General features: G+C 38.8%; 5 protein-coding genes across 6 annotated transcripts in view; 2 read left to right on the forward strand and 3 right to left on the reverse strand.

Moving 5' to 3' along the window:
* Positions 1 to 10,834: 10,834 nt before the first annotated feature.
* LOC307137458 (uncharacterized protein) lies at positions 10,835 to 25,712 on the forward strand. Its single transcript, XM_079835118.1, has 13 exons — positions 10,835 to 10,876; positions 14,580 to 14,615; positions 17,172 to 17,252; positions 17,317 to 17,448; positions 17,792 to 17,962; positions 20,266 to 20,547; positions 21,379 to 21,618; positions 21,689 to 21,811; positions 22,940 to 23,041; positions 24,546 to 24,590; positions 24,750 to 24,836; positions 25,098 to 25,154; positions 25,299 to 25,712. The coding sequence occupies exons 1-13, from the start codon at positions 10,846 to 10,848 to the stop codon at positions 25,337 to 25,339; spliced, it is 1,428 nt and encodes a 475-aa protein (XP_079691244.1). The 5' UTR covers positions 10,835 to 10,845; the 3' UTR covers positions 25,340 to 25,712.
* A 4,771-nt stretch (positions 25,713 to 30,483) lies between these two features.
* Positions 30,484 to 36,135, forward strand: kcnj2b (potassium inwardly rectifying channel subfamily J member 2b). The gene is made up of 2 exons (XM_079835148.1): positions 30,484 to 30,624; positions 31,797 to 36,135. The coding sequence occupies exon 2, from the start codon at positions 32,035 to 32,037 to the stop codon at positions 33,352 to 33,354; it is 1,320 nt and encodes a 439-aa protein (XP_079691274.1). The 5' UTR covers positions 30,484 to 30,624; positions 31,797 to 32,034; the 3' UTR covers positions 33,355 to 36,135.
* Positions 36,136 to 42,967: 6,832 nt separating this feature from the next.
* On the reverse strand, positions 42,968 to 49,063 carry btbd17b (BTB (POZ) domain containing 17b; the record flags this gene model as incomplete). Its single annotated transcript, XM_079835108.1, has 3 exons — positions 42,968 to 46,103; positions 47,809 to 48,094; positions 48,853 to 49,063. 3 exons carry the CDS (start codon positions 49,061 to 49,063, stop codon positions 45,029 to 45,031), a joined length of 1,572 nt encoding a protein of 523 aa, XP_079691234.1. The 3' UTR covers positions 42,968 to 45,028.
* Positions 49,064 to 50,579: 1,516 nt separating this feature from the next.
* Positions 50,580 to 56,332, reverse strand: ccdc137 (coiled-coil domain containing 137). The gene is made up of 6 exons (XM_079835270.1): positions 56,192 to 56,332; positions 55,392 to 55,519; positions 53,286 to 53,493; positions 52,975 to 53,051; positions 52,823 to 52,902; positions 50,580 to 52,735 (listed from the first exon to the last, which is right to left on the reverse strand). Exons 1-6 carry the CDS (start codon positions 56,239 to 56,241, stop codon positions 52,547 to 52,549), a joined length of 732 nt encoding a protein of 243 aa, XP_079691396.1. The 5' UTR covers positions 56,242 to 56,332; the 3' UTR covers positions 50,580 to 52,546.
* An 8,898-nt stretch (positions 56,333 to 65,230) lies between these two features.
* The window catches only part of pdgfab (platelet-derived growth factor alpha polypeptide b), a 31,340-nt gene continuing 24,481 nt past the window's right edge, over positions 65,231 to 72,089 (reverse strand). The window contains exons 5-7 of one of the 2 annotated variants that reach the window (XM_079835294.1): positions 69,441 to 69,570; positions 68,849 to 68,976; positions 65,525 to 66,917 (exon numbers count right to left, since the gene is read on the reverse strand). In XM_079835294.1, the coding sequence (XP_079691420.1) occupies positions 68,894 to 68,976; positions 69,441 to 69,570 (213 nt within the window). In that variant the 3' untranslated portion in view covers positions 65,525 to 66,917; positions 68,849 to 68,893. Of the gene's footprint in view, positions 66,918 to 68,848; positions 68,977 to 69,440; positions 69,571 to 72,089 lie in introns of both variants that reach the window. The other variant, XM_079835295.1, reaches the window with a different exon arrangement.

The raw sequence follows: 72,089 nt of genomic DNA on the forward strand, positions 1-72,089 counted from the left end.
CCTTTGTATATTTTTATATTGTATTGGTTCTATTGTTTGTTATTTTCTTCTCTTTTATTGTATTACTGAATGTTTCAACTCACTGTTATTTGTTGTCAGTGAAACTCCTCTGAAAGAACAGATTAAGGGGTTGGGGGTCATTTGGGGGTTTTTATGAACGCACTGACAGGGACCCCCGGACAAAGTCTAGCACTGCTTATAGTCAGTTGAATGTCTGTTGGGGTCCATCAAAATATAGTGTTAGCAGATATTAAGCAGACAGACTACTAGCACTCGAATGAGAGTTAGTTGACATGCAGTTGCAAAGTTACTTATAGAATTTCTAAAGCGGACCATCAAAATAAAGTGTTACCCATAGTTGTGTTTTTTTTTTTATTCTATTTCAATTCGGTGCCATTAACCACTGAAGAACAGTAGTTTAACTAGTTAACGTTTCTGCTTCTAAAGTTATAAATACAGTTAATACCATTATTACAACACAGTCTCACTCCCACTCGTCACATATTGACGCTTGGTCAGGACCCCTCGTCGTCACTTTTTTACGTACAGGGTACCCCTTAAAAGGCATTTTTCGACGTTAAGGGTACTGCAGTGATTCCAATGAGACACCTTTGGCGTCATACACAGACGTGTTGGGCATGTGAATGTTATCAGGATGTAACTATTTATTGGGTTATAATTTTTCCATTATGACATGTTGGAGTATGATTCTCAATTTAATCAGCCAGCATTATTTTATTTACATTTATTGATTTGTATTTACGCTATTCAGACACGCTTGAAAGTAGCCCAACCCCGCCCCTTAACCTACCCATTTGCGTTATATGATATAAAACACAGAATATAACAGACAACATGCACACTTTATTGAAAAATGTCAAGTATTCCAACTGTTCCGAGGCCAAACGATTGATTTGTGTGAAGAAAAGACCCAAAAGCGATCTGCGTTTCCCTCCGCACCCCGGCGTCATAGTGACGACGCTTCAGGCACGGCCATACCCCTCGGCGTCAGTCTACAGACGAACTGGGAACTCCATTGCTTTCAATGGAAAACCTTTGCCGGTATTCTATCGGTATGAAATCTCGCTGAAGAAGTCTCATTCAGAATACATCGCGATGTTTGGCATCAGTGCACGTGGGCCACATGTTGGTGAGTAGCCATGAATATTTGATATAAAGTATTTTCTGTCGTTATTGATCAGATTATGTTCAGTCACTGCATTATATCTTTCATTTCCACTCAGGCTTCGCTTTTCTTTGCTTTCTAAATCAACACACCTTGCTAATAGGGCGATTAAACACTGTCACGTGACGTGCTATATACCTTTTTAACAGTTATTCATATTTAATAATAACAACTAGTGTAGTTTCAACGTGGCATTTGTAGTAGAAGCACAATAAAAACAACCTTAGTTCTAATGTGATGTTTGTTGTAAATAGACAGTATCCACAACACTTACCATGCGTTTTAATGCCTTTTAATGTAAAATCCAAATATTGTGATGTAAATAGTACTTTGTCCTGTATATAATGTATCTGTTATATATTATGACTTTTTCTCTTTTTTTTTTTTAACCTGAAACGACCAAAAAGGCCTTTCGGACTCGGTCAGCCCATTCTTGTTCATGGAAAAGTAATGGAGAAGACCGAAAGCAGCAACAGCAAATATTTGCAATGGTAAGTATGTGTTGGTTTGAACTCTTTATCAAGCATTTGTTGTTTCTTAAACATATTCTTACAAACCCCATGGCTCAATCAGTGAGAACATGTTCTCAAAGTCTTAATAATTCACAAGATTTAACAAGCTGTCATTCATTCAGTACTTGGCTAATATAATGTGCTGCAATATTATATACATAATGCTTCAATGTGTATATTATATAATGTACTGACTGCGGCTTTGTAAATTTAAATTAGGAATGGGCAAATCTGGGCCTTTTGAAATGGAGAGTTTACCTCCAAGACTAATCGAGCATGCCTGGAATTTGTAACTAAAGTCTTCAGGTTTACTTATACATAATTATAGGCAGGCAGGTGGGTTTGAGGTTGGAGCTAAATCTGCAGGACAATGGATGCTGAGGCCCAGAGTAGCCAACCACTGCTTAAATCATGCAGAACATATGCTAACCTGACTACATTAAACTTAATTTGAATTGTGTTTTTTCTTTTACTTTTAGACCAGGACTGGAGAATGCCTGACAATGGGATGTTACAACTTCTTCCTCTGGTTGAGAAAAGGCTACACCACATCAGTGACCACATCATCTGTTTATCAGTTATACACTGTAGGGTACAAGTGGGCAAACTGTTTAGAAGAAGAAGAACAGGATAGAACATGAACATGATAGAGGGAAGAGCAAGAAACCAGTCTAGCTGTGATAATGAATCATTATTTTTCAACACAATATCAAATCTGTTTTCTGTATCATAGTTGACTGGATGGGATTCTGTGGCACTCATTTGTGTGGCTTCAGCAGCTGTGAATGGATTAATATGATGTTAATGTATTTTTGAAGACCCATTTTTATTTATCTTGAATCTAATTTTTCTTTATGCTACTTTATCAACTGTATACTGTATCCTCCAATAAAGAGTTGAGTGATAAAGTATGGTGAATATTGTGTATGGTGTTTTTAAAGTAAATACACATTTTATGAGTTGATTTAGGTTATCAAAGTAATTAACAATATTATTTTACTTGAAACATAAACATTTTTCATCTGGTTATATTATATTTGGTACAACAATGCACCAAAAAGTTGTATTTGCATGCTGTGACAATACGCCAGTTTTCAGTGAAATAAAGGGAAGGATTTCAAACACTTCAAGCTTAACTGACGATGATCCATGTTGATAAATCTGGTACATTTACTACTGCAATAAAAATTAAAGCATGCACATTACCGATGTCAGGTACGTGAAAATACATACAATTTTGGCAATGTCTCTTTTGTTATTTTACTTAATGGTGCATTGTCCTATATTTAACAATAATAGTGAAGTGTAAATCTAAATAGTTTTTGTTTACACTGGAAACTGGATAATGGCAAGTTGTTGTGGGTTCATCCATTATATTTATGGGTGTTTATCCATAAAAGAAAATAAATATTAATAATTATATTACATTTCTTTCAAATATTTCTGTATTTCATCAGATGGTCTCACAATACTCATCAAAACCTAATACAAGCATGGTGTTAGAATAGAAAAGAGAAAATACTCTGATATTTAAATGTGACTCAAAGTTTGTTGTCCATGATGAGGAAAATAGATCTGTGTATGTTGTACTGCCCTTCCGCCCTCAGGGACCCAGTAGAGGCCCCTGGAAGGGCAAAAAAAAGCACATTTCAAATGGCTGTTACTCAAAGTCTGGTTAGCGTATCACAGAGAAAATTGGCAGGACAACTGCTTATGCTATGTTTACTAAATAATGTTGGGCACAGTTTTCAGACAGATATGGAAAGCTGGCATAAAGGTTTTCTAAAAGTGCTCAGAGTAAAATATCAAATTTCAGCCTGCCCCTCATATATGTCATAAAGGTTTACACAATGAACATAATTAGATATCCAGTTGTCCATTAAAGATGTCATTTACTTAACATTTCTTGTCTCATTATTAAACGTTTTAAACTACATTACCCATATACCTTTGTCAGTGTATCAATGCAATGGGAAACATGGCGCTGTAGTTCATTGAAGTGTGCAGAAATGCTTAGGGTTAGGGTTGGGATCTCGGTAAAGGAGTAATTTCTTACAACATAGCGACACTTTATAGTTAACTTAACGTATTACTAACGTAACAATAACACCAAAACATACTTTGTAACATGAAACGCCGTTTTATATCGGTTAAAAGATAGTCCAATCACAGCGAGTTCTGCGATAAAGTCCTAGCCAATGACAACGCAGCAGAACAGACGCGTCACACTTACTTGTCCATTTATGGAAAATGATGACAGATCTCATCCGGTTCCAACTGAAGGGATATCCTTAAATATTTAATATTTAGGCTGCTAAATATTTATTTCTTCTAATTAATTAATACAACTCACATTTTAAAACAAAAATCTCCTTTGTGTGGTTAAACTGATGCATAAATCTCTCTCTCTCTCTCTCTATATATATATACATATGTGTGTGTGTGTGTGTGTGTGTATATATATATATATTATATATGTGTGTGTGTATTTATATATATATATATATATATATATATATATATATATATATATATATATATATATATATATATATATATATATATATATATATATATATATTAGATCACTTCTTTATGCCATCGTTCACCATCTGAACTCTTGGAATTAAAATAAAAGTAACAAAAGCATAATGAATGCACACAATTTTGTAAGCATATTACAATATTTAATGTCAAACAGTTTAAATACAAATGTAGCGGCCAAACTACTGCACAACAGTATAAAATAACCATGCTGCGGTACAAATAAAAGAAATGAGGTTCAACTTTATCTGAAAATATATTGGTTTCTTGCCTTTAAGAAATAAATAGGCAAAAACATTAAGAACATTTTACATTCTCAACTTTAAAACTATATAAACTATATCCTTGTGATTATTGTTCACTTCTATTGTAACTAAATGAAAGGCCAATTCAAATAGTTAATGATTATTATAAATGTTAACCATTTTCAGTAAGAAAATGCTTTAATAAAATACATTCATGTTACATTTACATAAGCAAGGTAGTGATATAATGATACCATATATTTAGTTATGGTGGACATTTACTATAGTGAATACTATCCCACTGTAATAAAAGGTTTAATGAATACATATTGATTTCAAAAGGTGTTCACTCTCACTATCTTCATTTGTTCAAACAAACACTGTTATACAAATGCATATATATGCAAATATACAAATGCAGATATATACATTGGAATATAGCATCATGAAGTCGATGGCATTAAATATGTCCTTTACTAAAACTCCTGATGAGCACTGATGCTTTTTTGATAAAGGCATAAGCAGACATCAAGTACAGTTTATGAATATTGGTTCTGCATATATCGAAGAGATCATGAGGAGGAGTGGTACTCCACGTGAAGACTTTGAGAAACTGTGACATAGCAAAGGGTGCACCTCACTGGACATATCCTACGCATGCCCAAACAACAACACCCCAAAACAGTTATGAAGTGGACACCACCAGGAAGACGCAGGAGACAGGGAAGACCAAGGAAGACATGAGACAGATGTTTCGTGAAGACCTGAAGAATGCAGGTGTTCAATGAGAAGATGTGAAGAACGTGGCCACAGATCGAATATGTTGGAGGACACATGTTGCCCAGTGTGCCCAGGACAGGACATGATGATGATGTTGTTGTTGTCCCTTTACATAACTGTAGGATTTCCTTCTGTAAAAAGTGTTGCATAATTAAATGTTAAATACATTTATGTAACAAGTTCACTGATAGGTGTGCATTTCCATTATTAAAAGTATATTTTTAGTAGCACATATGAATTTGTTTAAAAATGTTGATTATTCACTTAATCTTTTGATCACGTAAATTATTTACATGCAAACAGGACGTTATCAGCAGTGCAACTGATGACAAAATAATTGAATATCTGATGTTATGTGAGCATTTCCGCTCTTGCAAACAGAGGTAGGTCATGAGGTGTGAAGAGACCTCCCCAATGGCCCAATTTGTAATCATTTTAAAGAATACATTGGACCTAATATAAACTTTTCTTTCTGGGACTGCTTTCCAAGAAGGGGCGCAACTGATTTACAAAAATCATGATAAATATGTACAGGAATTGAGGCTGTAGCCAATGGCAGGAGTCGGAGTAAAAGCTGCAGGATTATGTATGAGTATTTGTACAAATATGTACGAGTATCATATGAATGACAGCTTGTTAAATCTTGTGAATTATTAAGACTTTGAGAACATGTTCTCACTGATTGAGCCATGGGGTTTGTAAGAATATGTTTAAGAAACAACAAATGCTTGATAAAGAGTTCAAACCAACACATACTTACCATTGCAAATATTTGCTGTTGCTGCTTTCGGTCTTCTCCATTACTTTTCCATGAACAAGAATGGGCTGACCGAGTCCGAAAGGCCTTTTTGGTCGTTTCAGGTTAAAAAAAAAAAAGAGAAAAAGTCATAATATATAACAGATACATTATATACAGGACAAAGTACTATTTACATCACAATATTTGGATTTTACATTAAAAGGCATTAAAACGCATGGTAAGTGTTGTGGATACTGTCTATTTACAACAAACATCACATTAGAACTAAGGTTGTTTTTATTGTGCTTCTACTACAAATGCCACGTTGAAACTACACTAGTTGTTATTATTAAATATGAATAACTGTTAAAAAGGTATATAGCACGTCACGTGACAGTGTTTAATCGCCCTATTAGCAAGGTGTGTTGATTTAGAAAGCAAAGAAAAGCGAAGCCTGAGTGGAAATGAAAGATATAATGCAGTGACTGAACATAATCTGATCAATAACGACAGAAAATACTTTATATCAAATATTCATGGCTACTCACCAACATGTGGCCCACGTGCACTGATGCCAAACATCGCGATGTATTCTGAATGAGACTTCTTCAGCGAGATTTCATACCGATAGAATACCGGCAAAGGTTTTCCATTGAAAGCAATGGAGTTCCCAGTTCGTCTGTAGACTGACGCCGAGGGGTATGGCCGTGCCTGAAGCGTCGTCACTATGACGCCGGGGTGCGGAGGGAAACGCAGATCGCTTTTGGGTCTTTTCTTCACACAAATCAATCGTTTGGCCTCGGAACAGTTGGAATACTTGACATTTTTCAATAAAGTGTGCATGTTGTCTGTTATATTCTGTGTTTTATATCATATAACGCAAATGGGTAGGTTAAGGGGCGGGGTTGGGCTACTTTCAAACGTGTCTGAATAGCGTAAATACAAATCAATAAATGTAAATAAAATAATGCTGGCTGATTAAATTGAGAATCATACTCCAACATGTCATAATGGAAAAATTATAACCCAATAAATAGTTACATCCTGATAACATTCACATGCCCAACACGTCTGTGTATGACGCCAAAGGTGTCTCATTGGAATCACTGCAGTACCCTTAACGTCGAAAAATGCCTTTCAAGGGGTACCCTGTACGTAAAAAAGTGACGACGAGGGGTCCTGACCAAGCGTCAATATGTGACGAGTGGGAGTGAGACTGTGTTGACATGAACACACTGTCATTTGTAAGCATGTATATTCCTTATTTTAGTGTAAGTCTCCTGACTTGTATTGCTGCAATATTTCATATTTTAACTGTATGTTTACTTTTTTTAAAATAAAGAAACAGAGCCTTTTTAAATTATTCTGCTATTGATGCTTTGTCCTTTAGTGTCACATAAAAGCAGAAGAATCGTGGCCTCTGATTATAATGAATCACTTAATCTCTAAATAGATTGTATTTTGCAGCATAAAACTACTGTAATCTACAGAAATTGTTACATTTATATGGAGTGAAAAAGAATATAACTATACATATTTAAACAATTCTTGGACATGCAGTTTTTTGTGCAGCCAGTGATTCCTCACTGTGATTTTTAGTGTTTCAACTAAACATGTTCATCATTGATAATTATGTCTTTTCTAATAATTTTCTCCAGATTATTTTTTATTCATTTAGTGAAAATAGATTATTATCTCACACAAATATTTTCTGCATCACAGCTGTACAGAAGCAGAAAATAAAACAGAAAATAGCGTCATTGTTCAGCTGAAGTCCCCTTTAAAAAGTTGTACAACAATCCCCTTACATAATTTCTTTTTAATAATTGTACAGAATGCCCATGGAAAAGAAAGACAGATTAAGTTGTTCTGGCCAGTTTTTATTTTTTATTTTTAAGAAACTGATTTCAGGTCAGTCAGATCAGTTGCACAGAAAATGTTGAAACCCAGTGGTGAAGTCTCTTAGACCTCAGACTGCGAAATCTTTTGCGTTGTCTCTATGAAGCCATTTATCAACTCAAATCCAAAGGAAATGTGGGTAAAATGTGCACACCAAGCACATCAGGGTTCACAACATTAATTATTCGCATTTTTGTGATTTTGATTGAGAATTTTCACACATATACACAAAAACTTGCATACACAATGACTGTTTTTTTTTTGTTTTGTTAAATCTACATGTTCTTTACACTGGAATTGAGTGTATATTACGCATAAATACTGTTAAGGAAGTTTTTTCATTGGTTTTGCCAAGCGGTTCACCGCCGCACAGTAGTCTTCGCAGGCAATGCACCACTTCCTGCCCAAGCATTAAAAAACAGAAAAGCTCCAGAAAAGCATGGCAACTCAGCAGCCCACGAAGCCTGCTCAGGCTCTGGCTTAGGCTGAGCCTGAGAGCGTTCCCGCTCCGCCAATCGCTACCCCTTTCCGAAGCATCAGGGCCCTCTGCCTAAGATAACGCTGGAGCCATCCTTATCCTTCAGGAAGAAAGAGAAGGGGGCTAAGTCTCTCTGCGGCCGGACCAACCCACAAACAGCCTCAAGTTTGCCTTCCAACCCCCGTTCAGTTCCGGTGTTGGAAGCTATGTGTGCAAGCACTGGGCCTGTTTATGTTCAAGCACACACGCAACTGACCGCTGTTATAGTGAACAAAATAAAAAACAAAAGAGAGCATTTTTTCTCTTCCCATTACTGCGAGTGTCAGTCCCCTGTACCAGCACAGCGGCCTGTTACCCCAACCACTTCAACCCCTGGCCACCCATGCCGAGGCTTGGGAAACCATCCCCGGAGTGTCAAGTTGGGTTCTGAATGAAATCAAATGATTTTTCCTCAGGCCCATCCTTGATCTCAGGCATCCAAACCATGCCCTTATGAAAAGGTCATTCAAGCTGGGTTGGTCATGGCTCCCAGAGCTGATGCAGCTGCTCACAGCACCCCATGGCTAAAAGAAAGACCTCCAGACAAAGTGGACGATCTGGCACCCCCAACCCGAGTTGTGGGCCCTTTTTCTCTCCGTGAGAGTCCTGAAGAGCCCTGTCCACCATATGCCTCTACGTGCTTAGATGTCCGTTCGTTCATTTGGTTGTTCGTTTTCTGAGAGGGCCCAGAAGGCTGAACCCACCTCGTCCACTCACGGTTCCTATGTGGGACCAGTCTACAGTCCTCAGGGCCCTCAGGGGCCCTCCCTTCGAGTTGCTCCAGTCGGCCAAACTGCGACCCTTTTTGCTAAAGCCCGCCTTCCTGCTAGCCCTAGCATTGGTCAAGCGAGTGGGTGACTTACAAGCGGTCTCCATGAGTGTGTCTTGCCTGTAGTTTGGGCCTAATGGCAGTAGGGTCATCCTCAAACCACAGCTATGTCTCAACTCCATTCAGAGCACAGGTCATCCTTCTCTCTGCTCTTCCCCCCTCAGAGGACAAGCAGGAGTTACACTTACTCTGCCCTGCTCGGGCCTTAAGAATATATATTGAACGCTCTGCCCAGTTCCAGCAGTCAGAGCAGCTTTTAATGTGCTTCGGAGGCCGTAAGGGCATCCGGCCATGAAGCAAAAACTATCCCATTGGTTAGTGGATGCGATTGCACTAGCTTATGCTTCGATAGACCATCAGTGCCCCATTAGAGTAAAGGCCCATGCCACCAGAGGCATGGCCTCATCCTGGGCTTGGTCCAGCGGAGTGTCCATTAGCAACATCTGTGTGACGGCAGGTTTGTCCATGTTATCCAAATTCTCCAGATTTTACAACCTGGATGTCCCTGCTCTACAAGCATGGGTCTTATCTGTTTAACTGGGCCTTGCCCTCTACGTGAGCTCAACCCACTAGAACCCTGCCTTGTGGCTCCGACACAACGATCTGAGTCTCTTAGTCACGGATGAGTACATCGCCCTACCCTAGCCTTGATGCCCTCTGGGCCCTTATTCATGTGTCTGGGGCCAAGGCCATGTAACGATTATAGTTCCACAGTTATAACACGTGTGATATGAGTGAACCATATCGATAAGGAAAGTACACGGTTACTAACATAACCTCTCTTCCCTGAGATAATGGGAATGAGTATTGTGTAGCTGGCCATGCTATCATGCTGCAAGAATTGGCTTTTGTTGCTTCCGTCAAATTGATCTGAGATACTATGGTGAAATGGCCACTTATATAAACGGGTAGCCCCGCCCATTTCGGGAAGTTTAAGCATCATAGGTGATGCTTAAAGCATAGTGATTCTATAAGGCTTCAGTAATCTGAGAAAAAAAAGAGTTTTCCCAATGACTCTAGCAACGCAATACTCATTCCCGTTATCTCAGGGAACTGAAGTTATGTTAGTAACCGAGTACGTTTTCCACCATGTGTAAACTGTGCAAATGACAATAAGACGTATGACCTTTGGCAAGAATTGAAATGACCTCTGAGGGAAATACATTTTTTTCACCTCAGAAGTACTAACAAAATTATTATTTGAATCGTTTAGTAGCTGAATTCATTATGATGAATTATAAATTATAAAGTTATAAATACAGTTAATACCATTATTACAGTAAAGGTCCATCAAAGAATTATTTCCTTTTCCTTGTCCATTAAAGAGAACTTTAACACACATAACAAGAATATTACTAATGCTGTTACTTTTGATTCTGAATGACTCCTGACAACATTTCAGTAGGAAATTTGCATGACATTTTTGGAAAACATGTTACAAGATTATCAACTTCATCAAAAGGTTTTCTGTAACACATGAAGTAGTATGTCTTTAATCTGTCATTATGCTCTAAGGATCTGACTGTAGGTATCAGGAAGTCTTGAGGCTTTAACTCAGTCTGTGTCTTTAACCGTCTGTCATTATTCAGACAGTATGGAGCTCAGTCAACTTCCTCTTGTGCTCGGTGAGTATTATTTCCTCTGAATGTGTTTCAGTGGAATTGCATTTTGATTATGAGTGAGATTGTGTTCCTGGATTTTTTTTTATTTGCATGCTGCTCTCACACTCTAAAAACGTTTACTATGATTTACTCAATTTTTTGGGTGAAAAATGTTTACACTAATAAAATTGAGTAAATTTTAAAGCAGTGAAATCAATTACATACACCATATGAGCTGAGCAAATGCAAGTAAAAAAAAATAAGTAGATCTGTGTAACTACATTTGGTACCATTACAAATAAAATTGAGTAGAAAAAATTGGAGGAAAAACATTTCAAAACCAATATTTAAGAGTAAATATTTTTATTTTATTTTTATTTTTTAGAGTTAATTTTTTATTTATGAGTAATATTAACTCTTATAGTATAACTTTAATTTCCTCTAAACCTTTGTAAAATACTTCACACAACCACACTTATACATGACAATGGCCTTCATTGTCGATGAGTAAAACAATACAGCATATATTACAGTTTTGACATGTATACAATATTTTACAACATATTTACAACATTTAAACTCATGTAACAAACATTTTAGAAGTAAAAATTAAACATTTAAAAGTAATTCAAGTGTAATCAACCTGTCTGTTATCCAATTTCCACCGTATCAGCGCCGTTTTTCGAGCCTGAGATGGACTCGGGCTCTGCGGGTGAACTTTGAACTTGAGACCGCCGTCCTGCGTTTCACTCATAGCTCAAAGATGCTGCAAAGAGCCTGACTCCGTAACCTGCCAATAAACAAACAGTGCACAGTTTTAAGAACATTTTATCATCCAAATTAATTATATTCATTATCTTAAAGGGGGGGGGGAACACTCAGTTTCAGTCAGTCTCATGTCAATCTTGAGTACCTATAGAGTAGCATTGCATCCTGCATATCTCCGAAAAGTCTTTATTTTTATTATAATTATAAAAGGAAGATGCGCTCTTCCGAGTCTTTCCGAAAAAAGCCGTGCGGCTGGGGGCGTATCGTGTGGGCGGAGCTAAAGAATGTCGAGCGCGCGCCACTGTTACTGTGTTGAGTGCGTCTGAAAGCTGCGTCATCCATAAAAGCGGGAAAAAACTTTATTCAACATAAAAAATGGCTTTTAATCAGATACAGCCATACATCTATGATCCGGAATCAGACCCAGAGGCTGAAGTTGAACAGGAGCAGCAGCAAAAACGACTAGAGCAGGACATCTCTATGTGGTATAAGTTACACTAACGATATAATATGCTTAGCGGCTTGTGTTATTTACACATTTATACTTTAATTATATCGTGTGTGTGTGTGTGTGTGTGTGTGTGTGTGTGTGTGTGTGTGTGTGTGTGTGTGTGTGTGTGTGTGTGTGTGTGTGTGTGTGTGTGTGTGTGTGTGTGTGTGTGTGTGTGTGTGTGTTACGCGTAGTTTGTGTAGACATGATTTGTAGTAAGCGGACTGGTTTTGCGCGTCAGGCTAGTGCTTACATAGAAAGACATGGAATAGTAGCGCATTTGAATGAAGAAGCGCGCTTATTTAGTTCAACATATTTCCCCACTCTTTGTGTATTGTTGTTTGGAGTGCTTTTACAATACACAAACATACACATATAGTGGCCAGCTAAACAAATGTACACACTATACATCGCATGCTCCATTGATCAATACGTGATCATGTTTGGGCTACTTGATGGGCATAGGCAAAAACAGACATTTGAAGCAGTCTTACTCACTGCCTGCGGTTCCAACGTTGGGACCTTTATCGTTGGGACCGCTCCATCCTTCAGTATTAGGCGATTTGAAAATCCGGCGTCGAACTGGGCCTTGTTTATAAAACAATCGGCACCGAAATGCAGGGAACAGACATAAATATTTGCGCAACTCAGTTGCTGATCCGGAAAAGCAAATTCCATCCACTTTTGCCTTAACGCGGGGTTATTTGGCTACGAGCCAGCGCTTTGATGGGCGTAGCCTATTGCTTTCACGCGCTCTCTCTCTCTCTCGCGCGCGCTCTTCCGGTAGAATTTTACACAAAATTCCGCCCTGTTGACGTCAAGCGGACCCATGATCGAAAAAAACTTTCCGAAACTTATGACTAACAGGAAGTACTAATTTTGGCAAAGAAATACTCCCATCAAATGTCCACCTTAGCTTTTGAAACTGTGTCCATGTTTAGCATGGGAATCCAAGTCTTTAACAGTGCAAAAAGATCAGTATGCATGAAACAGCATTTCACCCCCCCCTTTAAGGAATAAAGTCGAGTGTTTTGAGCAAGGCTGTAGCACCAGGGGCTTCAAATACAGATGCAGCACTCGTTTACTCACATTGCGTCCCTGTATGTTGTTTTGCATTAAATAAAACATTTTTAAGCTCAGTAATGATTTTATAGATAAAATAAAACACACAAACCTGAATTTCACAGAGGAAATGTTCCAATTCTGCGACGCTGAGAAGAACAAACTGCTCTGAAGAGAATTCAAACAGCCTGTGGTGGTGCGCTCACTCAACCGTCGAGCCGTCGTCACTTCAAGGGGTGGGGGAGGGGTGCAGTGTTATAATCAAGTAAACTTACTAAATTTCTTCAGTGCGTGTTAAATATTAAAAATCTTGATTTGAATTAAGTGATATTTGTAGTTCTTGAAACAGATCGATTTAATTATCCTTTCTCAAATATTTTGATAGAAATTTCACAAATATATTAAGTATATTTGAAATAAATAATTGGTTATTCGAACACTAAATTCTTTTAGTGAAAAAAACTTAAATATAACTGTAAATTTGAGACAAAATTAACTGTTGGATTTTTAGTCAATTATTTTGATATGTTCAACTCAAAACATTAAATAAATAATATTTAGAAATGTTATTAAGTTAATAAAGTTAATTATTACTGTGATATTTACTAAGCCACTGAATTATTTTTTAGAGTGCAGAGCTTCAAGTCTCTAGTCTATGATTTATGAGTGAAAGACGAGCTTGAGAGAGGAAGTGTGTGCAGTTAGTGCTGTTTGTGCAAGAGAAATGCACTCTGTTGTGTTCGGGTCAGTCTGTTTGTTCACTCACTCGGTTTAATGCTTTGTAATGGTGTTTTATAGAGTTTTCTGTCCATGATGCAATAAGTAGATATTCGCTGATTTGTCTTCACTAGATATGCACTGGTTAGTCTTCAAGGTTTTTACATAAACACTCATCCAGGTGCCTCTAGATCTCCGAATTAGACATTTCTGTGTTGCGAAGCTGAGAAACATGTGAGAGGGAAATTATGGTGGTATTCTTACAAGGAAAGTAAGAATATACATTTATAAAATGCCTAAAGTATAACACTAAGTTAGATCAGCTAAATGTTCATTCTGCAATGATTGTTAGATTTCCCTGTATTTGGCTGAGCTGTCACTTTGGTGTCTTTCCAGTGTAGTAGATAAAATAAGCTTGAGTTCTTGTGTGGAGAAGAATTTACTGAAGGCATCAGCGCACGTTCTTCAGCGATGATGTTCGCCTGTCTTCAGAGAATCTGAACACAAATGTCTGACATTTATACCTAAAGCTAATTTGCAAATAAACAACATCATAGGTTGCCTCATGGGAAGAGCTTTGCATTAAGATCCCACAGAAATAAAATATCAATGGATGAGTTTGATGATCTTTACATTTAAAAATACACATAATCTTTCATGATTTTTTTATTTTTTTACTTTGTATTTTAGTGCTGATTTCAAACATCCACTCTGGACACACTGAAGGTGAGTGAATTTGATTAATACATTGTTACAAACCAGGGGCCGAATTCAAGAAACATTCTTAAAAATAAAATTCTTCTTAACTGCTAATTTCTTCTTATTTTCTAAATTAAGAAAAGAAAAAAAAAATTATATTTTGTATTGTATTTCCAAAAACTTTTCTTAAGAATGGTTTAATCTTTTTATTAGGATTGTTCTTAAAGAGCACCTATTATGCCCCTTTTTACAAGATGTAATATAAGTTTCAATGTCCCCAGAGTGTGTCTGTGAAGTTTCAGATCAAAATTCCTAACAGATCATTTAATAAACCATTTTGTAAATGGCAATTTTTGGGTTTGAGAAAAATTTGCTGTTTTGTGTGTCTCCTTTAAATGCAAATGAGCTGCTGCTCCCCACCACAGAGGACGGAGCCTCGGCAGCTAGTGAGCATCAGTGAACACGCGAATGAAACTCAAACATAACACTTTTGGGGGAGAAACAAAACTCACTTTTGAACTCTCTCACACTTACACACAATCTCTCTCTCACATGCACGCACATACACACTCATGAACGCACACACACACACACACCCATAACACACACACACACAAAACACACACACACATATGTGGTGTATGGTTACTCTCCATACGCATAATGTTTTTTTCTAATGTACAAACTGTATAATCTATCCCCCTACACTAACCCTACCCCTAAACCTATCAATCACAGAAAACTCAGAAAACGTATGAGGACACAGATGTCGTCATAAACCATGTTTACGTTGTAATACCCATGTCATTATACACCATATACATGAACATACACACACTAACAGCAGGCCCTGACAGGAGGAGGACAGAGTAAAGGTACACAGGACCTACAATTTCCACACTTTTATTAGCCCCGGGTCCAGTGGACCCGAACATCCTGTGTGTAATATAAATGTGTAGGGGGGTGTACAGTGTGCGGTCATTGAAAATGTGTTCTGATATATATTCCTCACAGAAAATGAGCCAAGGCCAATGAGTCTCAGTTTGAAAAAAATTATTAATCGTATAATTTTTCTTTTGATAAAAAATGAAAACGGGTCCAACAGACCCGAACACCATACAAGGGTTAAAGCCATATCACTCTCAACCTTACAGTCTATGCTCTCACCTTGAGCACACACACCCGGCACCACACAGAGAGTTGGATGTCGGGTGCGTCCATGAGTAGGCTATTAAACTAGACTAGTTCTCTTTCATGTGTTATTGCAATTAAACAGAAACACAAAAGTTCACATGAAAACAGTTGGTTATGTCTGTGCACGTATGCAGCAAGAAATCCTGTGTGTATATTATATTAGATCTGTGTATTAGCCTAAAGTGAAAGCAGTGTAATATATAGTACCTACTGCTATATATGCCATCAATATGAATCAAACAACAAAAGATAAATAGAAAATCACTCACTGCTCTTGACTGAATGAACTTGAATGCTGCTGTTAAATGCTCTGGCGAGGAGATAAACATGGCGGACTGTGTACAGCTCTCTGAGGGCTGGGTCTATGCTAGTGTAACGGAGGCCAGCTAGTAGTTGCTGTGCGAGTAAACCTCAGTCCTCTGATCTCAAGAGATGCTCTAGTGACTGACGCAAGAGGTTGCAGCCTTTAGCCTCCTTGTTAGAGTGTCCAACTCTCATGCCGGTGGACCCTGGTTCGAGTCCTGCTTGGAGCGGGTGGTTCGAACAGGAGGGGTTACATTGGTGTCGTGACCCGGATGGGAGTGAGGTTTAGGGGGGTGAGTGTAACAGAGGCCAGCTAGTAGGTGCTTTGCAAGTAAACCTCACTCCTCTGATCTCAAGAGACGCTCTAGTGACTGACACTAGAGGTTGTAGCCTTTAGCCTCCTTGTTAAAGTGTCAGACTCTCATGCCGGCGGACCCGGGTTCGAGTCCCGCTTGGAGTGGGGCAGTTCGAACAGGAGGGGTTACACTAATACCGCAGCGTCCATCAACACTCATGGGCAGGACCTGTGAAATGTGACGTTACTTTGCCCAGAATCTGCAAACGGCTTGTTCTGAGACACTGCTTATGATTTATGGGGATTAAAAAAAGTAGTGGGTGGATTTTTACCATTATAGGGTGGTTGTGTACACACACTGCCAACACACATTTATGTTCAAACATAGTGAATTTTGTATAATGAGTGCCCTTTAATACAAAATTTGGTAACACTTTATTTTACAGTGTGCTTGTTACATATGTTACAATAACAGTAAATTATGCATAATTACATGCAACTAACCCTCAACCAAACCCTATTCCTACATTAAGTACATGTAGTTAATTAATATTACTCAGTACTTACATATATAATTACACTGTAACAATGACACAGTGAAATAAAGTGCAACCCAAACATTTCATAAGGATTCATATTCATGAAAAGAATGTTCTTAAAACTCATCGTAAATAACTTCTTAAAGTTAGGATTAAGTCCAACCTGTCATAAATGCCCAATGGAATATTCTTACAAACTTCTTTATTTTATTCTTTATTTTTTTAAACTTTCTTAACTTCTTTCTTACGCAGGAGAATACTCCAGTTATAGAACCGAGCCTGAAGGATCACGCAGATCAAAAATCAGTGATGCAGTTAGACTGAGATCATCAGGTGAGTTTGATCATCTCTTCATAAACACAAACGTTTAATATGTTATTAATGAGTGATTTCTCAGTTTCAGTTCCCAGAGCAGTTTTAAGGGTTTCTCCTCAGAATTGGTTGACTGAAGGAGATCCAGTGACTCTGATCTGTGAGGTTAATGTTGCTTCTACAGGCGGGACATTCAGTTGGTTCACTGTCTCATCAGGTCAGTTATAATGTGCTTCATCTGAATTAACTGGGTTTATTTAAGTGAAATATATAATTTAATATGTCTGCCTAGACACAGATTGGATATTGGGCACATGCTTTGGTGCCCAAAACTTTCATGGGAACCAAACATTGAGACCAACTTTGAGAACCCAATCTTTCATTACCAGTCACTCCTCTGTAACAGCATTAGAGCCAAACCCTGATTAAAACAACCTGAACACACTGAATGTAACCCAGTGTATTCAGGTTCTAGTTTTGTTACAAATGTAATTTATAAGGGCCAGATTAGGTAGAAGAAGTTCCTTAAGGTGTTAACTACACATTCTCACTTTATACAGAGAGCAGCAATCAATATGACCTCCTCTCAGACAGCAGCAGAGGAGCTGGAGGAAAATACACTGTCAGTTCTGCTGCTCTAAAACACACAGGAGTTTATGTGTGCAGAGCAGAGAGAGATAAACCAGCATATAAAACAACATACAGCAACACACAACCACTGTGGGTCACTGGTGAGTTCACACAAGTTTAAATGATTGTTTCATGTTTAATAAAGACAATTTCCAAAATATAGCTGCAAGCAGCAATACCGGGGCCAAGCGCAAAGAAGACAAGACATGCCAAAATGGCTGGCAGTGTCAGATCAACTGGAGCAATGAGCAATTAATCACGTTTTAAGATGATTTTAAGCAAAAGGCTGAAAATGCATTGTAGTCTGAGAGTGTCAGACCAACTGCAACAATTAACAATTATACAGTTTAACAAGATTAGGCAAAATGGCTGAAATATCATATATTGAGTCACTGATAATGTAAGTTAATGGTTTATCACTTTTGACCAATACTTTGACCAGTTACGAAATGTATGTGGTGTGGTCAGAATAAGGGAACAATGACACATGCAAAGTTTGATGCCAATATGTCAAAGCATTGCAGAGATACAGCCTCAAGAGTCATTTTGGCATAATGGCTCAACTTCGTCACTGCGGTTTACAAAAATGGTTTCATCTATTGATGCAAAATCCATAACTTTTTGTTGACACAGTCTGAAGATGATACGATTCGATTTTGGTGGAAATTGGACAAACGGTCTAGGATGAGTTTGAAAAAGTAGGTTTTGATCAAATAAGAACATTGAGGACAGGATGTTTGACCAAATATGGAAAAATTAGTATCTCTGTTCTCGGCATGAGCCAATGACTGTATTATGACCAGTTTCATTAAACTAGGCTAATTTAATCAAAAGTTATTAGCATGTTTGTAAATTTTGTTATAACCTCTGACCACAAGGTGGCACTGCCCCAAAACGTTTTGAGTACCTTCAAAGCATGGTGCGGAAGACATGATTTTTGGACAAACAGTTCAAAAGTTATAAGCAAAAATAGCCATTTTTTGTATCTCCGGACCAGTAGGTGGCGCTGCGCCGAAACGCTGCATGTTGCTTCAGGTCATGCTTGTGATGACATATACCAAGATTGGTTTGAATACGATAAAGCGTTGTGGAGATATAGGCTTATGAGTGTTTTTGCAACCGCTACGCAAATTTTGTGTGCGCGTTTATCGAAAACGATTTGACAAATCAACTTGATTTGCAAGATTTTTTGTCAGCATGGTCTGAAGATGATATGGTTCAATTTTTGTGCAAATCGGACAAACCGTCTAGGACGAGTTCGTAAAAGTAGGTTTTTTGGAAAATTAAAAATGGCGGGGAAATTATCATGACCAAAAATGACATCATAGGTTGCAATTAAATCGGCATGAGCCAATGACTCTATTATGACCAGTTTCAATATACTAGGCTAATTTAATCAAAAGTTATTAGCATTTTTGTCAAGTTTGTTATATCTTTTGACCACAAGGTGGCACTGCCCTAAAACTTTTTGAGTACCTTCAGGGCATAGCAAGGAAGTCACATACCGAGTTTAGTAACAATATACTAATGCATTTGTAAAATATAGCATTTTTTGACAAAATTCAAAATGGCCGACAGCCAAAATGGCCGATATGGTAAAATTGAATATCAGACGACTCGGCATGCCGTCCTGAATGTATCGAGACCACTTTTATGATTTTTGGACAAACAGTTCAGAAGTTATAAGCAAAAATAGCAATTTTTCGTATCTCCGGACCAGTAGGTGGCGCTGCGCCGAAACGCTGTATGTTGCCTCAAGTCATGCTTGTGATGACATGTACCAAGTTTGGTTTGAATACGATAAAGCGTTGCGGAGATATTGCCTTAAGAGTGTTTTTGCAACCACTACGTAAAATTTGTTTGCGCGTTTATCGCAAATGATTTGACGAATCAACTTGATTTGCAAGATTTTTTGTCAGCATGGTCTGAAGATGATCTGGTTCAATTTTCGTGCAAATCGGATGAACCGTCTAGGACGAGTTCGTAAAAGTAGGTTTTTCGGAAAATTCAAAATGGCGGGAAAATTTTTATGACGGAAAATGACGTCATAGGGTGCAATGGAATCGTATTGAGCCAAGGAATCAGAGGAAAAAAGAATTTTGTTTCTAGCCCTTATGGTTCAAAAGTTATTAGCATAAACATGAGTAAAATTTTGGACTGATGGTGGCGCTAGAGGGATTGAGTTTGAGACTCCAAATTTGCTACGGTGACATTTCAGACTGTCCTCTATTAGTGTGCCAAATTTCACAACTTTTTACCATACGGTTCTATGGGCTGCCATTGACTTTGTGGCGGAAGAAGAAGAAGAAGATGAATAATAATAATAAGAACGGGAACGGTTTCAATAGGTGCCTTCGCACCTTCGGTGCTTGGCCCCTAATTATAGCTGTAATTGTCTTGTCAGGTGTTTCTCCTCCAGTGTCTCTGATCATCATTCCCAGCAGAACTCAACACTTCACATCTGTCTCTCTCTCTCTGAGCTGTGAGGGCCAGAGTAACTCTGATGGATGGACAGTGAGAAGATACACAGACAGCAGGGGGCTAGAAGATTGTTCATCATTACCCCGGAGATCACAAACAGGATCTACATGTACAAACAGCTTCACTGCCTCATCAGACTTTGGAGTTTACTGGTGTCAGTCTGAATCTGGAGAGAAATATCATCCTGTTAATATCACTGTACACAGTGAGTCTGTGCTTCTGTATTTATTCATTTCACTGACAGTTTACAATCAATGCATAAACGGGTTGATTTAACAAGAGCAGGAATCATTAGAAACTAATATAAGCAACCAGTCAGAACACCATAGCAATACACACTAAAAACACTCAGAAACCAGTGGGCAGTGGAAAAGATAAAGGTCTGGGGTTTGTTTGTTTGGTTTTGTCTCATTTTTATTATGTTACTAGTGTTGGGGAAAGTTACTTTGAAAAGTAATGCATTACAATATTGCGTTACTCCCTTAAAAAGTAACTAATTGAGTTACTTAGTTACTTTTTAAGAAAAGTAATGCGTTACTTTTTCTCACCTGGGCTGGGCTTGTTTTTATTTATAAAAAAAAGTTATATTTTTGTGCAACGGTAAAGACCTCTTAATACCAAAATTTAAATAATAAGCCCCAGGCTGAGGTAAAAATGTTTTACCAATAAAAACAAAAATCTAGTAATTTTCATCATCGAAGGTTAGCAGCAAGACATTGGTAAATTAAATATAAAGGTAGATTATGCATAAAAATAGTTGTTTTATTTAACATTTAATTATTGGAGGTTTGCATAGTATTCTGATTTTGCATTTGACTGATGAGGAGAGCTGTCAGTCAAATTAATGTGAAAAAGTAACTTGCGTCACTTTTCTGAAAAAGTAACTCAGATATTTTGTTGTAAATTTGAAAAGTAATGCGTTACTTTGCTAGTTACTTGGAAAAAGTAATATTATTACGGAACTCAAGTTACTTGTAATGCATTACTCCTAACACTGTATGTTACCATATATTGCGTGTTTCCTGTGTTTCTGTAGCTGGTGTGATTCTGGAGAGTCCTGTTCATCCTGTGACTGAAGGAGATAATCTGACTCTACGCTGTTTATTTAACTCAAACCCATCAATCCTGAGAGCTGATTTCTATAAAGATGGATCACTCATCCAGAATCAAACTACAGAGATGATCATCCCTACTGTCTCAAAGTCACATGAGGGTTTCTACTACTGCAAACACCCAGTGAGAGGAGAGTCGCCCAAGAGCTGGATCTCAGTCAGAGGTGAGAGGAATAACTATAACAGTTGAAATGTTCCTGTACAATTTACTGCACTAATCTAGATGTATCTCAGTTTCTCCAGCCTCAAGATCTGATGGTCTCAATCCGGTGATAATTGGAGTGACTGTAGGACTGACTGCTGTATTTATGATCATCGTCTTCTTGGTCCTGCTGTGTCGCTTCAGAAACAACAAAGGTTCATCATCTGACAGATTCAAATTCAGTGACAGATTTTCAGACACTAGACCTGTTCCTAAAGCTTGTGAGTGAGCTGGCAATTACATCAGTCTAAGCTGGTTTTCTGGTCTTAGCTCGTCTCCAAACCTGGTAAAGCTGATATGTTTGCTGGTCAGGCTGGGAGACTTCAATTAAGTTTTTTACTTCAATTCTGAAAAGTACTGATAAAAAAATATGTTTGTCATCTATATTGAAATCATTTAAACTACTTGAAACAGTGAGTTCTTCATCTTGTCCACTATTTGTATGATGCACAGAGTTAAAGCGCTCCAAATTAGTCATTTATCAGGATTCATTTGCTGCCATAAACTGCACAAAAAAAAAATGGATGACGCATCTTCACTCTCTTCCATTGAAGTAAGTGAAGCTGCCAGTGTCCAAATATGGCGCTGACATCTTGGAGCCCGAGTCTGGGCAGTAGTGAGCGCTAAGTGGAGCCGTGATATCAAGGTCCCGCCCACACTCCCGCATAATAAATTTTTTGTAAAATAAACAGTTATGGAAATGTAGAGATTTAAAGCTCCAATCTCCTCCCAAAGTTCCCAGAAAAAGTCTGTTAGTGCCTCAGTGACTACTTCACTCAGAGAAACTGTCAATCTCAGCTGTCAATCATAACGTTACACCTCCCATCTTTATAGCATCAAATAACTAACTAAAACCAAACTTATTTAAAGAATTAACACTTGAACCAACATCAGTGTGATAAAAACAGCCTAAAATGACAGAAACTATCTTTGGAAAAAATGTATTTGAAGTATAATTTGATTGTTTAGTTTGTCTATGTCCCATTACATTACATGGAGAGGGAGGGGTTTATGACCTATACTGCTTCCAGTCACCTGGGGGGCGATCAAAACGCTCTGGCTTCACTTTTAAGGACTCGTGTGACAGGCTGGTTTGCTGCCTAGTGCCTATATACACAGCAGGCAGTAAGGCAGCTTAATGTTTCAAACCTAATGTGATGAATAAATAAAAACTGATTGACTGAACTGACTGAAATGTCACTTAATACTTTGTCATTCTCAAACATGTATGCATGAAAGAGATTAAAAGTCAGTTTTCCTCAAAACATTTTGTGTTTGACTAGGTATAAGATCTGAGTCTCCCTCTACTGTCAGTCAACAGCAGAACATCAGTCAGACATCAGAGCAGAAGCAGAGTGAAGCCGGATACAACACACTGCTCTCCGGTCAGTCTTTACCCATTACCCATTAATAAATACACATGAGATTAAAGACACTTAACTTTTAACTAACAGGACAGATCCCATAACTAGATATTCTTCTATATATCACTCTTCTATATCTATGATATTTTGTGTCTTACACCGATTGGGCATAACATTATGAGGTGAAGTGAATAACACTGATCAACTCTTCATCAAGGCACCTGTTAGTGGGTGGAATATATCAGGCAGCAAGTGAACATTTTGTCCTCAAAGTTGATGTGTTAGAAGCAGGACAGATGGGCAAGCGTAAGGATTTGAGCGAGTTTGACAAGGGCCAAATTGTGATGGCTAGACGACTGGGTCAGAGCATCTCCAAAACTGCAGCTCTTGTGGGGTGTTCCTGGTCTGCAGTGGTCAGTGTCTATCAGAAGTGCTCCAAGGAAGGAACAGTGGAGAACCGGCGACAGGGTCATGGGCGGCCAAGGCTCATTGATGCACGTGGGGAGCGAAGGCTGGCCCGTGTGGTTCGATCAAACAGACGAGCTACTGGAGCTCAAATTGCTCAAGAAGTTAATAATGGTTCTGATAGAAAGGTGTCAGAATACACAGAGCATCTCAGTTTGTTGTGTATGGGGCGGCATAGACGCAGACCAGTCAGGGTGCCCATGCTGACCCCTGTCCACCGCCAAAAGCACCAACAGTGGACACATGAGCATCAGAACTGGACCACGGAGCAATGAATCATTGCAGTCTGATGAATCAAGTTCTTTTACATCATGTCGTGTGCGTGGCTTACCTGGGGAACACATGGCACCAGGTGCACTATGGGAAGAAGGCAAGCCGGCGGAGGCAGTGATGCTTTGGGCAATGTTCTGCTGGGAAACCTTGGGTCCTGCCATCCATGTGGATGTTACTTTGACACGTACCACCTACCTAAGTATTGTTTCAGACCATGTACAGCCTTTCATGGAAACTGTATTCCCTGGTGGCTGTGGCTCTTTCTGCAGATAATGCGCCGCCACAAAGCAGAAATGGTTCAGGAATAGTTTGAGGAGCCCAACAACGAGTTTGAGGTGTTGACTTGGCCTCCAAATTCCCCAGATCTCAATCCAATCGAGCATCTGTGGGATGTGCTGAACAAACAAGTCCGATCCATGGAGGCCCCACCTCGCAACTTACAGGACTTAAAGGATCTGCTGCTAACATCTTGGATGTCAGACACCACAGCACACTTTCAGGGGTCTAGTGGAGTCCATGCCTCGACGGGTCAGGGCTGTTTTGGCAGCAAAAGGGGGACCAACACAACATTAGTTCATAATGTTATGCCTGATCGGTGTATATTTGAACTTGACGTCATTTGGTTTTTTATCAAAAACTGCATAACAAAATATTATTTTCTGTCACACTACTGAGTTTTTGTCAACATGAAATCAATATATTTCTGTGGAATTGAATTCATAAGATGCATGACAAAAATAATTAAATATATATTATTTCAATTAATTAATGTTTTAATTTATTACAGGAACTGCTGACTCTGTTGATACAACTAATAAAGAAATACGCACAGGTAACTAATGATGTCATTTTATATCATTATGATGAGTTCAGTAATTCTTTTCTAAAGAAATTGCAAATAAAATCCATCTTTTTTTGTATCACTGTCATATTTGAGGAACAAATTCAGTTAAACCAAGTGTTATATTCCTTTCTCTTTTGTTCATTGTAGACAGTGTAAGTGAGCCGACTGAGATCACATATGCTGAGATTGAAATTAAATCTACAAAGAAACAGAACAACAAGAAAGCAAACAAAGGTAAACTGAAACAAAAGTCTCTGCTCTTATTATATTATGATCATGACAGTGGTTCTGTGGCTGTGCGCTGTGAAACCTGATCCAAAAAAGTCATTGCATGCAAATTGTTTCTTTTGAGGTTATTTGGTCAAACATAGTCTAATTAAAAATAAAATTATTCTCTGTAAAATTAAGATAGACAACTGAATAATATGTGTTATTTAGCATGTTATAATGGCATTTTTCATATCACTAGTGACATGAACTGTTGGCATCTTCTAGGCAATAACACTGAGAGTGACGACATTTACTCTAAACTGAAGCTGGAAACAGATCAAGGTGAGAGTCAAACTAAAAACACCATCACAGTTCACAAGAGACACTGAAAACTGCACACAAGCTTCATTAAGAATCTAAGAATGAAATGAAACACTGTATATTAAATGATGATTGTGCATTCTGAATTCATTGATATATTTTTAGGTGCTGGATCTAGTGATGTGACGTATGCTCAGGTTAAATGAATGCCTGGAGGAGAAACGTTCAATCCCAGGACGCTGTTGAGTTTACTGGAGGTTGAGGAGTGATGAAGAATGACCAGGATCATCAGTGCTTTATCATCTTTGTGATACTGATAGATTTGATTGTGATACTGGCAATAGATTTACCAGAACTTACTGTGACTTAAGTAAGCTTTATTTTGCTTCAGAGACTACGCATGTTAATATTTGAAAAGCAATGAGCTGATATTCATTAGTAATAAGCCCTTATTGTTTAGTACTGCACTTGTTAATACCAGCAGCAGCAGTGATTTATTCAGCAAGGGCAAAATGATCAAAAGGGACATTTGTGTTACCAAAGATTTCTATTTCAAATAAAGTGTACTTTCTATTTCCTAAAAAATCCTGAAAAATGTATCACAGTTTCCACAAAAATATTAAGCAGCAAAACTGTTTTCAACATTGATAATATGAAATATTTCTCAAATCAGCATATCATGCGTCACTGAAGACAAAAGACTAGATGATGGTTTTGATAAAAAAAATATATTAAAATAGTATTAAAAGAGTATTTAGTGTCACATGATCCTTCAGAAATCTTTCTAATGATGCTGAAAAAAAATTCAGCTTTGCCATCACAGGCATAAATGACATTTTAAAATGTATTAAAGCTGCAGTGCAGTCCGTAACTTTTTCATTTATAGCCTTTTCCCACAGCAGCTGGAATAATTCAATGTATCATTTTGATTGCGGATTGTTACACTGTAAAAAATATCACATGCTATCTGCTTAAAAAAATTATGGTAACAATATTACACATATTATATTTGAGTAGATTTTAAGGTTTTTTTTTTTTAGTGAAATTTACCCAAATAAATTAAGTAAAAATTCCTAAATTATTTAGTCTATGGCACATGATGAATTTAATATTATTAGCGGAAAGTGCTTTTTTAATTTAAGTTGACTTTAAAAAATAGGTTATAAATTATATTAAATGGAAATGACCTGTTTATACATAGACTGTTTACTGCTAGCGCAAGCAGAAACAAACTTGTTATTGCACTAGCATTAGAAAAGTTATTTCTCATTGAACAAAGAAACATGCTTCATAATAATAATAATAATACTTGCAGGTATTTACATCACAACCTTACCATAAGCTCTACTCTTCTGCACAATGGTAACGGTCAAAACTTCAACATAACAGAAACTCTTTCAAATGTCAAACATAACCAAACATTAAATATTTACAGATGTTTCCCTTCACTCAAAAACACATAAAATAACACTTAATTTCAATATTAACTCTCTATTTCCAGCCATATGCAAAGCATGTTGGGAACTAACAATGGTGTCTCTAAATAAAACTGCACAATTGAGCTAATTCTCTTAAAATAAATAGGTAACCTTATTTTCCTTAATTTTATCAGCTTAATTGGTTCTTCGATTGAAGCCTCAAAATTGCTTGCATTTCCTTAAAAAAATTAGGAAAATGTATCTCTTGGTTTTAATAGGGAAATGTTCTCAATATTTTCTATACAACACTGAACCACAGTTTTCTTAAGAAAATATACAGACTATTTTTAATTATCACCTTAATTTTTTTTGGTGAAAATTACAAGACACATGATTCATTTTTTACAGTGTATCCAGAAAGGTCCAAATGACAATTTGGACGTAGTCCAAAGCAAAAGACTTCGGACTGTGCATCTGTGAATCTGATTTACAGATACGTGGGATCACACACAATATGTATTTCAAAGAGAACCAGTTCTAAGGAACATTAATTAGCTTTTTGGGTTAAAATATTTTTTTTTTATATGAAATTCGAATGGTATGACAACTGTACAGAAATTTAAATCTACAGGTAAAGCACTAAATACATGTAGTCACTGATGTGCAATGCTAATGTTGTTAACATTAACTGTTTGAGAACAAAGTTCAAAGAGAACAAAGTATTGAGAACAAAGTATAACAATAATTTGCACAGTTTGATGAGATATGAGCTAAGCGATTGTTAGAATCACCATTGGTAGTGTGATTTATTGTAATGCTTTTTTTCAGAACAAAAGTTACTTGTTCAGATGACATTTTCCGGTGAAAATTCTTAATTCTGGTTATACTTCCAAGACTTAGAATCTGTGATTCCGAAGTACAGTATCCACACCAGTGCGGTGATTGAATGACAGCCACACATACTCCTCAAAACATTAGATTAATCTGCGCTGAGGAGCCATGCCGATGCACAACCCACGTAAAGAGGATAATTCCGCAAATAACTGCAATTGACCTATCGGTAAGCCCCGCCCCCCTTAGTTACTGTTGCTAACAAACGGAGTTGCTATATCTTACAATGACAGCTGTCAGTGTGAAAACCTTATCCCAAGATGTTTTTGGACACAGAATGTAGCGTATATCCCATCCGAATGATGGCCAGACTTTTCTGATGGTTTATCAAGTTTATTATGTCCTTTTTCACTCCAAAAAATAAGCGTAAGAGCTGAACAAACAAAGCATAAGAAGTGCGCATTAACATCTCATTCACAAACTCTCTCTCTCCGTTGCATTACCATTAACATACACAGCAAATTACACAAAATTACTCATACAACTAACAGCAAACAATCATATACACAGACCGTATGCCTTTTCGAGGGTGCAGTTATAACGGGTAAACTTTGTATCTGCAAAACAACTCCGATAAACTGCGTGCGAGCTCTTCCTTTCACTACGTTACCCGTAGACTATAATACCCATCAAAATAGGAGTCCTCCTTAGTAGGACAGATAATGTAGACCTTAAACATATCTAAAATTAAATTAATTTAATTTACATATAACCAGTTCAATATGGAGAGGCACTGAAATGTAGACCTTCGTGTTTTTGACCTAACGTTACAGTGTTACATGACGTGAGAACAGTTATTTCGGTTTGTATGTTAGCAGGGACTTTAATTGTAACTTAACGAGAGTTTGACAAACAGAAAATCCTCTCAGGATACCTGGAGTCAGTGTTACAGTACCTCAGGCATGTAATTTTAGCATTTTTGTAGCATTAACACCATCAAACCGATGAGAGCTTCGGATTTTCCAATGTTTCTCTATGGCGCTGACACCTAAAGATGTCCGAGTTCCGGTCCCGGCGCAACTGATACTCAACTGCTATTGGCTCATCTGCGTTCGAGGGGAGGGGCTTACCGATAGGTCAATTGCAGGTTTCAAACCGAGATGGCAACAAAGAGGCAAAACTTACAGACTGCAGCTTTAAAGGGATAGTTCACCCAAAAATGAAAATTAGCCCATGATTTACTCACCCTCAAGTCATTCTTCTTTCAGACGAATACAATCGGTAATCGGAGTAATCAGAGGTAATTTTCATTTTGGGTGAACTATCCCTTTAAAATAGACAGCGGTTATTTTACATTTTAATAATATTTCACATTATAGCTTTTGATGTATTTTTGATCAAATAAATTTTGATCAAAAATTTCTCTGTGGCTGAGAATAAGAGACTTTCAAAAATGTAAAAAAAAAAAAAAAAAAAAAAAGATAATTAAAAATTTTTTTTTACAAAATTTAAAATTTATATTTTTTTAATATATATTAAAAAAATCGTGCCAACCCTAATTTTGCTTAAATGTTCTTATTTAGTCTATTCATTAAACATAATATCGTACCTTCTGAATATTCTCAATTGTTATTATCATTTGAAAATGTATATTTCATTCCAGACAGTTCTATTTGCTACAAACAAACAACATCTCTGAACAGATCGAACAAACAAATGTTAACACATTTTTACTTCCATGTTGTTCAGCTATTATCTCAGAGAGTATTAAAGGGTTAGTTCACCCATAAATGAAAATTCTGACATTAATTCCTCACCTTCATGTCGTTCCATACCCCTAAGACCTTCGTTCATCTTCGGAACACAAATTAAGATATTTTTGATGAAATCCGAGAGCTCTCTGACCCCTCCATAGACAGCAATTAAATTAACAATAGCCCAGAAAGGTAGAAAAAAAAAAGTTAAAATAGTCCATGTGACTCATGTGCTTCAACCTTAATTTTATGAACTGATGAAAATACTTTTTGTGCGCAAAAACAAACAAAAATAACGACTTTATTCAATAATTTCGCTCTAGCCTGTGTCAGTCTCCTACACAATTCCCATTATAAAAATACAGCACACGCGCATGCGTCCTGGTGCTCACGTGAACAGCAAAGCGTTGCACATAAACTGCGTAGGAGAAATTATTGAATAAAGTCGTTATTTTTGTTTGTTTTTACGCCCAAAAAGTGTTCTTGTCGCTTCATAAAATTAAGGTTGAACCACTGGAGTCACATTATTTTAACATTTGATTTTCTGGACCCTGAAAGTGTTAATTAGCTGTCTATGTCAAGTCAAGTCAACTTTATTTATATAGCGCTTTTAACAATGTAGATTGTTTCAAAGCAGCTTTACAGTGTTAAACAGGAAAATAATGCAGCATAATTTTATTCAGCTGTATAGCCATTCTGGAGAAAACGCTGATGTCATCAGTTCATTTCAATTATCATACAGTGACAGTGTGGGCTTTAGATCAATAATTAGATCAGTAATTTAGTTTATATGGTTAATTTAGTTTATTAATTAGATTTATTTCGATGTTTAGTTGAAAAATTTAGTGTCTATAGAGGGGATTTCATCAAAAATTATCTTCATGTGTTCTGAAGATGAACGAAGGGGTTTGGAAGGACATTTTTGGGTGAATTATCCCTTTAACGTATCAAAATACATCTTGTCTTGAAAATTTCACACACACAAATTATTTTTTTTTTTTTTTTAAGAAATTATGATATTCTACTCGGGATTTGTATCTTTTCTGGTTATTGTGTTTTACGCTGCCTTCACGTGTTATCTGAAATGTCCTATTTCCCACTTCTGAAGTCGTGATTACAAGTTCCTTACATTCAAATTTTGACTTGAGAGGGCGTTCATGTCCCATCTTTTAACTAGGAAACTAGTATTTACGGTAATTCCGATAGCACGTGAAGGCAGCATTACATGTCATGATGAAGGCAGCCTGTGATTGCGGTGAGATGCTGTAATCATCATCACAGCTGCATGACCTGACAGTCTGGGCGGAGATTAACAGGCTTTTTAAAACTGTTCTTCGATCGGCTTGAGCTTTGGCCAACACTGAGTGAGATGATCGAAACCACCATCAAGTCCCAGAGCGTTTGACTGATCTCTCCCACCGGATAACAACAACTGCAATCTGCGGAAATGTGCTGATCTAAACTTCTTTTGTTCTTGAACTCTTAAAGGTAAGCTTCGTTTTAGTTTTGTGGTGATATCTTTGCTTACAAGTAGCTAAAACTGCTATTGAACTCATTAGAGATGAGTAGTTATTTTTGCCAAAATGTCTCAATTTCATTTTTAGGGCATTTTTTTATTGAAAAATAATTTTAACTTGTTTGACAATTGTCAATTTAAATTGTATGCCATCAGTCTATGTTGGAGGCCTAATTCCATGCAAAGTGTTATTTAAGTGCCTATAGGTGTATCTTTGTTTACTTTATTGCTACTAGATTCACTATATTTAATATGCAACACTATATTATGTTGTGTTACCATTTTCTAGATTCATAATTATTCATTCAAATATTATTTTACATGTTATTTATGATACATATATGTATTCAAGTGTAAAGTTCTATACTGACCTCTTACTTGGAAATAATAGCAGTCGTAATAGAAGACAACATTGTATTTTATATCCTCAGAAAAAAGAGGATCAAGGGGATTTTCCATCTGCCAATGCCTTGATTCCACCTGACTCAAACTAGCACAAGCTTATCTTAACAAGTTACAAAAGAAATATAGTTAGTTGACATGACAGGTTTTTTACTGTCCTTCATGAAAACGACTAGATGTTGGATGAAGCCACTTGATTATTTTATTATCATTTAGCAGCTTTTTCAATCATGTAATTTAGAGAGTATTGAATATCACATGACAATATTGTTAATTATTTTGTAGAAATTAAAATAATAATGTATTATTGTGTAATGGTTGTCTAATGACTACTGCAATTCATACATAACAATACTAATTCACTTAAAATTGACCCTAGTGTTTCCTAATATTATGTTCATGGCAGATGTTCATTTGTCTACTACCCAAATATTTATAAAGAGATATTCATCTTATTGTCATTATATATTATATACTTGGTATTATATTTGAGATTCAGCTCTAATCTATACATCTGTGTTTCTGGATAGCTCTGTCAGGTCATGCCAAGTGTTACATCACTCTTGATATTAATGTTGGCCAAAGGAGAAATGAATTTACATGCACGGAAATATATTTGTGTTTTGATCTTGACAGTTAATCTTTAAAACAGTTTAATGGCATAGTTCATAAACACAAACTGAACCGCTTGCTTTGTCGTCGACTCATTTCTTCGAACTCTGACTTTGTGTTATTTTCTCAGCCCAGTTTTGCAGATGATGTCCAGTCATTTCACAGAAGAGGAGAGGTCCTCGTAGCCCCGGGGAAAACTTTGTTTCTTTGGAACATCCATCTCATTGCTTGCTTGATTTCAAGGAAATCCTGATTTTTGTTTGCGTGTTGGTCCATGTGAGAGGTCGAAAGTGTTTCTCCAACGCGTCCTCCAAAAACTCAGACTGTTGTCCAAAGCAGACGAGGCTCAGCCCCCTCATTCGGAAGTGATGGGAAGTGTGAGAGCCCACCGGTACAGCATAGTTTCCTCGGAAGAAGGCGGGATGAAGCTGTCCCCCATCGCCGTGCAAAATGGCTACGGCAATGGAAACGTGGGCAGCAAAGTGCACACGCAGCACCAAGAACAAAGCCGCTTCGTCAACAAGGACGGACACTGCAATGTGCAGTTCATCAACATGAGTGAAAAAGGTCAACGCTACCTGGCTGACATCTTCACGACATGCGTTGACATCCGCTGGCGTTGGATGATGGTCCTCTTCTGCCTCTCCTTCCTACTGTCCTGGCTTCTCTTTGGATTAATATTCTGGTTTATTGCACTTTCGTCCGGGGACTCTGAGAATCAAGAGCAGATTTGCATTTCGAACGTCGACAGCTTCATGGCAGCCTTCCTGTTTTCTGTGGAGACGCAAACTACTATCGGATATGGCTACCGGTATGTAACGGAGGACTGTCCTATGGCTGTCTTCATGGTGGTTTTCCAGAGCATCTTGGGATGCATCATTGATGCCTTCATCATTGGTGCGGTCATGGCTAAGATGGCCAAGCCTAAGAAAAGAAACGAAACCCTTGTGTTCAGTCACTATGCCACAATAGCCATGAGGGACGGTAAACTGTGTCTGATGTGGAGGGTCGGGAACCTCCGGAAAAGCCACCTGGTGGAAGCTCACGTTCGCGCCCATCTGCTCAAATCTCGCACCACCGCTGAAGGCGAGTTCATCCCGCTGGATCAGTTAGACATTGATGTCGGATTCGACACTGGTATTGACCGTATATTTTTAGTGTCCCCCATCACCATAGTGCATGAGATTGATGAGGACAGTCCATTCTTTGACATAAGCAAACAGGAACTGGAAAGTTCTGAGCTGGAGATAGTCGTGATTTTGGAGGGCATGGTGGAAGCTACGGCCATGACCACTCAGTGTCGCAGCTCTTACGTGTCGAGCGAAATCCTGTGGGGTCATCGCTTTGAGCCGGTCCTTTTTGAGGACAAAAATCATTACAAAGTGGACTATTCGCACTTTGAGAACACATACGAGGTTTCCAGCACGCCTCAGTGCAGCGCTCGAGATTTGGCCGAAAAGAAGTACATCGCATCTAGCTCAAACTCTTTTTGTTATGAGAATGAAGTAGCCTTTATGGATAAAGAGGAAACGGAGGATGACGATGATGATGACGATGACCTGAATAACATCAGAAGAGACAGCGTGGCATTGGAAGGATCCATTATTGATGATGTCAAAAGCACAGCTTCTAGTCAGGATACTTTACCACTTCAACTCAAGCCTTTAAGACAGCAGCCAGAGATATGACGAGAGAAGAAAGTTTCTTTATATGCGGTGTCGTTATTGTACAGCATACAAATGAAAAGGCCTGGCTGAGGAAAGGCTGTTTTGCTGCTGTGGCCATTGATTTGAGAGGAACCCAAAAGGTTGGGTTGCAGATGTCTGGAAACATTCGCTTTGACTTGTTATCTAGGAAGACAGATCAACAAACATGAACTTTCAAATCTACTCTGACACTTTATACACAATCAATTTGTAATATAGACAAGAGCAGCATACCATACAGATAATATAAGCTCTGTTCTCAAGTAAGCCAATCACAGCAACTTAAAACCAATTCCAAACCAATCACAGCAACTCAATATGACTCATACACGGCACACTTTTTTTCCCAATTAATCCACTCCTGGAAAAATGGATCAATGGCATACTAAATAGAACCCCAGGGTTTTTTGACTAATTTTTTTTATAAACGTTGTCAAAAAGGGTCTATATAAGGAGAAATGTCTTAAATGATTGCATTATACTTTTCATTTGTAATGGGTTATTTCTTTTTTTCTAGTGATAAAGTATATTTACAAGATGTTTAAGTCTTAAAATTGAGTCTATAAAACTATCCTATGATCTGAACCCTTAAAAAATTCTATATATGAAGCGCCTGCCAGAACCCTTTAAAGGGATAGTTCACCCAAAAATGAAAATTAGCCCATGATTTACTCACCCTCAAGTCATCCGAGGTGTGTATGACATTCTTCTTTCAGACGAATAAAATATGGCTAATCCAAGCATTATAATAGCAGTAATAGTTGCTCGGTTTTTGAAGTCCATAAAAAATGCATCTGTCCGTCAAATAAAATGCTCCATGTGGCTCCGGGGTGTTAATAAAGGCCTTCTGAAGCGAATCTATGCGTTTGTGTAAGAAAAATATCCATATTTGAAAATGTATTTCATTTTTTTCTATGGCTCTGCATCAGCCGTCCCCGCGCCATCACTTCCGGCGAATAAGGTCAAAATACATGCAAAATACCGGCACGATCATAGATATATATACATAGATTCCTCATTAGTGCCGGCGCGGATCGGTCCAATGAGGCATCTACGTGTATATATATCTTTGATCGCGCCAGTATTTTGACCTTATTCGCCAGAATTTATGGCGCTGGGAATACTAGATGACATTCGTCTGATAAGAGGTAAAAAAAAAATAACATAAATTCTGTTCGGTTTCTTGCAGAAACCGATCGTTTCATGTCTTAAGACATCAGTGTGTCGCCACGAGCCGCATGGTTTAATAAGGATTCGTATATCTATGTGTTTTTACTCTCATTGCTCTCATACGCTAAAATATCCCCATTGACATGCATTACACGACTATCACACTGCAACGGTTGGAGTTAAAAATCTTCATTTGTGTTCTACTGAAGACACCTACATCTTGGATGCCCTGAGGGTAAGCAGATAAACATAAAAATGTCGTTTTTGGGTGAACTATCTCTTTAAGGTTCTGTATTGAGTGTAATACAGTTTATATATTAGCGTGTTGCTAAAGATGCAGTACTCTAAAAGGCATAAAAATGCATGATATGTATGAGCAGTCCATTCAAATTGGATAGAGCTAGTTTCCTCTCCACCATCTTGGATGCACTTTTTTATTTCATTGAGCTTGTCACAAAGCATTCTGGGAATTCTGTTTCCATTAAGGAATAGGATACATTTGGCTAAATTAAGGTAGACTGCCTTAGGAGTGTAATGTTGTTTGGGAACAGCTTTCACACATGAAGCCAGTCTATGATGCCGTAACATGCTGTCTAGGTATGTAGCTCACTAGGTTTTGGAGCAAATTTTACAAGTCACAGTTATTTTACAGGACAGCCAGTTGACTATTTTGTTCCATTGTCCTTGCACACAGGCTATTAATATGACATTCAGGATAATACCTTGTGTCGTGATGAAATCATGTTCGTATTCGAAGGCAGAGAATGAAGCCGTTTCCTTTTGATCTTGTCTTTGAAATTAAACCTACAATATTTTCAGCATTTAAAACCCACTGCAATAATGACACAATTCAAGATAAATGAGCACAAGCATAAAGTTAGAACCCTAGAATCCATATTTCTCGGTTCTTATGTGGTTGTCCTTGACAGTAGGCATTTTTATGTGAAGAGATATGTGTTCACAGAACCTTAGCTGAAAATAATGAAAGGAACCTGTTAATGAGCTGGTCTCTTAACATTCGTCTCTCCTCTTTCCATAAGTAAAGTTCTGTATAAAAAGAAACGTTTTATGATATCAGTAGTGAAGATTAGCCATCCATTTTAATGACAGTATAAGCTAATCTAGGGCACTTATTGTTTGATCATTAGTGAACGTAAAGCTCCTCAGTCCATGTACTGCATCTTCCACATTGGGTTTGTCAAAGCACACTCAACATCTCAGGGTTTGGATGAAATCTGGCATTCATACAGTACGAGCGGTCAAAGAGTTGTAAATAAACTACAGCAAATCTTTGAATAATATGTAAAGAATGTCATGTTCATAGCAGTATGTGCTTTTGATGTGCAATATAGCTTCAGTGACTGAAGACATGAATGTTAATGTTTATGAATGAAGGCACGAATGTTACTTATCTGCTGCTATTTAAGAAAGATTATAATAGATATATATGTTGACAAATGGAGAAAAACATACTATTACCCAAGTAATAATGACTTGCAATGCTGTGAAACAGGAAACCAATATCTGTTTTTATATATATATGACTGTGAAAGTAGCTATTAAAATAAACCACAATAAAAGTTACTATTCATTAACAATATACTTTGTTTGCCTGATTTGTAATGAACTCAAGGTCCATATTTGTAAATATTTGGTTTTATGTACGTTCTGTGTTTCTAACAGCAGGTCTCAAAACCCTCAAATTAATATCTTTGACATGTTTGGGACATTTTATCGTATATTTCTTAGGCCTCCAGCATATTTAATATTTCATGAAGAAAATTGTATTTTGACCACATCACAAATGATGTAATCCTAAATGACAACATTCCAGATTATGATATCACATACGTATGTGTGCTACATTTAAAGAGACAGAAGATGTTCATTCATTTTTAAACTGTAAATGTAGTTGACATTGAGATCATCCAGACAAGCATTGTGTGGCTCGACTAATTTGAATCCATGACCCTGGTTTGTGTAAACAGAGAATCGATTGGGCACAGGAGATGCAATGAGAGGATTGGATTTTGTTCTGCTGAAAGTCTGATTTCTCCCTGAGGCAATTTTCCACATTATCCAATGACATGTCCTCTTTACTGGGGAAAGAGAAAAATCAGTTGACTATGTTTCATTGAGCATCAGATACTTAAAGGGATAGTTCATATGTTGTTCCAAACCCATATGAGTTTCTTTCTGCTGTTGAACACAAAATAAGATATCTTGAAGAATGTTGGTAACTAACATGACGGTAGCCATTAACTTCCATAGTGTTTTTTTTTTTTCTGGTATGGAAGTCAATGGGTACCGTCAACTGTTTGGTTACTCAACAGCAGAAAGTAACTCATACGGGTTTGGAACAACACAGTATAGTTGAGTAAATGATGAAAGAATTGGGTCAACTATCCCTTTAATAAACAAGTATTATTATATTATATTATTATACACTGTATTATATTATATTATTAATTATATCCACAGTCTGGGAGGAAAGTCCCTCTCACATTTAAAAGGAGGTCAAAGCCTTCATAATCCGAGCTACAAAATAAAGCACACAAAGTAATATGAAGCAGCTGTTGCAGTGAAAGTTATTAATGGTGCAGTATCAGTTCAGGTGTGGTCTCTACAGTTATTAGGTTTAATCTCTAATGTCATTCCTGATGGTTTTGAGATTTGGATTATCCCTCTATCATGCTGTGCAGGGAAAAATATATGACGCACACTTTCACAGAGCAGTGAAGTAGATTAAATGGGTGTCTGTAAAGAATTTGCGTCAATATGTTTCTCACTCTTGAATTTGAATCGATCATTTATCTGATTTTTGTTTGCAATGAGTCTGCAGACAAAAATGTTGAGAGTGTGATGTCAGCATATTGGCTGGTAAATTCATATAAGGGTTGATCCATTAACCCCGCTACTAAAGTTTTAATATCAGGTCATTTATGTTACGATTCAAATCATTCAGAGCTGCATTGTGCTCTATCTATGGAGATGGAATGAAGGAACTCTGGGTTCACTTTTAGGTCAGAGTTGCTAGATATAATAAAAATTATATATATATATAATAAACTTTTTAAAATCCAGCAGGCAAGTTAATCTCATTTAAACTGTATACTAACTTCAAAACAGAGTTATTGTGTCTTTTAGTGTTTTTAAACTTATTTTTTATTACCATGTGTTGAAGTAAACTTTGCACATTTAGTTTTATTTCCAGTAATATTTAAATGTTCACTTGAAATCAATGAGACCATGCAGATTTAACATTAACTATTAAAAAGAACATACAACAAGTTGTACAGTAATTTCCAGAGCTGTCATTGTGCTGTATTGATACATACACTATATTGCCAAAAGTTTTGGGACGCCTCCCTTTACATGCACATGCACTGTAATGCAATCACATTCTTAATCCGTAGGGTTTAATATGGAGTTGGCCCACCCTTTGCAGCTAAAACAGTTCTTGAAGGTTTAGGAGTATGTTTATGGGCATGTGTGAGGTCAGGCACTGATGTTGGACGATAAGGCCTGGCTCTCAGTCTCCGCTCTAATTCATCCCAAAGGTGTTCTATCGGATTGAGGTCAGGACTCTGTGCAGGCCAGTCAAGTTCCTCCACACCAAACTCACTCATCCATGCCTTTATGGACCTGGCTTTGTGCACTGGTGCGCAGTCATGTTGGAACAGGAAGGGACCATCCACAAACTGTTCCCACAAAGTTGGGAGCATGAAATTGTCCAAAATGTCTTGGTATGCTGAAGCATTAAGAGTTACTTTCACTGGAACTAGAGTGCGGATCAGGCCGCATTTTTCTGTCTGAGCCCGGCCCACGTCCGACAGAGCAGTAACCGAACCCGACCCGAGCCCGACAGGCATTAAGATATTTATGTCCGAGCCTGACCCGAACCCGAATCTATTTTTTTTCTCATACTAATGACACATGTACGTTTGTTTGTGTGGAAAGCGCCCTTTTACAACTGTAGAAAGGCATTCTGAAATGATTATAGATGAGCGCATCAGCGCGCAGACGGGGAAACAAATACACACGTTAACACAGGGCCCAATCAAATAACCAATTGAAATTAAATGAACAAAGTCTTCCAAAAATGGCCCAAGTTAACAGAACAAAACATTAACGTAACACAAATGCAGCTTATTGAAATTAAAATCACTCTTCCCATTTTTCTCGAAAACTGTATGGCAACTAAACTGCAACATGGGATCTATTTACGCAATCCATCAATCAAAGTTTAGGCTAATTCATGTTTTTATGCAGAAAAAGGATTGCATCAACTGTGGATGGCTTCAAGCCTCTCCTCCTCTGCTCGATGGTCCTGCCAGCAGCGCTGAAGTTGCGCTGCCAGTCACATGTAGCCTAATGTGCAATATGCACGCACATGTTGCGCGTTGTCATAGATATATAAACAAATTTCCAAACACAGGAGGACGGATGTTAGGGTAATATTTTTTTTTTATTTTAATCACAAAAACAAACCTTTGCATCAAGTTAAACAGGCCAATTGGCTACCTACATAATAAGCTGTTTTAAATTTCAAATGTTCAATGCCTTATCGCGCTGACGTGACCGAGGCCGACCCGAACCCGAACATTATTTCTAAATATCTGTCCGAACCCGGCCCGGCCCGTCGGTTACCGACAGGTCCCATCGTGTTCGGGTCAGGTATCCATCGTCTAACAGGAACTAAGGGGCCAAGCCCAACCCCTGAAAAACAACCCCACACCATAACCCCCTCCACCAAACATTACACTTGGCACAATGCAGTCGGACAAGTACCGTTCTCATGGCAACTGCCAAACCCAGAGAACGCATCTCCACTGCTCTAGAGTCCAGTGGTGGCGTGCTTTACCCCACTGCATCCGACGCTTTGCATTGCACTTGGTGATGTAAGGCTTGGATGAGCTGCTCGGCCATGGAAACCCATTCCATGAAGCTCTACACACTGTTCTTGAGCTAATCTGAAGGCCACATGAAGTTTGGAGGTCTGTAGCTATTGGCTCTCCAGAAAGTTGGCGACTTCTGCGCACTGTGTGCCTCAGCATGCGCTGACCCCGCTCTGTGATTTTAAGTGGCCTACCACTTTGTGGCTGAGTTGCTGTTGTTCCCAATTGCTTCCACTTTGTTATAATAACACCACTAACAGTTGAGCGTGGAATATTTAGTAGTGAGGAAATGTCACGAATGGACTTATTGCACAGGTGGCAACCTATCACGGTACCACGCTTGAGTTCACTGAGCTCCTGAGAGAGACCCATTCTTTCACTAATGTTTGTAGAAGCGTCTGCATGCATTCTTGCACAGACTGTGTAGTTCCATGACATACATAAACCCACTTATGCATTATGGAGATTAAAATATGTCAAAACACAAGATAAAGTGTCACGTTTGTCGTATAGAGACTGTATTGCTGTTGACATCTCCACAGTCTGACCTTTCCTGAGTGAGTATTGACAGATAACACATTCCCTCCAACGGTGATTACATAAAGCAGTTTCCATTAATGACCTCTAGCGACACTGAACCACTACTATCACATTACAAAGAAGTATGCAGTATGCTGTGCACACATTACATAGACTATGCACATAGTTGTGTTTGCATATGGATTACTTAGATTACCTAATACATTTGGAAAAAAATGTGTACTCAACAGAGCACAGTGTGTGTACTGTCTCCCACATTCCAATGCACTTTTCTCTTTCTATCTTTCTTTCTTTCTCTTTCTTTCTATTTTTTTAACTCTTTCCTTGCCAGTATTTTTTTAAAGGGGTGGTAAAACACATTGTTTTGAAGGCTTGATTGTGTTTGTGGGGTGCACTGTAACGTGTTCATGCTTCGTTTTAAAAAAAAAATCATTATTTTTCATATATTTGACATTTATTCTACACTGCTCTGTCCCTCCTTGTAAAACGGTCTGATGCTTTCCGGGTTGTATGAAGCCAGTCCCTCAAAAATACGCAATGGGCTCAGATTGGTTAGCTGGCCCAGTGTGTTGTGATTCGCTAACCGCAGTGTACGTTTGTCGGAAACGCCACGCCCCTTACCTTACCGGTAGCCGGTAGACTGTGCTTTGGTCAGTATTAGAAACGATGGCGTCAATAAAACCACACCAATCTGAGCCCGAATCAGACCCAGAACATTTTAGTGAAGATGATCGAGCAAAACCTGTTCAGTCCTAATGAGTAAAGACTGCGGATCTATAATGATCACTACTGAATGGCACTGTTACTTTTGTATTTTTAGAACGATTATAGCCAAATATCTGTCGCAAGAACTAACCCAAAACACTAAACACTGGCTTTACTATAGTAGCCAAATCACACACAGAACCATGTTTAGCAAGCCTGTAGATAAATAATACATAAAAGCTCTAATCAAAGAATCATTTACACTAATGCCAAGTTCGCTGTTGAGATTTTAACGTTAGTGTTTGTAACGATAGGTGTTCGTCGGATAACGTTAAGTATGAATAAGCATTTAACAGACTGGTTTGCAGAACAGTGTTGTCATCTGTTTACTTCCTTGCTACAACCTATTACAGGAAAACACATCGATGAAAAATAAATCAGACTTACAGGTTGTGGCCCGTAAACAGCTTCTGTTTGTAAATCCAGCTTTCAGGTCAAGCCGTTGTGCATATCCTGTATTGAACTCGCGAACATTGTGAATGTTTTCCTCCGTGAAATGTGCTGCGGGAGGGAGCCCCGCGCGCGTCGTGCATTCACACACTGGCCGCGTTTGTCTCACGCAGCTGACGTTGTGCAAATCCGGTGTTGAACTCGCGAACATTGTGAAAGTTTCCCTCCGTGAGATGTGCTGCGGGTTCCCTTCTGTCTCATACACACGTGCATATAACATGTTGTATGTTAAACGCTCTGCAACGCACCCCTGTCCCTATGAAGGCTGAACAAAGCAAGTACCCCAGACCTGCAATCCGGATGAATATAACAGCGTTTCCTCGGCATCGCGGCAACAACACTCCAGCCTAACTATACCACAACAGCGCCGCGATACAAAATGGCGCCCCCGCCCCCCCTATTTAATATTCTCGGAGGAGGGGTTTATGTAAATATTGAGCCTAGTGATGTCACCAACCCTGGAGGAATGTCTGTAGTCGCCTACTGGCCGTTTGCTGTAGTTCTTAGAAACTGATTTCTTTAAAAGCAAATATCTCCCTTTGCTTTAAACTTTGAACGTTGTAACTTTGCAGATGTTGTTTATCCTCAAGCAGCAACATTACACGCTAGCTAAAGTTAGAATAGTGAAATCGTGGTTTACCACCCCTTTAAATAGTTGCCAGCCGGCCCAGCACCAGCATTTTTTATTATTTTCATAAAAGTTTAATGGCCCCAATATTTTGATCTGACCATGCAATATATCAAAAGAAAGAACAGACCCTCTGCTTTAAAACAAAAAAAAAACTTTTCTTTTCTTTTCTTTTTTTACTTTAAATGTTTATTCTAGCTTCATGCATTCTTTTTTTATCAACAATTTGGGTTTCATTAAAAACAACAATTTTTTTAAGCATGATCTCTTGAGTAGGTACTTACTTTGAATAAGTAACTATTTCACAACCGCTAAAAAAGCATGTTCTAAATAGTATGAGTGTGTGTTGCATGAATGTAATCCGGACATATTACATTCACCATTTTGACCTACCAGCGTCAGTTGCATTGCTTCACTGCCATTCACAAATCCTCTCCCAAGGCCACATGGGTAAAATGTCCATCACATGCACACTTCAGAATCTCACCAGTAGTAGTAGGTCTTCCAGATACTTTTTGTCTATACTTTTATGAGTACTGTGAATCCAGAACTTAGGGAACCTTTAGAATGGAAGTATGCAAATTGTGATGTAGCCACCTTTTTTATTACACAAACACGACACGATTAGGTCATGGGACAATGTAGTATACATTGTTTATCATTGCATGTTTCACTTGTCTCTAGTATACAGTATATACGGTGCAGTAAGACAGTATTCCAAACATACTGCATCGGCAGCCTGAGCATCATGTTTCTTTCCCAGCATGCACTTGCCCCGCCTAATCACTCCAGCAGCTGCTTCTTAATGCTGTGTTTGCACTGCTGTGCTCCAGCTGGCGTTCTAATAGTTATCTTCAGATAGCTTTACTCCAGCCAAATGGCATCACGATGAAACCTGTCAACACTAAATAAGCGTCTGCATATCAGCGGCCAAGCTTTAAACCACTCTCTTAATTCGAATAGCTCAATGGCTCAATAGGATGTACCACTTTTTGACCACCAGAGGACAATAAAAGAACAATGATGACATTTCAATTTGTGAGAGTTGTCCATCCTCACTGCTTTGGGTGCTTTCAGTTTCTTGTGACTTTGAAGGGTCTCAAACTGAATTTTTAGATGCATAGTTGCAATACTTACAATAGTTGCAAAAGGTTTTTAATGTCACAATGTTATCTTAGACAAAATTATAATACATACCAATGCTTTTCCAAATGCATTTGTCCCCAAGAAACCTCACAGCTCCATAAATTAGAACCAATGCATCTTGGTAATAAATAGACACAGTAATTTGTGGGTTCAGAAACTGTGATTTTAATGAAACACAGCATTGTTTGCAGTATAACAAGTGAGCAAAAATGTATTCAAATAATGTGTGCACCTGCATTATTCATTAATCAGCAAAGAACCATTAGGTAAAACTTGTTTTATTGTGACTTTGTTTCTTTTTATGAAAGCAATCAGCATGCTCATTGCACAACTTGAGGGATTGACAAATTCAAACATGGCAATATACAAATGTGACTTCAAATTACTATTAAAATTAGGGTGAGCTTTCATGCAGCAAGGTTAAAAAAAAAAAGGTTACTAAAGTAACCAGAAATATTCACAACCAGTCTTACCTTTTTGATCTAATTTCCAAATGAAACAGGGGACATATTATGCACAATTAGCTTTTATAAGGTGTTTGAACACAGGTGTGTGTAAACAACCAGCTTATAATGGTAAAAATCCACCCAATACTTTTTTTTAATAATCCCCATCAATCATTATCAATCTCTCAAAACACACTGTTCCAGACGTAAGAGTAAGAGTAGGGAAACCCCGCCCATGACTGTTGATGATCTGCCCTTTTAGCGTAGACACACCCCTTAGAGAGAAGCACAGAGACCCCCATTTCTGTTTACTCGCTGTATCAGCGCTAGAGTATTAATGTCTGCGCCAAAAAACATTACAAGTGTCCTGTTGTTGGATGTACCAACGAACATACAAGACTCCTACCGGCATTCAAGCCACTGGGGACACCATGGATGAATTTCATTTTTGAAGGAAATGTGCCAAAGAATGTCAGTAAAATGTTATATTTGGAAAATCATTTTACGATTAATTCACCAACGAGGGTTAGTACAATGCTGGATTTGCGAAAAATTTGTTTCTGAAGGATGGGTCAATATACGCTTCGGGCTTTAACTTCATATCCAGAACAAGTAAGGATTGATGGCACTTCATATTCTGTGAATGTTTGCAAATTTCCTTTCTGAATGAGCTTTCTAAAAGGCTGTACGACTAATATGGACAAAGTTACCATAGTCGCTGAATGTATTCAGAGACTAGAGCTATGCTGTTCGTTTTATCCCGTAAACGCTCACCGTCTGTGTAATTCATAAACGCACATTTATTATGCATTGTATAGTCAAGTGAAAGACTTTTTACATTCCCACACGAGCACCTATACAACAATTTATAGATTAACATGACGGAACATGCTAGTTGATGAATTGAATCAACGTAACTCCACAACAACTAACATTACATAAATATATCCACTAACCATTCAGAAACGTCCAGGTGCAGTTTAAAAGTTGCGACCTCTTCCTGAGTCTCTCCATCTGTGTCCGACTACGGTTCAAACATGTAATGCTGCACCCCACAACTGGTTATTTCTGACATTTTGGCTGTGAGATTTTTGTTGTTGATGTTGTATACGAAGCTCATGTAAAGGAGCCGCTGGAAGGGGGGTGGGAGCAGCAGCTCATTTGCATTTAAAGGGACACACACAAAAACGACATGTTTTTGCTCACACCCAAATAGGGGCAAATTTGACAAGTCATAATAAATGATCTAGGGGGTATTTTGACCTGAAACTTCACAGACACATTCTGACGACACCAGAGATTTGTATTACATCTTGTGAAAAGGGGCATAATATGTCCCCTTTAAATGAGAAAAAGTATAGGGCGAACCTTGATTTTATCCACTGGGAATTGATTGAATGGTGACAAAACATTTTTTTTAATTTTGACATCAACAATAAAATGTAGTTCTGATTTGTTATATTCAAAAAGTCCATATGAGTGTAAAATCAAAATGTGGTGCAATTCAAGATAAAAGTATCTGCAAAAATGTAAATGTATTTGGACATGTAAAACCTGCCTTCAAATCTATATGGCATTATAGACTATAAATCATTGGTAGAGGAACTAGACTCTTACTTTTTGGCTACTATGAGGTTGTGGTAGAGAGGCTTCACAATGATATGCAGGTAGAGCGAGCTGTCAATGAGGTACTCAGATGCTCTACGTTGCAGGTCCGCTTCCAACAGAAAGTCTCCCGCCTCCTCCGTGCTCTGGTGGAAGTTGTAGACATGACGGACCACCACCTTCCCCTGCTTGCGGGCCGAGACGATGACAGTCTTTTGAAAGCTGATGCCAGCAAAGTCCGGGCTCGAGGTGGCAGGTGTGACGATGATCCGCGGACGCCCCCCGTCCGTACGAGTGGGCTGCAAGGATCCCTGCTCCGGGTAAACGGATCGCACACTGAGAGGAAGCCAGCGTGGGGAGAAAAGAGCATTCCACGTCACGCGTTTGCTGGTGTCGTAACCACTCGGTCCGAGTTGAGTCTGAAAGCTGAAGCTGCGGTCGTCCCGCGTAGGGTTGTTGATCACCCACGGGGAGCCCCATGCCGGCGACAGGTAGTTTCGTGGCATGAAGAGGCTGCAGTTAACATCGAAGTACTTTGCGAACTGGACGGGTGAGGCTGCGTGGAACTGGAAGGCCAGGAAGAGCAGATCCCGTATGGATTCGTAATATTTCAACATCAGAGATGACTTCTTCTGCAGGTGGAACAAGTGCTGGGGTGATATCATGGCGTAACGTATTGCTTTGAGTGCCTTCTCGGCCGTCTCATCTGAAGGCTGGTTCTGGTTGATCCATGCTTCCAGAGCTTCGTACAGCTCCAGTTCGCTCTGAAGAACCAGGTCTGAGCGCTGGAGCAAAGAAAGCAGCAGTTCTCCGCTCACTGAGCTCCACTCGGCGCTCTGTAGAACCGACGACAGGTTCCAGGACAGGTACTGCAGGCAGCTGTTCTGCAGGCTCACATCCCCGATCTGCATGGCGTACTGATACCAGCCCACCACATGACCCGTGGGTGAATCGCTGGACAGGTGCTGGGTCATGTATTGGGTGAGGCCCTGCTGGAGGTCCCACACATGATACTTGCTGGCGAGCTTGTGTAAAGGAATGGCTTGGTTCAGACGCAATGTGATGTCACCGCAGTACAAGTACCTGTAGGGAAAGAGGTCGGACTGTAAAAATCAACCTTCCCATTGACGTTTTACCTGAGATAGCTTTGATTGCTCTGAAACTTTTCCTCCATAACCTGTGTAAAACGATAACGTAACACAACTGAATGCTGCACTAAATTGTCCACACACTTGACACGCAGGGGAATAAAACTGAACAACAGTTTGCTCCCTCAATTTAGTCAATTGTGGCCACATTGTACTAATGTGTTCCCTCGTTTAGATTTAACACAACGTGACCACAATTTAGTAAAAGGATCAACATTATTATACACTACCTGGTTGGATTTAAACAGGCAAATGCTTAAGAGTCAATGATTAGATCATTATTGCAGTGATTATGATGTTTCTAGCATGTTATGTGTTTGGCAACAGTTCTTCTAAGCCTGATTGATGGAGTGTGTAGCTTTTCATTTCTTAAACAACCATGTAGGAAGACACATCATGGCCATATTCCAGGATGACAATGTCAAGATTCATCAGGCATTTTCACACATGAATCGGAATCCAGACCTTAAATTCATTGAAAATCTTTGGGATGTGCTGGAGGAGACTTTACAGAGTGCTGGACTCTTGCATTGTCAAGATCTTGACCAAAAACTTGAACAAAATTTTTTTTTTCATTAATGCAAGACTATAGAAGAGCTGTTGCAAAACTTATAACATGCTAAAAACATAACCACTGCAATAATGATCCAATCGTAGACTCTTAAGCATTTGGCTATTTAAATTCAAACAGACACTTTTTTGGGGGGGCCGGGACGGTTTACTTAAAGCGAGGGAACAAATTATTAAAACGTGCTGACGTACTAGTAGGTTGTGGGAGCAAATTGTTATTTCATGGCCACGATATACATTTCTTCCCCCACATGTCATGTACGGGGCTCCGTACATTTATATGTGAGGCCTAGATGTAGGAAAAATCTGAAAATCATCATGATCTTGCATCATTGTGTCCTTCAGACTGTCCCTGTAATATATGTACTTTGGTTGCATTAGTTTTATCCCAAATTTGGTCATAAAATTCACTACTATCATGGGCTATATATGCATATCCTTGTATGTTATGGTTTGCATTATACATTTTATTATGGGTCCCCAGGAAGCCTAACAAATGCATTCAAATGCATTTTGTTGAAAATCTACAATATAAAATATAATACAAAACAATTGAACATATTAAACAAAAAAATTATAATTAAGTTCTATGAAATATAATAAATTAAAATCAATGAAACATATAAATAAAATAAATGTGTTTTGTTGAAAATCTACGAATTAAAAATGTAAAAACAAGAAATAAAAATGTGGCACCTTGATTATACTAGAGGCAAAATGTTTATTCCTTTTAAATTCATCTTTTGTACCAGTACTTCACAGTAAAAATCGAGAAAGTGAATCTAACAAAATGATTTACAACAAAATCATTACCAGAGCAATACATTACTATCTACCAAAGTCAACTAAAGGGCAAACACATTACATCATAGACTTTTTCACAGAAACCCCAGTTAGTTGCTCCCAGAGTGTTATGGCCTATTGATTATAGATTTAGGCTGGTAACTGAAAGGTTGTAAGCTCAAGGGTAAAGCATGAGCAGTCACCTCAACCACAGGTTGCTCCAAGAGAACTGTAAATCACTTAGTATAAAAATGTGCTAAATGACCAATTATTAACAAATCACTCACCTAATGAACTTATCAAAGACAGCCGCACAGTCTGCCGTCTCTCTGAGGACCATTGCAGTGGAGTTGCGGGTCTGTAGGAGCTCGTCAAACACATCGCTCTGGAGGGTCAACACCAGCGAGTGGACCTGGATCACCTTCACCTCGTCCGTGTTCAAGGTCTGAACGCGCAGGCTCACGTCACTGCCGTTTCCCTGGGTCAGCAGGGCCTCCATGCGCTGCACCAGTGCCATTGAATGGTTCAGGGTGGTAGCACTGTTCTCCAACACCACATCTGTCTTCAATGCAGCTGAAGGACAGAAATATGACACTTGTGAGCCAATTGGGGCAACGAAAAGAGGGCAACTAAAAGAAGGAGGCTGTACAAAGTACAAAGTGTTTTTTTTTTTGCACATTCAAAAACTAGAACCATGAATATTATGAGGGGTTTAGATGTTCTTGAATGCATTTGCACTGCATTTTTGATCCGTTATTGAATAATGCGTGGATAAATCTCTCAGAGATTCACAATTGTTGACATTCCTAGGTAATTCCAACCCCAGAAATTGGTTTTCCATCTAGCTTTTTTAGGCACTAAACTGTGAATTTTCCTCCTTTCAAAATCATAAAAGTAATTGGAGTCATATAATATTAAGTAGTTGAGCAATTATATTGCGGTTCAGCTTTCAAAGGCACTTTTGGTGTCAAAGAGCCCAAGTAAAGGAAGAAAAAAACATGCAAGCCTGAATACAAAATCACAAGCAAGACCTTGTTAATGAAAGGCTCTGACTGCTGCTCTTGAAGTCACGTGACACATTCACTCTTTGATCAGTTCAGTCGTTTGAAAGCTTCTGCATTTCATGTAAAGATGGTGACTTCTCTTATAACTGCAACTGAACTGTGCAACATTGTGTCTGCACATATAGAGAAATACAGATGTTTAGGAGTTTTAAATACTAAAAACATGGCCAGGGAAAATTGCAATTTGTCACAAAGTATCTTCTCTCATAACATACACACAAATATATCACTATTCCAGCAACTACTATTAAAAAACTATGATCTTACCTCCTACACATAGTGCAACATAAAGGTTGGCCAGGCAGACCACGGCAGGAACGCTTCCTCCAGAGTTCACCATGTCTCGTCCTGTATTGATGTCGTCCTTCTTTCTTCTGGATGCCTTTTTTTCCCACCCCAATCTCTCTCTCTCGGTATGTGCTGCCCAGGCTCGCTGTCCCACACTCTTTATGTAGGACGTTGGCACATCGCTGAGCATCTCTCAGCCTCATGAAGCCCATTGATTGGTGGAATCCAGCTGGGCCGTTTCCATGACGACCGCTTTGATTGTGAGTTTCTCCTCTTTCAATGTTACATGATATCGATCTGTGGCACTGGGCCGCGTGTTTGGACTGAAGTGGGCGTCTGGAGTGGGATGTGGTCTGCACATGGGGGGTATTGCTAGCACATTAGCTCAAATAAAGCAACAGAATACATTGGAAGATGAATATTATTGCACAATGTTGGATTGCACAGAGGATATCCATATAACAACGTCTTAAAACACATAAATGCATGCGCAAATCACTGATTGGGTGGCTAAACACCCATTCTATTTGATTAATACAATTCATATCGAACGGGAAAGCATGAAAAAATATGAAAACCACCTAAAAACAAAGTTCAATATTCTGTAACAAACTAAAATGTTGTAGTTTTGTAGTTTTATAATTAAAAATAAAATAGAAATTCCCATCAGGATGCCAGGGTGTTGCTATGGGGTTGCTAAGGTGTTAATTACTGGCCCATGTCAAAAAAATAAATAAAGCACATCCAGGCCTTTAAAGTAAATCCCATTTGACCATCTCTAGGTGAAAAAACATTTGCTTCAAATAAGCTATAGAACATCTCTCAAAAAAGCTGCAGTTTCAGGTATCACTTTTATGTCTGTTATGTGCAGAGGTGTAGACGAGAATAAACTGCCTAAACTTGTATTATACATTTTAATAGGCGCTGTACATGACACTCAAGGACACCTTACAAACACAATAAAACAGTCAACATTAAACAAGAAATATTCTCTATTACAGCTTGGACATACTGGATACAAGCATAAAAGCAATCGCTTAAAAGCGTGCCTAAAAAGATGGGTCTCAAGGCGAGATTCAAAAACAAGAAGACTTTCACTGAAATTGTGCACGTTCGAGGGAGAACAAGAGTGAGTGCAAAGTACGAGATCTTAAAGTACGAGTAGGAGTGTAGATATGAAGGTCAGAGAAGTAAGAAGACAGGATTATTGAGGGCCTTGTAAGTAAAAAGAAGGATTTTAAAATCAATACGATATTTAACCGGGAGCCAATGCACGTGTTGTAATGTGGGTAATGTGTTCAATTAAAGGAGTACTGCAGATAGTTTGAGCAGCTGAATTCTGTACTGGAGTTTGTTGAAAAGGCCATAAAGAAAAAGCGTTACAGGAATCAATAAGGGAAGTGACTAAAGCATGAACAAGAATCGCAGCTCTTTACTGAGAGAGCCAGACAAAGTTGATTTACAGTGGTGAGAAAAAGTATGTGAATCCCTTGCAGAAAATGTGAATAACTTTAACAAAATAAGAGAGATCATACAAAATGCTTTTTTTTTTTATGTAGCACTGTCCTGAATAGGATATTTTACATAAAATATGTCTACATATAGTCAAAATAATTGCTGAATTTATAAAAATGACATGTTTCTGTACCCTTAATTCTTAATACTGTGTCGTTCCCTGGATGATCCACGGCTGTTTTTTTTGTTTTGTGATGGTTGTTCATGAGTCCCTTGTTTGTCCTGAGCAGTTAAACTGCTCAATGTTCTTCAGAAAAATCCTCCAGGTCCTGAAAATTCTTCCGTTTTCCAGCATCTTTTGCACATTTGAACCCTCTCCAGCAGTGACTGTATGATTTTGAGATCCATCTTTTCACACTGAGGACAACTGAGGGACTCAAACACAACTATTAAAAAAAGATTCAAACATTCACTGATGCTCCAGAAGGAAACACGACGCATTAAGAGCGGGGGTGAAAACTTACTGAATTTGAAGATCAAGGTAAGTTGTACTTAAAAGGTTAGTTCACCCAAAAATGAAAATTAGCCCATGATTTACTCACCCTCAAGTCTTCCTAGGTGTATATGACATTCTTCTTTCAGACGAACACATTCAGAGTTATGTTAAAATCTCTCAGTTCAAAATCCTTACGCTACATCTGACAAGCGTAACTGGTGTGCGATGTCGTCAGACGTAGCATAAGCATTTTGAACAGCGAGAGGCGCGGGCGCTACACTTTTTCCGTAAGTTGAATACAGAAGACAGTCGGACGGAATTTAGACATTTTACTTCATAAAGTTTTAAATATTGATATTTTCCTTACACAAACGCATCGCTTTAATTTGCCGGGAAACATGTATCTTCTGTTGCTTCTAAGGGGAGTGCTAAATGAAAAAAACATATTTAAACAAAAGAAAAAATTGACATCTCCATCCTGTTAAAAAAAAGTTTTCACCCCCTGGCTCTTAATGCATTGTGTTTCCTTCCTTCATTCATCACAAAACAAAACGGCCATGGGTAAACATCTTTTATGTAAAATATCTTATTCAGGACAGTACTAAATTAAAAAAATGCATAAACATTTTATATGCTCTCTCTTATTTTGTTCAAATTATTCAGATTCTGCCACGGGTTCACATACTTTTTCTTGCCACTGTATATTGCGCATGTGGAAATATGCAGAGTGAATGACACTGTTTGCTCTTGTGCTTCAAATAATGGAGTACCGTCAAAGATGGCACTCAAACTTTAACCTATTTAGAAACGGACACTGGGAAATGATCAGTATTCGCATAGGCACATTTAGATTTGGATAGATTTGTTTTTGAACCAACAAGAAGAATTTCAGTTTTACTGCTAAGTTTAAGCCCAATTTGAGAGGATAGGTGGAGGAAAAGTAGAGGTAGGCTTGGATGACAGGTCAGTGGAATTGAATAAAAATGTCCTAAAAATATTACCAAGGGGGTAAAAGATAAAAAATAAATAAAAGAGGACCCAAAACTGAGCCCTGCAGAACACCAGTATTGATGTACGAAGGCTTTGATCTAAACTGCTTCAGCTATACAAATTGAGTATGACCCGTACAATAAGATCAAACCCAAATCAAGGAGGTACCAATGATTCCAATAGACTATAATCAGTCTAACAGAATACTGTGCGAGATAGCGACAGTAAGATATTAGAGATCTTAACTAATGCACAATGATATGGATGGAAACCAGATTGAAATTGCTCATAAAAACTATTACCAGAAAGATGATCCCAGACCTGTGCTGCTACAATCCTTTCCAGTATTTTAGAAAGAGATGGTAGATTAGGGGGAAATGGGGCGAAAATGATCGAAGTTACTTGAATCGGCCCTTGGTTTATTAAGTATAGGAGTTATCACGGTTGTTTTGAATGAAGAAGTATCAGAACAAGATACCAGATAAGCCTTCGTGACCTGAGTCATTCTGAGTATTAAGAGAACACATGCACACGAACTCGCTGTACATTACATAAAAGTGTTAACATTTTATTTTTTCCTTTTATACAGTCCTGCTTCATCCACTTGTAAATATGTCTCAGCAAAATTCATCAATATGGCATTGTTGACCAGCAGAGGTAGCAAAAATGTATAGAAAAATGAAATATACATATAGATATGATTTAACACTATATAATACAAAGAGTAGAGCATCATGTGGAGGTCTTTGCAGCCCTGTCCTGCTCATGTTTGTCCCTCTGCTGCTGCTTCATCTTTCTGTACAGCTGCACCACTCTCTCCCGCTCCTCCTCCATCATCCTCTTCCTCGCCATAGAGGGTTTGGCTACCGACACAGGACTGTGACCCAGGAGGGAGTTGAGGAGAAGACCTCTGGACGCTCCCTTGAGGTCAAATCAGGATGGGAATTACAAACAAATTGGATTTGAATTAGCAACTCAAAAAGGAGTAGATGCACATAAACAGTTTACCTGGGGTTTGACTATGGCTTTCCTTGGTTTAACACTCAGTGATGGAGGCGCCATGGCAACCTCTCCAAATGGTACCTCATCTAAGGGGAAGAGAAATGATGCTCAGGATACATTTGGACATTTGATGAGAATGCTGAATTATATATATATACCTTTAAACCTCTCCTCCTCTTCACGCTCCTCTTGCTTGTTTGACTTCTTTTTCTGCTGCCTTACTTTTCTGCTGAGCCTATTTTCAAAAAAAGTTAAGTGTTCCTTTAAATGTTAAATATGATGGGTTATATCTGTCACTATTATTAATTTATTAATGGAAGTTTTTATACAATATTTTATGGAGCCTAAAATAAAGCAAAATACATATTAACACATATTATATTCCATCACCATCCTCCCTATAAGAGCTCTGTATGAACGTCCCTACTTTGCAGTTTGAGCCTTAATCAGTAAGGCATGCCAAACTAACCTATTCTTTTTAGTAGATTTATTTTCCTCCGTCTTCTCTTCTTTCTTTAGCTCAACCTCCGGCTGTCGCTCTATCTGGTTGTTCGTGAGAAAGAGGACATGCTCAGTCTCTTGGGTCATGCGGTGGATGTAAGCTTTCTCTGACTCCCGTCGCCCTCTGCGGAAGTGTGGGACAGGAATATCTCCAGAGATCATCTTTGGCTTAGAGGCTAAAATAAGAAACATATATGAACATACACAGCTAGATGTCCCTTTCTCCGCTGCCTTTGCCACTGGCCGTGACCTTGAGCAATATTTGTGGGTCACTAGCTTGTCTGCAGACAGAACCCAGACAGCAGCAGGGTGATGACGCACCTTCATTTTCAAATTGCAAAATCGCATGCAACGGTTTTAAAAGAATTCAAATCTTGCATAAAGGGTAATAATTATGTGCAGTGACAAAAATGAATATCTTGCCAGTTTTCAAGTTAAGTGTGAGATTATTTGAAACGACTGCTTGGAAATAAACACTACTGGCCTTCTAGGCATAAAGACAATAATTGATATTGACATTATCAATAACACTTTCATTATCAATAATATCATTACCAATCTTCAAGGCAAGCCTCTAATGAATTGTCATATTTTATAGAATGTCACATTAAGAGCTTCCATTAATTAATTACAGTGACAGATTTAACCCATCATATTTAACATTTTAAAGGAACACTCCGCTTTTTTTGAAAATAGGCTCATTTTCCGACTACCCTAGAGTTAAACAGTTGAGTTTACTAAGTTACATCGTTTCCGTCGGTCTTAGTACACGATGTACCTACAGAAGAGTCAAGTTTTAAATAGGAAAAATATTGAAAGCCTTTGAAAGCTAACGGTCTAATCAGATTCAGTGATCTATGCTAAGCTATGCTAAAGTGCTACCGCCAGACCCGGAGATCGGCTGAATGGATTCGAAAATGGTAAAACTCAACTGTTTAAATCTAGGGGATTTGGAAAATGAGCCTATTTTTTTTTAAAAAGTGGAGTGTTCCTTTAAGCAGCTGGTATTCCAGTTATATGATAAAATGTCCAATATGAGTAATGCACTTTCTTAGGGATGCATAGATATGATGATACCGATTTTAACAAACAATTATTTGCTGATACCGATACCGATCTTTGTCACTTGCCCTCTTATTTGAAATTTTGTCATTAAAATAGAGTGTTTTTAAAGTAAAAAACAAAACAAAAAACATTACATTAACTTAAAGCCTACTAGCTAGTTTATTGCTGCATTATCAAATAATTTCTAGTGAACATCGACTAGATCCTTTTAACATTCAGCAGGCCAACATAAATGTGAGAGAGAAAGAGGTAACGTTAGGCTAAATGAAACCGCGCGTCTCCTCCATTCATTCACAGAGACAGAGAAACATTTAAGTGACTGACCAATGCTTTATTTATTCATCAAAACCAATTCTGTGCCATTCCGTATTGTGCAGTGAATTCCGTTTTTATGACTGGATTCCGTCTGCGTTGTCCGCATCGGGGAAATAAATCCTTATGAAAGTTTAGTCAAGAGTAGCGAGTGATTTATTTTTTTGTTTGTTGGTCTTTTGTTGTTTGATAAACATTAAAACGCAGACAGCAGCGCAGCAGGAATATTACATATAATCTTGGATTATGCAGCAGACGTACAGCTCAGTGCCTTCACTCAGTTATTTAATAAACCATGGGTTTGTTATATCGGCCTTTTAATGCTATAGCCGATATGTATGATGGTTGTAAATTGATCAAAAATCGGCCGATAAATATCGGTGGCCGATACATCGGTGCATCCCTACTTTCAATGCAGCATTGAAATGACTATACAAACAGAAAATATTTTAATAAGTGACTGCATTTATTAAAATGTACAAATGTACACAAAATGTAAATGCACATTACATAAAATGTACAAGTGACTACATTTACATAAAACAATTTATTACAGAGTCGTATTTGATTATCTGATTTTATTTCAAAATAACTTTTACAAATGATCTACAGTAAGTATATGGGTCTGATTTTATTGTGTAGTTATTTACCTTTGCATTATAACTTTTTTTTAAAGATTGTGAAAGACTGGCATTACCTTTTTTCTTTTTCTGGGAGCCGTGTTTCATCATCTCTTTACACTTCATGATTTCACGCAGACGATGAGGAATCTGCTGGAGGTGATCGTCTGATGCAGGATCAGCATGTTTCTTTGACTGCTTTGTACTAATAAAATACAAGAAGCCTTTTGATTAGATATATCAAACACCAATAAAATGAGTAAATTTGTATCTTACAAAATCAATGGCGTTTCATAGAAATGTTGGAACTGTGAAGGAACAAAATGGACCTATTAAAAAGACAAAAGAACACAATAGTTTTCCATAATAATGCTTGGCTACTGAGATTTGATCAAAAGCAACAATATATATTTTTTAAATGTTTAAGAAAAACCAACAATTGATATTTGAATAATTATAAGATAAATATAATTTCAGAACTATGATTATATACAAGACTCCCACAACCTAAATACATTTCTTTTAGTCATCCATATTTATGAAAACACTGTATGTATTTGGACAAAACATTTTCAAAACACATAGTAGATATGAATATATTTTGCTGTGAAGTTTAGGCAGTGTAAATTAATAAGAAATCATGAAAGATGCAAAGTTCCCCAAGTAACGTTATGTTACCCGAATAAATTACGCGGTGTACTGTGAACTGCCTTCATAATTGTCTGTCAGTCCATATGATATACATGGTTTACTTTAAATTAATCAATTATTCTGAATTCTACTCGCTCATTTGGTAATATTTACCATTTGAAATTAATATCTAGACATAATCTCTCTGAAACGTCGTTACTGAAGAAGTATTAAAACTCAGGTTTACCTCAAATGCTTCTCCTTCTTCTGCTGTTTGAGTTGTTTTTCTGTTTTCATTGTGCACTTTAATGTAAACAGCGCTTTGCCTAGTAGACTAAACTCATGTGGTGTGTTCTTCCTGTTCGTCTTCCTCTACGCTGCGGAGATCAGCGGCACATCCGCGCGTTACTGCCACTCACTGGATCATGTGTGAACTCACTCCGTCCGCGAGGGCTCTGAGGTAAATCATATTTGCAATTTAGTCCAGTCAAAAACACATTTTTTGAGCTTATTGGTGAATTTGTTCTCGGTGTCCATTCCCAACTTCCAAAGTAAGCATCCAAAGTTCATCAACGTAGGCTATTTCTCATACGTTTATTTCCTTCGTGTTCAATGTTTCCATGGCTGTCAAAAAATCCTAAAGGATTCCGATAAGAAACCTGTAGGCTACAGGATTCCATCTATCATGTGTTGGAACCGTTCCTATAGGATTCCGTTGAGAATTGTCTTATAAGACAATACATAAATATCCTGTAGGATCATTTCTACAGGATTTAATGGGATTCAATTGGGATTAATGGGATCTCTCTCTCTCTCTCTCTCTCTCTCTCTCTCTCTCTCTCTCTCTCTCTCTCTCTCTCTCTCTCTCTCTCTCTCTCTCTCTCTCTCTCTCTCTCTCACACACACACACACACACACACACACACACACACACACACACACACACACACACACACACACACACACACACACACACACACACACGTAACTCTAAAAAAGTTAAGTTACTCTAAAAAGTAATTCATTAATTATGTATTTGTTATAATAAGTATTACTAAAAAATATCACAGGACAATGTCCAATAGGATTCTAAGAATCCAATAAGATCCTACAGGATAAACTGAAATTCCAATGATGCCAGGTATATGATCATTATTAATTCAACTATTAATACATTGTTCCCTTAATTATTTACATAATGTTACAGTTAACAAACTTCACTGTTTCATGTACAAACCTTGACAATAATAGACACTGGTCTGTTTTAGTCCCTTCTGAATAAGTAAAGTCGATGTTTATAACTCTAATGTCGTTAGGGGGAAAACAAATATTATTTTAATTGTGCGTTAGTTCCATACTGTTCCTGACTTTGTTGACTTATCTTTCTGGATTTCTCCAAATGTCTTTTTTCTTCTTTCCTTTATTTCTGCTATTGTTGTTTCAAACTATAGACTGTAAAAAAAAAATAATAATAATATTCGCCTTTGCTTTCTTCCGTTGACATAAGTAAAGCCGTCAGTTTTCAAATATGGCAGTAGTGAGCGCAAAGATGAGCCGCGATATCAAGGTCCCACCCACACTCCCGCGTGATTAACTTTTTGTGAAATAAACAGTTATGGAAATGTAGAGATTAAAGTTAAAGCTCCAATCTCCTCCCGAAGTTCCCTGAAAAAGTCTGTTAGTGCCTCAGTGACTACTTCACTCAGAGAAACTGTCAATCTCAGCTGTCAATCATAACGTTACACCTCCGTCTTTATAACATCAAATAACTAACTAAAACCAAAAGAATTAACACTTGAACTAACATCAGTGGATAAAAACTGCCTAAAATGACAGAAACTATCTTTGGAAAAAAAATTATTTGAAGTGTAATTTGATTGTTTAGTTTGTCTATGTCCCATTACCCTTCTTGGAGGGGGTGGGCTTTATGTCCTATACTGCTTCCAGTCGGGGCGATCAAGACGCTTTGGCTTCAGTTTTCAGGACTCGTGTGGCAGGCTTGGTTCAAACTTAATGGTTACTATAAACATCATGAGGTGCTCTCTCAGTGAAGTTTCCGTGTGATGTGGGTTCATGACCAACTAAGTTGACAAAGCTTTGGAATTATTTATTTAAGTGATGATATCTGGAAAAATTAGACTTAAATGTCTTGGACAACTTCTTCTTTTATATAGGCTTGAAACTTTCACCTAACCCAGGCGCGTACCTTCAGCTTCTGAGTTCAAATATTGGGGTGATAAATAAATAAAAAAATACTGTAAATATTGCACATAAAACAAAGTGTGTTCCAGGAAATGCTATATGAAGGAAATAAAAGCTGCATTTTGCAAAGGTGTATCACCACAAAATTGGCTTAATAAACCGGGTTCCACTTTTACCGTTACATTAGTTTCATTTTCCAAAGCCCATGCACTCAAAACGCAGGCTCATTTTAACAGCCTCTCAAAACCAGCTGACTAAACCTTTCCATGAGCTGGGGACACCCGGATGACCCTCAGTCTCCACCTGAGGGAACAACACGCTCTTTGAGTCCAGAGAGCCGACAGACGGATTGTTGACACATTCAGAATGGCCTGACTCACGGTTTCCTGAGAAAGCTCCACTCCCAGGTACCCACAGTGACCTGCCCGCATAGCAGCCTCTTTGTGACCTGTTTACATACTTATTCCCCAAATATACTGTATTTTTATACTGTATTTTAAAAGGCATAACACTGATTTCCTGGATTTTTTTTCCAGAGCTAAACTGGCTGTCTCACGGTCACATCTTTGTGGTCAGATGGTGCTGAGAAGAAACAAATGCTTCCATAACACGTGAATAGACCTAAATAGGAATTATCCTATGCTCTCTGTCAAAATAATTTTTGACATAACTTGGGGGGCACATTCCAGGAGGGGTCACCCATCTCGTTGGGAAGCACCGGTGAGGAAGAGGAAACAAACACCATAAGGGATCATCCAGTTTCACCCATGCTAATCCAAGTTTGGCATGGGTTTTTACGACTGGCGGAGCACTTGTGAGAGTGATATGTCTGGTTGGTGGTGTATTTAGACATACTGGTGTATGATCTTAAACATTAGCTCAGATTCAGAAACGTATATTATGTGACTAACATTGTTATCCATATTCAGAGACCTGCTGAGGGACCCCTGAAAGAGAGACGCTCGCTACCCTGCTTCTGTGGGGGATTAACTTTGCGCCAAATAGAAAGATTCCTCCATAAATCTGAAGACTTTCTAAAATGGACATTTGATGATTGTCTGCTGAGACAGCATTGAGTCATACAGTGACAAGCACAGTTAGTGACAGTATGAGTCACTAAGTTACCAGTAATTCAAGAAAAGGTAGTTTTGTCTAGAAAGCTACATCTGAACATTCCACTTCACTGAACAATCTTAGCTCAAACAAAACTGTTGGAAATTTACTGCCAGCTCAGAGTCTCCACTGGGAATCACAGTAGAGCTCTGGAAATTAACATTTAGGAACAAGAAGATAGAATCTTGCATTAGTAGACTTTTAGTCACACACACACACACACACACACAAAAAACTCAGACGTTTTTAGACATAAGTAAGGAAAATATGTTTTGAGAGCTACTATACATATTGCAACTAGTTGAAAATTATAAACGTGAAACAAATAAAAGCCACTAGAGCCCGTTATTTTCCAATTCAGACTGGGGTCTCTAGTGGTGCAGAATTTGCACACTTCACCTTTAACTTCTGAGGGACCTCATGTCCATTCTGAATTTAGATATCCACAGGAATGCTTTAACCGAGTCAGTTTTGCTTGCTGCACAAATAATAAATATACCCCAATGTCAGCAGCTACATTTAAATAGATTCCTTATCACTGGCAGTGGCTTCCTTTCATAAAATTATGTTATATCTAAAATAGTCTCGAGCTAATATTTACAGATTCTAAAGAAGGCACTTGTGGTGAAAGAGAGCACAAGATGAGCCTTAGCTCAGAATTAAGCCTCCAGATACCGCACGGCTCCAAAACGGATGAAGCTGGCCGCTGACGCAAATCCTGAGAGACCGTGTGCAATCCAAGACATCGCCACATATTTCCCTCCTCCATGTGTCTCTCGTCATTTTTTTTCCTTTCTCTTTCAACTGGACTTCTCAGAAATGAATGCAATGTGTCATTATGTTACAATACAGCTTCCTTAAATAGCGTCATCATGCGTCTGTGTTTGTATGCGTACGGATACAGTGGCCCCAAAAAAATCACAGTTCAGAATGTTTAAATGTATTAGGAAGTTTCAAGCTATGAAGCAATAGATGCTGTACATGAATATTCTCATATGTTCAAAAAGAAGATGAAAAGTCTTGGGCACTTTGGTTGTCAGTGTGTGTGGAACATTTTCATGTCAACTTAAGGGGGACTGACATAAAATGATCCACCAAAAAAAATACTTTTAGACCAGATGGTTAAAAAATGTTTAAAAAAGTGGTTAGTTCTAAGAAAAGCTCTACCAACATTTGTTTGCACTTGCCACTTGGTTTGATCATTTGTGTCTAATGCAGGGAAATTGAGCCATTTTTATGTGTGGCTTACCAGTAAGGGTCTAAAAGTGCTTTTTGGGGCCACTGTATATGCTGTTGATTTACATGTAATGTACACGTCTTAAGAGGAAGCGATGATTACCAAACGTAGGAGGCTGACATTGCCATTGATTGATCATCTTGCTATAAAGGTAATACCTTTACCATGCCATTATTCAGCATACTCAGAGGCACCAGAAGGGTTATTGGTAATAAATAGTTGTTGTCACTGTGTGAGGTCTTGGGGAAATGATACCTCTGTGTGTGTCCTCTCACACTTACATGCACTCATATTCACATTCCGGGTTTCATTCAGACTGTGCAGAGGCCCTGGAGCCAGGATGTCTTGACCAGAGTCTCATGTCCACTGTCCAGTGTCCACTGTTCCTGTCTAGGATAGGCCAAAGCCAACCGCAGGGAGAGAGAGAAAAAAATGTGTATCAGCAGAATGAAAGGAGATGCAATGAAAGTGGGAGTATTTACACAACATCACTATAGAATCACAGCAGAAATTACACACTTCACCCTCAAGTGTGTAATTTCTGTGCCACTCCAAACAGAATTGCAAAAATAACGACTGTTTTGAAACAGTTTTCCCTGTCTGCCCCTTAAAATGCTTAGAAAATACCTGTGCCTTTGCATTATTTGATGTTAAAGTGATGTTTAAAAGGGTACAGAGTCACTTGCTCGTTTGGGATTTTTTCCTCTTGGCAACCTTTATATACTCAAAGGTTCCCATGATCTGTCAGCAGCAGGAAGAGGTTTTGAGCTCCGTCCAGTCAGTGTCTACAATCTTTCAATTCACCCTTCATGGTGAGCATTGCCCAATTCACCACCACGCAATTATGGTCTGCAGGTACAAGTTTCTTAAAATGCTCTTTGGTCTCTGAAGCACCAATTTCCACAATGAACATATAGTCAGGGGTGTTGCTTATGTCCACTTCCCGCATAATAGTGTAGCAATTGAATGACACTCACCTAAAGGATTATTAGGAACACCATACTAATACTGTGTTTGACCCCCTTTCACCTTCAGAACTGCCTTAATTCTACGTGGCATTGATTCAACAAGATGCTGAAAGCATTCTTTAGAAATGTTGGCCCATATTGATAGGATAGCATCTTGCAGTTGATGGAGATTTGTGGGATGCACATCCAGGGCACGAAGCTCCCGTTCCACCACATCCCAAAGATGCTCTATTGGGTTGAGATCTGGTGACTGTGGGGGCAATTTTAGTTCAGTGAACTCATTGTCATGTTCAAGAAAGTAATTTGAAATGATTCAAGCTTTGTGACATGGTGCATTATCCTGCTGGAAGTAGCCATCAGAGGATGGGGACATGGTGGTCATAAAGGGATGGACATGGTCAGAAACAATGCTCAGGTAGGCCGTGGCATTTAAACGATGCCCAATTGGCACTAAGGGGCCTAAAGTGTGCCAAGAAAACATCCCCCACACCATTACACCACCACCAGCCTGCACAGTGGTAACAAGGCATGATGGATCCATGTTCTCATTCTGTTTACGCCAAATTCTGACTCTACCATCTGAATGTCTCAACAGAAATCGAGACTCATCAGACCAGGCAACATTTTTCCAGTCTTCAAGTGTCCAATTTTGGTGAGCTCGTGCAAATTGTAGCCTCTTTTTCCTATTTGTAGTGGAGATGAGTGGTACCCGGTGGGGTCTTCTGCTGTTGTAGCCCATCCGCCTCAAGGTGGTGCGTGTTGTGGCTTCACAAATGCTTTGCTGCATACCTCGGTTGTAACGAGTGGTTATTTCAGACAAAGTTGCTCTTCTATCAGCTTGAATCAGTCAGCCCATTCTCCTCTGACCTCTAGCATCAACAAGGCATTTTCACCCACAGGCCTGCCGCATACTGGATGTTTTTCCCTTTTCACACCATTCTTTGTAAACCCTAGAAATGGTTGTGCGTGAAAATCCCAGTAACTGAGCAGATTGTGAAATACTCAGACCGGCCGTCTGGCACCAACAACCATGCCACACTCAAAATTGCTTAAATCACCTTTCTTTCCCATTTTCACATTCAGTTTGGAGTTCAGGAGATTGTCTTGACCAGGACCACAGCCCTAAATGCATTGAAGCAACTGCCATGTGATTGGTTAATTAGATAATTGCATTAATGAGAAATTGAACAAGTGTTCTTAATAATCCTTTAGGTGAGTGTAGATTCTGAATACAAATACCTGTTCAAACCTCAATAATCAATATATGTGGAGTATGCAGACAATGATGTGGACAACCTGAAATGTCCTAGTTCAAAATAAACCCTTGCATAACACTTATTCTAAAGGACAGTGGGTTGACTTCGCCCCTATAAGGGGATGTGCCAGATTATGAATGAGTAGTGGCGCATTTCCATGGGCAAACTGGGCATAACTTAGAGTTTTTTTTGTCTTACAGAATGCTTAATTTAATGCCATCTAGATAACCTCCGAGCTACTGCTTTGTAGTGTTGTCAAAAGTACCGACCGCGATACCAAGTCGGTACTGAATTGTTAAAAATGTGACACTTTGAGCACTGTTGAGCTGGAATCATAAACACCTCAGATTGGCCATTGTGCTCATGCGCTCATTGGATGTGTCTGTGATTGGCTACAATGATTAACGCACGGGAGCGTTTGAAAGTGGGAGCAGGAGCATCTGAAAGCACAAGCAGGCGTCGACCAGTGGACCGGCTGATAGGCGCCTGCATTCAAACGCTCTCATGTGTATCTGTGTAAGCCAGGGGTGTCCAAAGTCAGTCCTGGAGGGCCACTGTCCTGCAGAGTTTAGCTCTTACTTGCCTCAACACCTGTCTGGAAGTTTCTAATATGCCAAATAAGACCTTGATTAGCTGGTTCAGGTGTGTTTAATTGGGGTTGGAGATAAACTCTGCAGGACAGTGGCCCTCCAGGAGCAGGATTGGACACCCCTGGTGATCACCCAATCAGAGATATATTTGATGAGAGAGTGAGCACAATGGCCAATCAGAGGTGTTTACGATTCCACCCAACAGTGCTCAAAGTGTCAATTTTTTTTTAAATTTCAGTACCGACTTGGTATCGCGGTCCGTACTTTTGACAACACTACTGCATTGATTGAATGGCAAGTAATACTTATACAATTTTCTAGATACAATGGTACAATGGTCTCCACTAACAAATATTACCCAACTTCCAACAAATTATAGGATTATCGGTAGTTGACAATAGGTAATGAGATGCTACACCTAGTGGTTGGGATAGAGTAAGGAGAAAAATGTATCAGACTTATTGTCCTATACTGTTCAGGGGTGGGGAACTTTTCTTTTTTAACTGAAACCTTATTATCTAAATTATTTACCCGAAGTATACCCCGAGTTTCAAGGAATGTTCCAACCGGTCAATAACAATAATTAATTTATAATAATTCATAATAAATGTAACTTGTGTTTAAGATCAGTACAATATTAAAACTACGATATTATTTATTTCATTTCTTTTTACATTGGTATTTTAATCACAATCCAACAAATCTAGAGGCTCATAAATCTCGGGTTGGCCAACCCTGACCTAGAAATTGTTTATCTATAATGAACAGGGAATCATTGTTATATTTGTACAGCAAGAATGACTCCGGAAATATTTTCATCCTTGTTCTTACACTTGTTCACTAAACAGACTACTTTTCCATATAAAGTTTCTGTATTTCACACATGATTGCCCATGATCCTACGTCCTGTTATTGTACAACTCCAGACATGCAAGATGTCGAGTTGGAATGCACTCTACAAAAAAAGAGACATTGAAAAGACTACGGCCGGGATGTACTTCCTATATTGGGACAACAGGAGAATGTGCGTGTGACCAGAGAATGCCACTATTTAAGCAACTGACAGACTGTTAATTGCGTCGTCGAAACTTACAAGCAGTTCAGTATAGAAACACTGAACAGACTCGCAGGTTCCAGCACCTGAACATAACAATCTAAATCACCCAGCTGCCAAAGCGAGAGAGTGCCACGGAACAATAACAAAACCGCAGCAGCTAAAGAGCTAAATCAGGTCACACACCACTAGACAAACAAATATACCACCAGCCCTACAAATTTGGTTAATCGTGTTGTAACTGAAACCACAAAATAGCAACTTCGGCCCAACTGTATATATTTTAGTCAAACACCCATGATGTTGTAGAAAGTGAATATGGTTTGTACCAGACGGACTGCTGCATGACTCACGGTTACAAATACAAAACAAACATTAAGGCACAAAGACAAGTCAAATGTTTTCTCCACCCCCTCAACCGACTCCGCAGATTGTTGCTGTTATTCACAGTGAATCAGACATCCAGGTGCTCTTTAGATGGCCAGACATGCCACTTGGGGGTCAGGAGTGTGACAAAGTGCCGAACTTTGTTATAGAGGCAGTGCCAGGACTGCTCCATCTGTCTGGCATGTGTCAGAAATGACAAGAACCAGTGGAGTCCCTGCAGCAAGACACTACCCACGCCAGAGTCAACAACCGGCCTGGAAGGACATGAAAGCTCCTACTTGAGCACTTTTGCAACAGACTGCAAATGTCATAAATACAGCCCTCAGAGATCTCAATGCACAAACTCATCTCTCAGAGTGCTGATTGCACAGAAGTCCCTGTTAAACACCATCTAACATTCTGCTGCCCGAGAAACATTGTGTTTGTTTACATGCACAACAAGCCACATTTATGATATTAAAGGATTTTTCTTCTTTTTTGAAATCAAAATGTAAACAGACATGAGTTAAATGTGTTTAAATACAGTGTGAAAACCCTGTCTTGGGCATACAATTTAGATATGGCAAGAGTTCTTCTTTTGGGAAAATATCTGTTTAAGGCATTTACATGACCATTCACATAATCAGTTTAAGTGCATGTAAACACACTCAGTTCAATGGTGTAATCCATACAGGCAGCATAACAAACATATTTCATAGCCAACAGTCTTCAAACACGAGCAGTGAACACATTTCTGTGTAAATCGAGGGAAAAAATAATTATGTACATTTCTACATAATACATTCAATTTAATTTTAAAATTAAGACATAAGATTGATGGAACAATTTACACTGAAATTGGAAATTTGAGGCCCTGTGTGAATGGTGTGTCCTTCAGAAATCAAATGAACAGGATCTGAAATGTCTGGTGTCTTCAGAATATGATTAAAATGTACTCTCTGTATTTGTTTTGATCTTTTTATTTATTACAAAGCTTCATACCTAAGGTAAGTGTTTATTGGTTATTTGAATGACCTTTGTCTATGTTTGTATGTTAGCATTAACTATTGTGTTACGGTGAGTAAAGGAGGAAATTATGAACCAACATCTTATGACTAATGATGCCATCAGACCTTGTGTGATGGCCAACCTGTTGATACTGTGTAGCATTTACTCTCAAAGGGTCATCTCAAACCATCATACAACCATTACACCACAATAACTGAATACATAAACATACTTCCTGCTTGATTCTACATTAGCATTATAAATATATTTTAACAAAAATAAAGCATCTTTCCACAACTGTCTCTTGCACATGTCTTCCTATGACATATTTCCAGGCTAGAAACGTAGTTTTGAGATAGGCTGTAAAATATAAGCAAGAATGAAAGGAAATATTGAGAAAATGACGCTGCTAATACTTCCAGATGAGCTCCTCTTACATTGGACTGAGAAACGGAGAGGGTGAGAAGGAGAGATCGCATACATAAATACTTTATTCTGGCATAATGACTGCAAACACTGCCTTCTGAAAGTCTTTGTTCGTGGACAGGCAGTTGAACTCTTCGGAAGGACAACATTCTCTAGAGGCACATTGGAAATAGCAGTTTAAATGCTCTGGACCCGAGAGGACTAAGGAAGAGAATAACAGAATATAGCGTCTTCCATTTTAGCAAGGTTATATGACAGTGCATCCCTTAATATGCTCTTCCTCTTTTTGAATGACTCAAGTCCACTGAGTTAGTCCATCCTTCGAGGGCATCTAGACTCCAGCTTGAGTGCATCCAAATGCAAGCATGTGAAGTTCATGGTCTCTCTACAAACTTAGTGTTCTCCAAAAGACTTTCTCCTCATCTTTGACCTTTACGAGAGTTGTATACATGAACAACAGAGAGACGACACAAAGATCGCCCCTTTTCAGTTCCATTTCCGCCCAGTGTTTGACCACTTAATAATTAACTGAATACCAATCTTGTTTGTCTTCAGTGTTTGACAGAGTACATAGAAAGCACCTTTGGTGTTGTGTTTGTGTGTAATGTTCCTCTGGAAACAGTATCTTTTTTTGAACAGCAATGGGGTCAGTAGGGTCAGAATTCAGAGGTCGAAGTCCCAGTGCTGCTGGAGCGTTGCGTAGCCACTGTTGTCTTCCAATCACTCGTTTGATGTGGTTTCACCTCATGTCCACTGGAGGGAGAGAAAGAAAATAAAACGGCTGTTAACAAGCAATTGCTTTTTGGTTGAATCTGGTGCAGATTTAAGGTTATTTGACTGTGATTTTTTTCCTTAGTAAGACATGCGGTTTGTGTTTGAGTGACGCATATCCACCACACAGTGATTTTAATGTGGGTTATCGGGCAGTGTGCACATTTAAGAAAGAAAGACCAATGTGAAAAACACGATCTTTGTGATCATGTTCCCCAAACCATCAATCCACACATTTTCATACACAAACACTCAAAATTAAGGCAAACACACAAACTCTTTTCCAAAAAACCTAGTGAGCTGCCTAGCTAGACAGCATTTTAAAGTCATCATAAGTCACGTTTCCACCTCGGGAACTTTCCCCAGGAACTAGGGACTTTGGGGTGGTACTCTGTGTGTTTCGAAAGCAGGAACCGGGGTCTAAATAAAGTTCTGGGTAAAAATTTCCCCCTCAAAACGGCCCTGCTTGCGAGGTAGTACTTTTTCAAAATTCAGGAACTTTTGAGGGGTGGGACAAGGGTGCTGAACATGCTGGTTGGTTGAGCTCACCCAGCATTTTATTTCAACCTTTAAAAGTCGTTTGCGATTCGAATCAACAATGGAGATTAAAAAATACAACGAGGTTCAGGCTTTATTAAGCTAATATGCGGAGGACGAAATCCACTGGGAACTGGAAAGTCGTGCGCAGTCCTATGTCACCGGACTGATCTTCATGGTAATTTTAGACCACGATGGAAACGCAGACAGGAGCAGGACTTGGGGGAAAAAAAAGAGTTCCTGGGACAAATTGTTACGGTAAATTTCGGTGGGAATGGGGCTATAGACGCTTTGCTGAAATAAAGACTGTTTCAAAAGGTAAGCAAAAACATATGGTGGCTTTCTTGGATCAAATTAATGCAGCAATGCATGAACCCTTCACAAAAGCCACATTTCCACCGAAATTACCCGGAACAATTTGTCCCAGGAACTTTTTTCCCTCAGACCTGCTGCTGTCTGTATTTCCATAGCGGTCTAAAGTACCGTGAAGATCAGTCCAGTGACTTAGGACTGCGCGCGACTTTCCAGTTCCCACTGGATTTCGTCCTCCGCATATAAGCTTAATAAAGCCTGAACCTCATTGTCTGTCCATCGGTCGTATTTTTTAAACTCCATTGTTGATTTGAATAGCACGCAACTCAACAGACTTTTAGGTTGAAATAAAATGCTGCGTGAGCTCAACCAATCAGCATGTTCAGCGCATGTTCATTCGCAGCATTTTCAAGTCCCACCCCCGAAAGTTCCTGAACTTTGAAAAAGTAGTACCTCGCAAGCAGGGCCGTTTTGAGGGGGAAATATTTACCCGGAACTTTAATTAGACACCGGTTCCTACGGTCAAAACACACCGAGTACCACCCCAAAGTCCCTAGTTCCTAAGGAAAGTTCCCGCTGTGGAAACGCGGCTAAAGAAAGCAATCCCAAGCAAAGAAAAGCACTTATATTTCATTCAAAGCTAAAGTGCCTTTAAAAATGGGCTATGCTATTACAGTTAATTGGAATAAATTGGAGTCGAGTTTCTGAGTGGGGTGCGTAGATGCTGTCTATGAAAAGCTTTCCAAAAGAAATCACTTCCTTTTCAGTTACGATCATGTTGCCTTAGATAGCTGCCTAAATAGGCAGTAGACAGCAAGGCAGCTCACTTGGTTTTGGAGCGGAACTAAATTATATACATGGTGAACACAATTTGATTTCATGAAATAAGTTGCATCAAACAGACAAACCCGTGAAACATGCAGCAAAGCAAAAACAGCACAGTGCAAACGTCTCTCTAGTTCAGTGTTGCGTGACTCTGATTGGACATCGCTCTCTTTCTCCTGATTGGATCATGCCAATGATTGGTTGAGAAGTGGCAGCGGTTCTGCCTACAGCTGTCCTACCTGTAGGATATTTTGGTCCGCGGAGTGTTAGGAAATGTTTGCCTTTTATTGAATATCCTTGTTGATCTGTGCTGCCACTGCATGCTTTCTGTGTTTCCGTTTTTTACCGTTTTTAACTGTGCGTGGGCCTGGAAACACAAGTTTGGGGAAGGGTTTGCAAGCAGATGATGGGCAGAGTGTGGTTGAGTTGAAAAAAAAGTTAAGTAAGCAAGAAAAGAAAGAATTTATGGCCTCGGGGAGGTGTAAAACAGACTGTAATTGCACTTCATAAATATTTGAGCCTTATGAGCTTCCAACCCTTTTATCTCGGCACACGAAAGCAGAAACCTGTTGAACCTGAAGGAGAAACCTCAGACACGTCTACGTGCTTCAGCATTCGCACACACCTGTGGTCTTTCTTATCCATTCGATTGCATCATCGGCCAGCACAGTAAAGCACAAGCTCACGCAAACATTGACATTTGGCAATAGCAGACTGACCAACAGGTGTGTTTGTCTGTGGTGACAGCACAATGCTACAGGCCGCTGGGTGCACACTCCATAGCCAAACAGTCATTCAAAGATTCTGTGTATGTATGCATGACATATATACCTGTGTCTGCTTCCACGTGCTCCATCACATGATGCTGTGACGTGCACACGCATTCCAGGTGATCCTCTAACCGGACAAGCACCTCCTTCAATTTCGCTTTCTTACGTGATGAGAACTCTACCTTCGCCACCTAGAAGAAGAGAGAAAGATTGTGTATAGTTTTGCCATACATAATTATTAATGGAATTCAAATTTGATTCTTAACTACTGACAGGGTGCTACACGACCAGTTAGCTCAGCTAACACTGCCAAATGGCGAAAACAGTGGAAAAATATGTAGAACAATTCCTGGGCAATAAGCCCAAAACAGTTACATATTCCACAGTTAATGCCCCACAGCAGCACACGGAACTCAAAATAACCACGCAGCCTTACACAGAGGTCGACTCGTGTCTTTTGTTGTGCTAATTTTAACGCTTAGGCCTATATTCCTCATCATTGTTCTGCTAATGCTTGGGATTCTGCATTCATGGTGGGTAGGTGGGATATGTTTAGACCTATTCTGCTCGTTTTTTAATTAATGCTGGTCAAAGGTCCCATTTTTCCATTTCACAAAACGTGGCACTATAATAAGTTCGGTTTCATTGTGTTTTTTTTCCCCATTCCACTGCCCACGCCAAAATCACGTTCTGTGTGAATCACCTCTAAGCTAGTCTTTTTTAGTAGGGAAAAAACACTTAATTTGGTAGAAGTTTGGTTTTATGGGTTACTAAAGAGGTTCTGCGGTGCGGTGAGGAATGGTACTCAAAAAGGGTCTCCTCTCTTGCTCCATCAGGAATGACCTAGGAAGTGACCACAGTAACGCACATTAGTTCTGTTTACATAAACCCCAAACCAGGGTTCCTCAAATATATCCCTAGAGGACCACTGCCCTACAGAGCTTAGCTCAAACCCTGATTAAACTCACCTACTTGTATTTATGTAGTATCTCTGAAGACCTAGATTAGCTTGCTTGAGTGTCTTTGATTAGGGTTAGAGCTAAACTCTGCAGGGCGGTGGAGCTCCAGGGCCGGATTTGAGGAACCCTGCCCTAAATGTTGCAATATGACTGGCATATTTGTGCATTACATGTACTCTGAACAAAACTTCAGCTCATGTGCGGTTCCCAGTTGGCGCATTCAGAACTGGAGAACTACTCCAAGCTGTTTTTTACCTGATGACATATCAAAAAAGAAAGGCGACATATATGCAAGAAGAGCTTTTTAGCAAATATTCAGTCTCCTTCACTGACCAGTTTGTAAGACATGAGACATAAATGAACGGACATTTGTAAGAGGTAACATGTACAGATACGCATTGAGTGTGCAGAAAGGGATAGTGCATTTTGTAACGGGTTGGCCAAGCATTCAAGTATGCATTGTGTGTGTGTATTTCAAACACAATCACTAAAAGTATGACGCACAGAGTGCAAATAAAAACTCAGTCTACCGTGCATTATGGAACAAATTATGCAATACTTGGAAACTCCCACAAAACCTATAGGGAAACATACAGCGCGTCAAAATGAAGGTGGGGAGCGAGAGACAGTGAGACAGGCCAGTTCCAGTCGCTCTGTCCACCGGGTTACAGGTTTATGCCTCTTTCCCTCTGTCTGCTGCCCGCCTCTCCCTCCTCTTGGACATTCTTGTGCTTGGTTATATTTACAGAGCCAAGTCTAAAACAGCCTGTGGCGTGCAAGAATGTTCTGAGACTGAGGATGATGGGTGAGACAGACACTGAGGGGCTTGAGAACCAGTCGGGGGGTTGGGTAAGGGGTTCAGGAAAGGGTCATAATAAGAAAAAAGAGTCCTCACATCATCCTTTTGCTGCCCCCGGCCCGATATATCCATTCAAACTCAATTTATCATTGCCTTTGCATCCCGGTTTGAAGTCTGACCGTGACTATGCCTGAACTTCACACATGCGCTCGCCCACATACTCAAATGTGCTTTATAAAAAGCCCCAAGTTTCTCAGGAGGCCCTTCCAAGCTCTATTTATAAACCACTGTGCTTTTTCGCCGCAATGAAAGCCCTGCGAAATCCCAGCACAGCGAACTAATGGTGTGACATCTGATCCAGCCCCGGTCTCCAGCAACCCCAACCCCCTCTGACTCGCCCTGCGCTCTGTGAGGACTATTGTCCAGGGTCCGGATAATTGGCATTGGGATTTCCCCGCAAGAAAGGTCGATAAAGAAAGGGTGAGAGAAAGAACGGGCATCAGGAGAGGTGCATCATGGGTAATTAGCATGAGAACAAAGAGAAATGGACACGTAGCCAGGGGACAGGCAGTTTTGTTGCACATCTGTCAGTGGGTAAATCTGACGACAAAACGCTGCGGATAAAGCGAAACCGAGAGCCGAGGAAAGAGCGGGGGTCCGATGGCAGGCAGACGACTGGTGGGGCGACCCGAAAAGAAAGAGGGGTGTGGGGAGCAAGCGTTCTTATTGAGTGAGTGACAAAGAGAGGCCTGAACAGGAACAAGGGATGCTGGGAGGGGGGGGGTGAAATAAGGGAAACTTTTATCTCATGACCTGCATGTCTAGAGTTACAGAAAGAGTATGGGCGAAATCTGCAGTAAAACACACACACTGGCACTCAGACAATCACAAAGATAAAGAAAAAAGGTGATCTAATCGGTGCACTTCCTGTCATAGCCCGTTGAAACCGTCC

Source organism: Gobio gobio (genome assembly GCF_949357685.1).
Source record: "Gobio gobio genome assembly, chromosome: 1".
NCBI lineage: Eukaryota > Metazoa > Chordata > Actinopteri > Cypriniformes > Gobionidae > Gobio > Gobio gobio.

Excerpts from the sequence above, each read along its gene's own strand:
- LOC307137458 (XM_079835118.1), top strand. The coding sequence starts at position 10,846 with ATGGAGCTCAGTCAACTTCCTCTTGTGCTCG. Across the intron at positions 17,253-17,316 it reads AGTTAGACTGAGATCATCAG|TTTCAGTTCCCAGAGCAGTT; the intron begins GTGAGTTTGATC and ends GTGATTTCTCAG. Across the intron at positions 21,812-22,939 it reads TCGCTTCAGAAACAACAAAG|GTATAAGATCTGAGTCTCCC; the intron begins GTTCATCATCTG and ends GTGTTTGACTAG.
- kcnj2b (XM_079835148.1), top strand. The coding sequence starts at position 32,035 with ATGGGAAGTGTGAGAGCCCACCGGTACAGCATAGTTTCCTCGGAAGAA.
- ccdc137 (XM_079835270.1), bottom strand. The coding sequence starts at position 56,241 with ATGAAAACAGAAAAACAACTCAAACAGCAGAAGAAGGAGAAGCATTTG. Across the intron at positions 53,052-53,285 it reads AAATCTACTAAAAAGAATAG|GCTCAGCAGAAAAGTAAGGC; the intron begins GTTAGTTTGGCA and ends TTTTGAAAATAG. Across the intron at positions 52,736-52,822 it reads AAGCCATAGTCAAACCCCAG|GGAGCGTCCAGAGGTCTTCT; the intron begins GTAAACTGTTTA and ends TTTGACCTCAAG.